Genomic DNA, 72,089 nt, shown 5'->3' on the forward strand with positions numbered 1-72,089 from the left:
TGGAAACTTAACAGTGAGCTTTCAGGAGCTAGTGCAGACTGGGTCCAGCATACCACCAGGTGCTGTGTCCTACCTGCATGCTATCTTCTCTTACATCTTGCTTGTGCTCTCAGGTCTTACTGATACTCATTCCTAGATGTACCTCTTCCATCTGGGCCCGTCCCACCTTTTGGCTTACAGTGGGTGACAGAAATATCTCCTGAAGGGTAGTTCTGGTGTCATGGTCACTTGCTATTCCATGGTGAGGTACTTGTCTCTGCTGAGACCTGGCAGTACTACAAGAGCTGAGTTTTGAAAGGTATACAACTTTCTGTTGCAGTTGGTATGGCTTTGATCCAGAACCCTATGGATCTACAATGTGATTCTCCTACTGAAGCTTGCCATAAAATCTACATGTCATATTTTCCCACTATAGGGTCTGCTGGGCTGTGTGGTCCAAGAGGCCAGCTGCTGCTGCTGGCTTTGGGCCTGGACAGGCTGTAGAGTCCTCTCCTGCTGTGGACCCCACAGAAAAATGGCATCCTTCTGTGTCAGATTTGAGTTAGTGCATTATTGCTAGGACTATAGCTTCCAGAACCTGAAGAGGCCTATGTGGCAGGTATAGTGCTGCCTTTCTTATAATGGGAGTTACAAGATGCAGTAATTCCTCCTTTACTTTGGAGGGGATGTTCCAGCATACCCAAGATCACTGGACTCTAAAAAATTACTTATGTGGTAAGCTTCTGAATCTTCTAAGGTTCATGCCCTCCACTAAAAAAAAAAAACAGAAACAAAAAACAAAAAACCAAGGGCATTTTTCACAGAACTGGAACAACAACAACAACAAAAAGAATGCATGTGAATTACCAAGGCCTCCAATATTCTAGCAACTTATTTTTTTAATTTAAAAAGTTTTAATTAGGAATAGATCCTGGACATAATAAGTTCACATATAAACACATATACACATATTAATTGAAACATATCATGTTTTTTTTTTAATATCCTAGCAACTTCTTGTGCATTTTGTCCAACAATCATGATGTCATCAATTTACTGGACCAGTGCGATTTTCTGTGGGATGTCCAGCTGGCTCATGTCTCTTCAGACTATGTTGTGACAGAGGACAGAGAGTTAACACAGCTTAAGGACAAAGCTATATATGGATAACCTCACACATTCCAAAGGAGTGAGTTATTTCTGATTCTCTTTTTGATACGGATAGAAAGAGTTGATTTGCCACCCATCCATCTCTTAGGTCTTTAAGCGAGACAACCATTTTTACCTTTTTCTCTCAGTTTTTTAAAAAATGTGGGTGGTAAAATACGTACAGTTGGTCCTCTATATCCGCATGTACAAATTCAACCAAAGGCGGATCAAAAATATTAAAAAAATTCCAGAAAGTTCCAAAAAGCAAAACTTGAATTTGCCATACTCTGGCAAATATTTGCATATCATTTACATTGTATTTACAACTATTTACATAACATTTACATTGTATTAGGTATTATAAGTAATGTAGAGATGACTTAAAATATACAGGAGAATGTGTATAGGTTATATGCAAATATTACACCATTTTATATAAGGCATTTGAGCATCTGTGGATTCTGGTACCTGTGGGGGTTGCGGAACCATTCCCCCTTGAATACCAAGGGATGACTACATAACATAAAATGTATCATTTTAGCCATTTTAGAATATACATTCAGTGGCATTAAGTACATTCACATAGTTGTGCAACCACCACCACTATTAATCTCCAGATATCTCAGCATCTCATTTCCCTCAGCGTATTGTTTTCAAGGTTCATCTATATTATAGATGGTCTGATTTTCATGCCTTATTAAAAATAATATTCCATTGTTTGTATATACCACATTTTGTTTATCCATTCATCCATCAATTAATATTTGGGTTATTTCCACCTTTTGGCCATTGAGAAATAATGCTCTTATGAACATGGATGTACAAATGTCTATTTAAGTCCTTGCTTTCAATTCTTTTGGATATATGCCCGGAAGAGGAATTGCTGAGTCACATGGTAATTCTGTTTAATCTTTTGATGTTTAATCATCATACTGTTTTCCATAGTGGCTGCACCATTTTACATTCCCAACTACCATGCACAAAGGGTTCCAATTTCTCCACATCCTCACCAACACTTGTTATATGCTGCTTGTTTATTTTTATAATAGGCATCTTAATGAGTGTAAGTGATTTCTTATTGTGATTTTGATTTGTACTTCCCTAATGATTAGTGACGTTGAGCATCTTTTTATGTGCTTATTGGGCATCTGCATATCTTTTTTGGAGAAGTGCCTATTAAAGTCCTTTACCCATTTTTTAAAGTAGGTTGTTTGTATTTTGTTGTTTCCCTGAGGTGATTTTGTAACTGTTTTCTATTCATTGCATTTGTTCTTTTTTTTATTGAAGTATAGTTGGTTTGTAATGTTGTGTTAGCTTCAGGTGTATAGCATAGTGGTTCAGTTATATGGAGATATATATATATATATACACATTCCTTTTCATAGAGTTGTTCTTTATTTTCTCTCACCCTCTTTTTCTGCCTTCTCAGGTTTCAGTTGAACATTTTATATGATTTCATCTTATCTCCTTGTCTCCTCACTCAGCATATTAATTACATTTCCCCAAAACTTTAATGGTTGCCTTAGAGTTTTCAATATACATTTCAACTTAGCTAAGTCCATCTTCAAATAACATTATACTGCTTCATGTATACTACAGGTAACTTACCAGAGTACCCCCAGTATTTCCCTCCCATCCCTTAAGACACTGCTGTCATTCATTTCACTTATCCATTTGCTAGAACCACCCAATACGTTATCAACATTACTTTAAATGAACTGTTATCTGTTGGATCAACTAAGAATAAGAAAAATAAATGATTTTATTTTACCTTCATTTATTCCTTCTCCAATTCTTTATGTAGATCTGAGTTTCTGATCTGTATTGTATCACTTCCCTTTCCTTGAAGAACTTCTGTTAATATTCTTCGCAAGGCATTCTTCATCTCCGTTACAGTGTTTTTGACTTCTAGCAATTCCTTTTCATTCTTTTTTAGTGTTTCTATCTCTTTACTTATACTACCCATCTGCTCTTGTGTGTCATTTACTTTTTCCATTAGAGCCCTTAGCCTTCTAATCAGTTATTTTAAATTTCCTGTCTGATAATTCCAAAATGTGTGTCATATCTGAGTCTGGTTCTAATGCTTGCTTTGTCTCTTCACACTACGTTTTCTCTTGTCTTTTAGCATGCCTTGTAATTTCTTCTTGAAAGCTGGTGTGATGTATTGGGTAATAGGAACTGAAGTAAACAGTAGGTCTTTAGTGTGTGGTTTTATGTTTATCTGGCAGAAGTTGGGCCACGTTTAATGTTTGCTGTAGCTGTAGGTGCTGAAGGCTTCAAATTCCTCTGGTGTCCTTTACTCTCCCCTGTTGACTAGGGTTTCCCTAGGAATTTTCCTCAGTTAAGAGTCCTTATCTGGCAGCTCTTTCAGTGCTAATCCACTGTTATACCAGAGTCCTGCTGGTGGGGAGGGGGAGTGTTCTCCACTCTTATGATGGAATCTCAGTCTTTTAATGGGCTTGTATTTCTGAGCTGTGACCGCCACAAGTCTTTCTTAGCTTTTTTTTTTACCCTTTTTCGGTGAGGCAGGATGACTAGAAGGGGTTGGAGTGGGAGAATTGCCCTCCTCCAAGGTGGGACAAGGCTCCAGTAAAGTCTTCTCCCATTCTAGCAGAGCCATGAGAGTATCTTACTTGGCTCTTTATTGTGAAAACTTGATGGGATTCCTAGAGGTAAAATCCACTGAAATGTGGGAGCCCCCCTAATACTGGGGACCACAGGAATTTCTCACTCTCCAGATAGCCCCTCTCAGCCTTTAGTAATTTGCCAAAATGATCATTTAGGTGACTGCACCAAACAGTTATGACTCCAGTGGCTTCTGCTCTATGTAAACAGATCTTTGCTGTGACTCTACAAACTTGCCTATCTCTCCAGACTTCAAGGTGTCAGTTTACTCGCCAACCTCAGTTTTCTAATGGTTCCAAGAAAAGCCATTGGCTTTCAGTTTCTTCAGCTTTTTCTTCTAAGAACATAAATGGTAACTCCTACAGCTCTTTACATGCTGGAGGTGTAAGTGGAAATTTCTCCCCAGGTTGTTTCTTATTTAGTATCTTGGCTGGGGTGGGAGGTGCAGTTTCATAAGCTTCTACTTGGCATTCCCCACTATGACAGCTCTTACTCCTTACAGGCCAAAAATTCAATATGGGGGTTGTGCAAACTACCAAGGATGTCTATTCTAAGTGTACATTTGTGGACTGGAGACATGACAAGTGAGTGTGTTTGAGAACCCAGGAAAACTACTATGAGCTGGACCTGGGTGAGACCTCCATTCCAGGCTCCCATCTGCTCCCATTCTAACAGAGTCCATAATGACACTTTGAGTCTCTCAGTATCAATGTCAGCTCAGATTCTGTACCCAATTGTCCTTGAAATATTTGCATATTCTCTATTCTCCAGCATACGGCTACATAAGCAAATGGTATAGATCCCTTGAGGAAAGGACTCGGGGAATTATTACAATTATTATGGTGTCATAGAGTCCTTTCTCCTAGGGACACATTTCTTCAGTAATTAATGTATTTCAGGCTGAGAAACCGATTGAGGAATCAAAACTAAAATAGAGTCACTTATGTTGGGGACACAGTGGAGTTGACCAATGCAAGTGCCTTAAGGAAAAATGAAACTTAACCTTACCTAACATATGCTGCAGGAATTTACAACTCTTCTCAGAAATCAGCAGACGATGCCAGGTAATCCCCCAATGCCAAGTCTATTTGGATTTCCTTGTTCCTCTGACTCAGCTACCCTGATCAAAATAAGGAAGACCACCTGGTAACCAAACAGCTTAAAAAGACAAACAACTTCTGCATTTACCCAACAAAAACCTTTTAGTCTGTGAGCAACTTGGAACTCATTGCTCTGGTAGACTTGAATGTCCTGGTTTGCACATTGAAACCCTTGCAATAAACTTATATTTCTGCTTTGTTTTACTCAGCATGCAGAATTTGGTATTTGACGTGGTTTAGGTTCAGAAACTGGGCAAGTTTTCTTTGGGGTAACTGATCTCAACCTCTTGATTGTCCATCCTTGATTTACTTCAGTTGTTCAGATTGAGGACTTCCTTTGATGGCTGCCCATCTATTTTGCCCTAGATGACTTGACCTGCTTGCCATCTCTATAATTCTATGGGTCAGGTGCCCTGGACTGCACTTCTACCTTGTAGTGTCCACTTGGTTTTGGATGTTTAGATACCACCATAAGACCTCTATGTTACAGGGTCCTATTATCTCTACTGCTTTCAGGAGCCCAGTTCTGAAATGTCATCTTGTACCTTCAGGCCCAGACTACAAAGAGAGCCACCATTGAACTCATGAATGATGTTGATGCATGTCACCAGAAAACTCCTTTTTGATTTGATAAGTGGTATATCCTCTGAACTTTTCTGGGGAATATATTCATTGGCTGAGTTTTCCAGCTTTATACAAATATTTTTGCTCTAGCATGTTCACTTATTTGTGCCCTTTAATCCCCCCTTACAGTGTCAACCACAGCAGTTTCAACATTTCTAACTAAGTTGGTCTACTGTGAGCCGTTGCTTTTTCCATGCCTCTTGATGACATCTTGAGTGTGTTCTGCATCACTTGGGATTCCTGCATGAGTGTTTAAATCCTGTGTCCTGGGAGTGTATTCTCAAATTGATAAATTCTCCTTCATCCAACTATGTTCCCACTCTCTCTTCCCTTCTTTATCCAGAACCTTCAGAATTCAATCTCATGCATACTTCCCTGGCTCCTGCTGGTTGGCCAGGTCCTACAGCTTCTTGGGAGTTGCTTCCAATATTATTAGCCTTAGACTGTCCCTGGAATATCATATATTGCTACTTAATCATTGCCTAGTGGCCAGCAGGGAAGGCAGAGGTATATCCTGAGGGAGGTGCATATCATCCTGCTCAGAAGGCCTCTCATCTCACATGAAGGAGCACTCGCTTTTAATAGGAAGTAGTGGGGCATTTTGGCAGGCACAGCCGGTTGTAGAGAATTTAGGGGTTCAAGACTTTTTATGTATATCAACCTAAATGTCCTCATCCCATGTGTCAGAGTCCTACTCTTTCCCAACCAGGGACCTAACCTTGAAATATCATGCCTGCCCAAGTTTCCACTCGGCCTTCTGCTACTGTTTAGTTAAATCCTGGGATTGGTCCTCAGTTTTCGGTCTTCCCACTGCAGGAGATGAAACCTCATCATATGCTCCCAGAAGATCTTCTGGCTTTCACATTGAGCTTTGAATTGCAGATTAATCAGTCTTTCACTATCTCCCCCTAAAGTATCAAGTCCACTTAGCAATAGCCAATCAAATTCCCATGTTCTTTTTAACTTTTTCTGTTTTGTTTGGTTTTTTGGTGGGGGGAGGTAATTAGATTTATTTATTTATTTAAACAGAGGTACTGGGGATTGAATCCTGGACCTCGTGCATGCTAAGCCCACACTCTACCACTGAGCTATACCCTTCCCCCTCCAATGTTCTTATAAATGCTATTTCCCTTATACTTTGGCAACTGTACCTGATCTTTTCCAGTGCACTACGGTTGAAAACTAACAACTGCCCTGCTTTCTTGTGGCGGCTATGTTCCACCTGTCACCACTAATTCATTGCCAGCCAATGAAATTGGTGGCAAACTCCAAAATTCAATCATAGTATCTGCTTTCTTGGACCATTTCTGGCACGAAATCTTTTAGGTTGGGTTCTATGAGAAGCAGACTCTGAAGCAAAGATTAGTGTTCTGGAAGCTTATTAGGGAGTACACTTAGGATCAACACAAGTGGAAGGGAAGGCACAGAAGTAGGATCAGACAGAGGGAAAAACTGGGCCATGATTCTGTCATAGATAAAAGAACTTGTCTCTGGTTCCTGGGAGGTAACTTCTAAACCACTGGAATTTCCCATGGGATAGGAATGCATTTGCTATTTATGGTGGGTTCTTGGACCACACCTGAGTTTATGCTAATGAGACGATTCAGGATGAGGGCTAGTCATGCCAGAAAGATCAACCATGTGATTAAAGAGTTGAGGCTTTGAGCCATGTGATTATTAGCCCAAATTTTTTACCTCTGAAGGGGGCTAGAGATTGAGGTCAATCATAGGGCCAATGATTCAATTATGGCTGTGTAAGGGAACCCCAGTACAAACTCAGGACACAGAAGCTCAGTGGAGCTTCCTGGTTTGTGAACAACACACTGATGTGCCAGGAGGGTGGCATGTCCTAATTCCATAGAGAGAGGGCACAGCAGCTCTGTGCTCAGGACCCTCTAAGACTTTACCCTATGTATCTCTTCATTTGGCTGTTCTGATTTATACCCTTTATAGTAAAATTGTAATCATAAGTGCAGCACTTTCTTGAGTTCTGTGAATCTTTATTCTAGCAAATTATTGAACCTGACAGGGTTGTGGGAAACCCCAAATTCACAGCCAGTTGGTCAGAAGTGCAGGTGGCCCAGAGATCCCTGAACTTGTGGATGGCATCTGGAATAAGGGTAGTCTTCTTGGGGACTATGCCCTTAAACTGTGGGGTCTGAGCTAACTCTGGGTGGTTAGTGGCCAAAATGCATTGCAACACAAGAGATGTCATCATAACAAGAGCCTCAGCTGATCACACAGAACGCTCTGATGTTCTGAAGCTCACCGTTACCCCAAGCCTGGGAGAGGGGTCAGAACTTTATACCTCCACAGTGTCTTCAGGCTGCCTTTGGGCAGCTCAGTTTAATCAAGGAAGTTCCTGGAGGGAGCAGACAGCTGAGGGTTGTCTGCAGGTAGCACTCCTAGAAACTGAGAGATGTCTTTCATTCTTGAAGCAGGATTTTCATCCCAGTCATAGGGCCCACTACACTTTGTAACTATTTCTATTAAATGGTAGACAGAGGACAGGGTGATTAAAAGCAGTCCTGAAGATTCTTTTGAATTTGTAAGCACTTTGCAGCTAAAGAGAATTCAAAGAGGGAGATTGGCCGGTTGATCCTGGCAAATCCTCATTAGTGATCACATCGTTTTCCTAATTAAATTTTTTCGATGTCTTCCTATTGCTCTTGGGAAGGATAGTCTTAACATCATTAGCAGGACAATTCAGTCTCTGCGTGAAACAGCCCCTTCTTGCATCTGCAGGATCATGTCTTCCTCATCTCACTGCACCCATGTTCTGTCTGTCTATGGATTGCATATGACTTTTTAAAGTTTCAGGGCCTTTGCACAGGCTGCTTCCTCTGTTTGGAATGCCTTCCTCCCTCTTTGTGTGACCAATTTGTACTGATTTTTTAGGTCTTTGTTTAAATGTCCTTTTCTCAGAGAGGTCTTTCTTAACCCTCACTCCAGACAAGGGCCACCTGTTATATGTTCTCCCAGTGCCTGTCCTCTTTAGATGGCCTAAAAAACACTTACCAGATATAGTTATCTGTGTTAGCTGTTAAATGCCTGCCTCTCTCCCTCTGATCAGGTCATGAAGCCAGGAACTATGGCTATCTTGTTCTTCCCTTTACTCCAGCACTTAATGCAATGCCTCACATGGGAGTTTAATAAATATTTGTTGAGTGAATAAGTACATGAAATAATTAAGGGATAGATAACAGTGACACAGTGTAGTGGTTAAGCATGTGGCTCTGGAGGCAGACTGGGTTCAAATCCTTTAAATCCTGATCCATCCATTGAGAGCTCTGTAAACATGTCCTCCCCTTGGACAATGTAGAGACTTCAGTTTATCGATTAATGTTGAGCTTATCTCACTGGGGGAACTTATCCTCAATAACCAAACCCTAGAAGAATAATGTAGAATATGAATACCTATTTATCAGTAGCAACACCACACTGCCCTTAAGCACACAGACTGTTCTGGGATGAACTCAGAACTATCATCTTGGCCATAATACTTCACCCCTTGGTGAACAGTCTCCTCACCTGTAAACAAGTCTAACTTATAGAACCCAGGTTAAAGTTGCTGTAAGGATTCAATAGGTTAGTGTGTGTGTGTGTGTGTGTGTGTGTGTGTGTGTGTGTGTGTGTGTGTGTGTATTCAGTAAGGGCTTAAATGTGTTAGCTAATATCATTATTATTTATTAATTTAGGTTGGGAGACATCTCTGGCTTGACACCCGGAGCTGGTTAGCTGCATAAGACATTCCTTCTAGGTGAGTAAATTCATGCCATAGACCAAATAATAGACTGGAGAGTTGTCAGGTAGACAATGAGTGAAGGAAATATCCTCTGGCAACATTTCCAGGAAGCTGTAAGGGAGCTGGTGGATAGCTCTTTTCTCTTCTAGGACCATTCTGCCTAAAAATCTCGGGTGGATCATCCGGACCCAGAACTCTACCCTTCCTCACAGGGAGTGGAAACATCCTGGCAGATTCTGGCCCTTTGCTACCCTGTTGCAGATTCCAGAACGGCTACTACTGTTAGGTAAATACAGCCTCTCTTCAGTCATTCAGGTCACAATGCAACTGATTAGACTACAGCTGTCTTTAAATATACCCTAGGCCCAAGGAAGAAGTCTTACCACCTTGATTTCAGTTCCTCCTTTATCAAGTTTCCTTGCACATTTATGAGAGGCTGATGCCTCTTAGGGTGGAACACTTCTGCAGTAGAATTCTAACCTTTTCCCTCACTATTTCCCCTAAATCTTAGAGCGCTTTTTAGTAGCTCTCAAACTGGGAACCTGGAGACCTGGAATTGTGAGAGTGAAATCTGGATTTTAATTCTGACTTTGACACTAACTGGCTGTGTGGACTTGGGTGTAACTTAGGGTTCAGGTTTACTCATTTGTAAAATCAAGCATAAAGAGAATATCAGCCGGCAATTCTTTCAGGTTTACAATTCAGAGATTATGCATCATGATCTCTGACAGAAGTCAATATACTGTTACGTACTTTTAGAGTAGAATATTGTACCAAGTATTTTATAAGTGAAGCTATTCACTTTTCTCTGTGCTGACTTTGGAACATGGATTGGTACAAAAATAAAAATCCTCTTTATAAGCTGCAATTTTAAAGTTGTATTTAACCTTAGGGATTGCAGTTTTGAGGCTCTGATAAGAACCCGAATGTGGTCTTCCAGAGCATCCATACAACCACTGCACAGACTAGAGAGATCACCCAGCTTGGGTTCATCCACAGATCTTTTTCTTGACTGTTTCTTTCGGGAATGAATGCAACTGAGAAAGCAGACAGGTTCTGGGCGGAGAGACTTACAGAAGTCATAGAATCATTCTACCCCTACAATTTGCTACGGCTTTAGGGACAGCCCTAATGACTGTGACATAACCTCTCATAGTCTTAGTGTCCACATCCATAAAGTAACACTTACCTTGCAGGGTAACTGTAACAGTGAGAAGAGAGGTAGGGTTAACACTGTGGAAGCACATAATGGGCACACAGGAAAAAAAATTCGCTCTTACTGCGAATTTTCTCTATTCTAGTAAAAACATCAATAGGTTGAGTGCATATTGTCAGGACGCGGTAAAAAAAGGCAAAATGTATTATGGTAAATCTTGACATTTTCTCACCTCAGCTTTCCCACTGCAACTGAGAATGGCTTCCAGTTTTAGATCTGGAGTTACAGTTGGTTCTGATCCTGGCTCTGCCCCTTATCAGCTGTATAATCTTGATTAGTTTTTCAATTTCTTTGTGTCTCAGATTCTCCTAATGCCAGGGTAATGTAGATAGACAGGATTTCCTAACTAGGACTGGACTTTTTCCTTTCTCACTTTCCTAAACCAGAAGGGCGGGAAGGCCATAAAACCCCTCCCAGCCTAACACTCGCTAAGAAGGCGGAAGGTGCCAGCAAGAGGGAGGAGGCCGGTAGGAAGGAAGAAGGGCGGGCCAACGAGGCAGCGGGCGGGGCTGGAGTTCCCGCCTCCGGTGCGTGCGCGCTCACTACGCACGCACGCACGCACACACGTACAGCATACCGCGGAAGCGCGCGCGCAGGCCCAGCCCTCGTCGCCGCCGCCATTTTAGCTTCTGGTTCCGGCCGCACGGTGTAGGCTGTTGTAGCGGGAGGGGTGGGGGGGGTCCTCCGGAGTTAAGTAGCTGCCCTCGACTGCGCCGATAGAGCCGCCAGGTTCTCTTTCTTCCTTCCTTCGTAGCCGCCCGCTCGAAGAGTCCGAAGATGTCTAAGCGACACCGGTTGGACCTGGGGGAGGATTACCCCTCCGGCAAGAAGCGTGCGGGGACCGATGGGTAAGCCAGGCCGGGGGCGCGAGTCAGCGGCTCGGGCTTTGTTGGAGTCCCGGCGGGAAGCGGGCTAGGGTGGGCCAGGCCGAGCGGGCCCCGGGGCCTGACCTTTTGTTTCTCTCTGGGCTCGGGTCACTAGCGGCGTGGTGCAGGAAAGCGGCGCTACCTCCGGCATTCGGCCCTGCAAGGGCGCGGGGAGCTGAGTGGCGCGGCCGCCGCCCGGCCCAGTCGGGAGAGCGGAGAGGCCTGTCGTGGCCACGAGGGCGTCTCCTCTGCGGGCGGAGTCGAGCAGGAGTCGTTTCGAGGGGAGCGGACGGGAGGGAACGCGGACCTCGTGGCCTGGGCTCCCGGCTAAGGCCTGGAGCCTGGGGAGAGGGTGGGGGAGGGCGCGGCGGGAGTATTCGCGTCCAAGGGCACCAGGTACTTCTCAGGCCGAGGTGTAGGGGAGAGGGCCTTGCGGGGGCGGCTGGGTGCCCAGCCAGGGGAGAGGCGGAGGCCGGAAAGTGAGAGAAGCGCGTGGATCCTTGTGTAGGCTGGGATGGGGGTGGCGGGAGTTGAGTGAGGCATGCAGACGAGCAGTTCTCGGGGAAAGGGTGAGTAGAGGGCCTTCCGGGAGAAAGGATAAACGTGGAATATACATGATAGGCTGGAGGGCTGGAGGTTTTGAGCGGTTCAGTTTATAGTTTGGCGGGAGAGCGCGTACCTCGGTCCATTCAAACACTTCAAAGTAGGTACTAGGCAAACTTCCGCTCTCTGCCCACGCTCCCGCCATCTCCTTTATTTCCTGCTTTGGCTGAAAGTAGTTATAGAGCATCCCTGGGATAGAAATTAGAAGGCATTCTTTTTTTCCCAGTAAGTTCTTGTTTTGTACCCCCTCCCGCTTTCCTTCATAAGTAGCTTTGAAAACAAGAAGACCCTTTTCAAAAGTTTCTGCTATTTATGGCAAAATATCACCCTTGTGGAGATGGTTTGGGAGTTGAAATACACAGACTCGTGGTGTTTCAGATTACTTTCTACTTAGCGTTTTCTTATAGGTACAAAGGAATTTAACAGGTCATTTTAGCAGTTGCATCAGAATCATTCCTTGTCCACTGTGTGCTTTCATTCTTGAAGTACAGAGACTTATTTGGATAATTTAGGCAAAAACATGAAAGTCGATTTTTATTATTAAATGTTAGACGTCAGTTTTCTCTTTTTAGGTCCGTTCAACCGCCCCCCCCCCCCCCGGCAAAACTTGAACGCATTTGAGCTACAAGGCATGAGGTCTTTACACTGGAGGTGACTTTAAAGAGAGTGTAATCAGCTCCGCTCAAGGGATGAGAAATGGAGACCCAGAGTTGTTAAGGTGGCTTTGTGCAACCTGACACAATTTATATCTGGATCTAATTTTCATTTTTAGCCTGTTGTTTTTCCAATGCAGCACCCAGACTAATACTGTTAAGAGTCTTTACAGCCTATTTTAGTGATATTTATGAGTTAGTAAAGTGGGGAACACTTGGTTCTTCGTTCCTGTAAAGCAAAAATAAATTGCTTGTCATCTGGCTAAGATGCAGCTGATGTCTCTCAGAGTTCAGATTGGAAAAAAAATTTATACTGGGAGGGAATGAATTCACTTACTCATATTTGTGTGAATGTGCACCATTTAAATGCTTTTCTTGGGATTAGTGGTCCCATTATATGTTTATGGGGTTGCTCCCCTTCCCTTGTAAATCCTACATCCTTAGTAAAAATGTGGGCTTTTTTAGGTTTTTGATAGTATCTTTATGATTCTGTGGGATATTATATATGTCATCTACCTGTAGACAGAGAGCTTGTCTTTGGAATAAAGCCAAAGTTCTGAGGTATTCTGGAGGGACATTTGTAAACTCATTTTTATGTCACCTGAATGTCATTTCTCGTAGAACTTTATTTAGCAGTGGGTTTACAGTATTTATTAGTGCCTTTTAAAAAATATTTAATGATTTAAAAAGTCATTTTTGTTGACTCCTCTGCAGTCTTGAAGGTTTTTTTTTTTTTTAAAGTCCTGTTAGCAGGTGGTTTTATGTGAGAGGGTAGACTTGACAGTCTTGTGAACTCCACTAGCAAACATGGCTGTCCCATTTTCCCTACAACTGAGAATGGAAGATAATCCAGTGAGAGATTTTATTCACATTCAAGCTCCCAAACTATATATGGCTTTATTACTCCTGCTGTATTTTAATTTTGGAGTCAGGTAGAAAAGTTGAAAATTTGTTACATACTGACCTTACTCCTTTTTTCATCATCCCACAACATTTTTTGTGTAAAATTGTTAACCAAAAGACAACCTACTCGGGAAGTACGGAAAAAGCTTTTTGAAGATAGGGACATTTTTCACTTTGTTAGTTTCTGTTAATTGCTTCGTGTTAAGAGCTTTTCCTGTTAAAAATGTGAAAGAAATATAGTGATAAGATGATAACATGTAGAGTGTTCCCAAAACTGTTTTAGATGATTTGTATATAAACACATTTTCACTACAATCCTGTGATTTAGATGAAGTTAAGTAATTTGCCACAGGGAACACAAATATCCATTGATAAAGATGCAAAGAAAGGGGCAAAAAATTCCCCCAAATCCTCATCCCCATCTTTTTTAGAGATATCTGCATATTTATTAACGAATATGAATTTTAACATTATCAACGTGATCTTTTAATATGTATTACTTTGTGCTTTGACTTTTATTCACTTGGAAATATGTCAAACTATGGAATAGATAAACATTCTTTTCATTGACTGCATAGTATTCCGCTTGTAAAGGGGCATCATAACTTACTCAACCAATTCCCTGTTCACTGATGCTTTGGTAATTTCTTAGCCTTATTTTGTGAGTGAAAAGTGTGATGAACATCCTTCTGTGTACATATCTGCAAGCTTAGATCCTTAGGAGAAGTCCTTGGGTGTGAGATTGCCAGATAAAAAGCACTGCTTATTTAAAATACTATGATTTTGGTGACCAGTTTACATCTTCATTAGCATTTCTTCAGTTTCTGTTACTCCCAGGTAGAATTCTAACATGGCATTTTGAATTAAAAAAAAAGTTATAACCAGTATTTATTGGGTATTTATTATGTTCCAGGCACTACTTTGAGCACATTACGTACATTAACTCATTTAATTCTTGCAATGCCTGACAAGGCTTGTGAATAGCCACATTTTATAGATAAGGAAAGAAATAACTATGGTCATATAGTTAGCTTAAGTGCTGAGCCAGGATTAAACTGAGATTGAATACTGAACCATATACTCAACAACTGTGTCCTGTTGTGTCTCTCCCTGCCAGTATTGTGGCTAAGTGATTATAAAGCACTACTTAGATAATTAGTTTTTTAAGCATTATACCTCAATTAGTAAATCTTTAAGCATCCAGTTCCTTTATAATAAAAGTGTCTGTTTAAAAAAATTTAAGTAAATCTTTTAAGCAACTAACTCCTTTATAACAGAAGTTCCTGTTTGTATACACAATATTCTGCATATATTTATGAAGCAAATGGTTTGAGCTCCTCTTAACTGACCCTTAATTTTTACCATCCTTCTCCCATGGAAGGTAGATAGTTTGAATCACAGGCAACATTTCAAGGTAATTTGCCTTCTGTATTCTTCTGATTGCTTTCATATTTTAATCTAAGAGACTTCTTTATTAATACTTCTCACTTTGCACATTTGTAAATTGAAGCCTGTATCTTTGCAATTGTTTTGCAACTGTGATCTAGGTGCTCCTTTTACTCTTATATCACAGTTAAACCCCAGTTCATGGTCAGCACTTAATCTTTGCGTCTGCAGAATGTATTTTATGCTTCCTCTGCTGTAGTTATTTTTTTAATATTTTTTATATTTTAAAAAATTTGTTGTTTTTGGTTTTTGGTTTTTGATGGAGGGAGGTAATTAGGTTTGTTTATTTTTAATGGAGGTGCTAGGGATTGAACCCAGGACCTCCTGCATGCTAAGCACACACTCTACCACTAAGCTATACCCTCCCCCCCCCGTAGTTATTTTTGGTAATGAAGTTTCTGTTGAAATAGGCCCTTGAAAAACATCTTTGTTAGTTTAGGTATTATTGTAACAAAGCAGGTGATATATGATTTACTTTGTCCATCACTCTCCATGCCCCATATTTTATATTACTGTTGAAAGGTTTGGTCCGTGTGGTAAGAGCCTGGTACTGTGATGGAAGTATAAAAGTTCATAAATCACCCCACGCCACAGTAGATTAGAAACAAGAATCCTTTTTATTTAGACCAGATGTTCTTTAAGGATTCTTATTTAATTAATAAGCATCTGAGACCAGAGGCAGAATGAGAGAAGCAAAGAAACGATGGTTGATGTCATATTTCAGAGTAGGCTAGGAAGCTCAAGTTCTGAATTGTGAAATTTCATTTTGTATGTTGGGTTATCCTTTGGGTTCCTTTTCTCTTTGCTTTCTCTCTCTTTGTGCCAGTTGAAATGAGAAGTTTCAATCATAGCTTGTACTATAATTCTGTAGAAGATGGACATTGGGATGGGAGAAGGAAGAATCACTTATTACATATACATATGTGGAAAATATGTATGTGTGTGAATATTTAAGTGTACACATATAATAAGGCTTTTCTCTCTTTAGGTAAATCCCTGTGGAATAGAATATATTTTAGAAGGGACAAGATCAAATATAATTGGTCAGTTTACCATTTCTGTAATTGGGGAACCATCCTAAATCATGCTGGGTTCAGCATTTTAGCTGTATTCTACTAAGGGGGTGGTTACTGTTGCCCAGCTGATGTTTTATTACAGAGAATGAATGCTCTTCCCTAATTGGGGCATGGGAAATGTGTATGTCTTTTGTGTGTTATAAATAAGGAACAATGATATGTTTAGCAACTTGTGTCATAGTTCCATGTTGCCTCATTATTTCAAATCTGAGTCCAAATACCATGTGGCAAAGTTGTCAGCTACAGGACTTGATCTGAAGTAAACTGGATTAGTAGAGTGAATAAGCATAGGTTATTTTAAAATTATTAACTGTATTAGGGATTGTCTGTAGTAACTAGAAGTAGATCTTAGAATTGGCCACTTAATTGATCTAAGATTAATATGGTGACCAACTGCATAATTTAAGTATTTTAAACAACTTAATAGTGTTCAATGAAGCTTGTTTTTAATGAACTACATTTCACTTTATGGATGACCAAAGTATACGTAGGTTTTTACAAAGTACTACCAGTGTTTAACTGTTGCTGTTAAGGATACATGCAAGGGTAAACAATGAAAACAAGAATTTAAAAAACTAAAATTTCAGTTTTTCTTACAGAGCAATATCTGTTAATTGAACAAAATTGAGAAAGTGTCAAACATTCCAATCCTTTAACTCATATTTGTATTACTGTAATGTGAGGTGGAATTGTGGCCAGAAGCAATAAGTTCTTGCTTAATTTTGAACATACTTTAAGTGCAAAAATACTTTTCTTGTAACTTACAGAGATTCTGGGAAAGATTGTGATGCCATCCTCTTTTTGCTTAATTTGTCCTTAACCTTTTCCCCCCACACCGTCTTCAGTCTTTAACTTACAGGTAGGAAGGGATTTTACACGCAGAAGACAGAGTTCTTGTGTTATCTCAGCTGATGGGTAAAGGTGGAAAGAGACTGTCCCTTAACAGAATTTGAAGCATTACCAAAGAAGGGAAAGATGTGTATGGATGAGGCATAGAGAATCCTTAATTACAAGTTCTTTTTTATTGTTTCTGCTGCTTAGGTAATTCATAGAGTTTTATATCAATTTGGTTGGTAGTTGGACATTTACTTTCTTTGTGACTATAATGCTGCCATAAACATTTTGCATAAAATTCAGAATCTGAATTGTAATTTTTTTTTTCAGGAAGGATCGAGATCGTGACCGTGATCGTGAAGATCGGTCTAAAGATCGAGACCGAGAACGTGATAGAGGAGATAGAGAGCGGGAGAGGGAGAAAGAAAAAGAGAAGGAATTGCGAGCTTCCACGAATGCTATGCTTATCAGTGCTGGATTGCCACCTTTAAAAGCTTCCCATTCAGCTCACTCAACCCACTCAGCACATTCAACACACTCAACACATTCAGCTCATTCAACACACACCGGACATGCAGGACACACATCACTTCCACAGTGCATTAATCCATTTACCAACTTACCCCATACTCCTCGATACTATGATATCCTAAAGAAACGGCTTCAGCTCCCTGTTTGGGAATACAAGGATAGGTTTACAGATATTCTGGTTAGACATCAGTCCTTTGTACTTGTTGGTGAGACTGGGTCTGGTAAAACAACACAGGTGAGTTATTGAATACCATGGTACATGTTTTGCTAATGTTTAAGTTTACTAAGTCGCTTATTTGATCCTAGTGGTCATTCCCATTGTCTGTCTATCTGTCAGAACATTTTGAAGCTTAGCTGCTTTTGTGTTCAGTACTTTTTAGTGACTTAAATAGGGTGGGAATCCTGTAGGGAGATACTTTCCTGAGTCCCTTTGGGAAAAGAGCAGTACTGTTTTTTTTCCAGTTTTGTTATGTTAATTATGGTAAATTATGGCAGAGTGATGCTCTCCCACTTTGACTCAGAGGTGGTACGTATTTGGGAGTACAAGGTTTGTTTTCCAGTGCTTGGGTGGAACCATTGGAGTAGTTTTTGTTTTCATCATTCTCATTTGTTTTATTTTTGTTTTTGTAATTGTTTTGAACCATGCGAACATTATCTATTCTTTTCAAAAAATAGAAGAGCTAAAGTCTCTACTCATGACCTTCATCCAATAGTGTGCCCCCACACATACACAGCTAAACACTTATTAGCGTCTAATTAGTAATTATATTTAGGATATTTTTTCAAACATGGATGAGCTGTTATTTACTGGGCCCATGTTATAGACATCCAGGCTGCTTCTGTTGGTTGTTCTGCATGGCAAGGATATCCTGAGGGTAAAATCCTAGAAGTAGAAATTGCTGGGTCAGAGGATTGTTTGTAATTGTGATACATACAGCCAAATAGCTTTCTGTAGGGAATACATCAGTTTACCCTTCCTGAGCATGTATGGGAACATATGTGGGAAACCACCAAAGTGTACTGCTGAACTTGAACTTTTGTAAGTCTAATAGGTGAAAAATGCTATTTCAGTGTTTTTTTTAATTTATTTTTTAAAATACATTTTATTTATTTATTATTACACTATTTAATTACTTTGGCAGGGGTGGGGGAGGTAATTAGGTTTATTTGTTTTTAGAGGAGGTACTGGGGATTGAACCTAGGACCTCATGCTTGCTAAGCATGTGCTCTACCACTTGAGCTATACCCTCCCCCCTTTCAGTGTTTTTTAATTTGCAGTTTCTTGCTATGAGTGAGGTAACCATATTTTCAGATACTTAAGCCTGACCCACTAGAAAATTTCTAGGAAATGACAAAAGTAGCAGTCCCTGGCCATTGTAGAAAATTTGGAAAATTCAGGGAAGTATTGAATTTAATGATTACTCATCTTACCATGCAGAAATACTTTTTCTGGTTTTTTTCCTATCAGCCTGTTTTTTCCATGTTCGTGTACCTATGATACATGTTTAGATTTGAGCATACTGCATATACAGGTTATCCTTTTTTTAAAGCTGCGTATACCACAAATCTATCAGTTTGAGTATTTCATGGAGACATTTTGAAGACTACAATAGGAACCCAAATTGGAGGCTTTTATTAAAGACTGAGCCTTTAGTGAGTATGATTTTTCTTTTAAGTGAAGGAAAATGTAATGTTGATGTTAGCAACTGAAACTGTTGGTTTATTTTTATCACCTTATGGGAATTTAAAGAATTAAATAACATGAAAAACTGTAATTCTAAACTTACTAATACCATAGTATTTTTAATAATTATTTCAATGGTTTATCTAGTTTGCATAGTATTAATAGCACCCATTTAATCAGCAGTTGAGTAGGGCCAGGCACTCTGTACTTTGTGTTACCTCTTTTAAGTTTTTCAACATCCATGCAAGGAAGTTGTTAATCACCATTTTACAGATGAGCAGAATCAAGCTTAGATTTATGAAAGTCTTAAGAAAAGTTTAGTGGGTTCCCCTGGGTTATGTAAGTAGTCATAGGAGCGTTCATTATTTAAAACATTGTCCCTTTGTCTCATAGCCAAAGTATATTTCATACTGCTTTTCTGTTGTCTTATATGGTTAACCTTATTTCAGAGATGAGTTTATTTAGTAGTAGTTAGTGTAGAAGAAAAGGTCAAGTGAACTCGCAGCAAGAGGTTTGTGATTATTTGGATTAGTATTTGGGTGTTTTTTGTTTTGTTTTTTTTAATTTGAAGTAGACTACTTGGATACTTAAGATTGCAGAGCATTTGGGGGATTCAAAGGAAAATTGAAGAGTTTAAATAGTGAATTTCACACATGCTTTTTTGGCATATTAGTAACTTTGACTCAAAACCTTTAGGAGTAGCAGCCATTTTTTGGTTATCTTTTTGTGCATATCAGGAAATGAAATGCTCCAAACAAAATTTAAAGAAATTTAACTTTGGACTGGGACTCACAGTAAAGACATTTCACACTGCAACTTGGTATGCACTTACTGTATCCTTATATTACAAACTAAAGCTAGTCCAGCCAAAGGTACAGCATGAGCAAGGGCACATGTTTAGAGAGAAGGGAAAGCTTTTTATGCCCTAGCCAGAGTATAGGGTGTGTTTGAGGAGGGAAGTGGGGCAGGTGAGACTGAAATAGTAGAATGGACTTTATCTTGCTGTAAGTGGGGGAGGCATCAGAGCTTTTTAGTTGAAGGGGAATGACAAGGAATTTTACAGAAATGTCCTGTCTGGTGAGAATGTTGATGACAGACTTTGTAGGAGGTTATAGCAAAATTTTGAGTGTGTAGGGTGGTAGAATAGAGAATAAAGGACAGATTGGAGTTAGGATGTTACTGTTATTTGGAGGAAGGTGAGAAATGGTTTTGAATTTACTGACTTTAGAATACCAATAAATTATTCATTCTTCAAGTGGAAATGACCACAAGGTCAGGGTGGGACTAGAGTTAGGATTGACATTTGATGTGTTGTATATAATCTTAGAAGAATCAATAAAATCACTCAGTATAATGTGTAAAACTGAGGGCTAGGTATCAGTTTTTAGGAAGATGGCCACAAATGGATGAAGGGAAGAAGATGAAAGTATACGTTAAAACTGATCCTTGGCTTGAACAAGCCAGTAGCCTGCATATTTCAAGACCCAGTTCCCTTCTTAATGCTATTCTTAGAAATATGAATAGATATATTGATGGAGTCATTCTCCAGATCTTGTCTGGGAATGCTTTAAAAGTCCCTGAAACGCTTTCAAATGTTCTGGGGTTTTTTTCATATACTTCAAACAAAACAAATATTGGAGTGCATTCAAAATAGGAGCAGTTGAGAGAATCCAGCTGTCTTCTGTTAAGCCAGATATTAGAGATAAACAAAAACGTAAAACAGCGTATTCTTGCTGAATTTTTTGAAGATGTAGTTCTATGTTCATAGAAACTGTTGTTTATAATGTAGAATGGATTTTTATTGTTAAGGAGTTAATAAATATTTCAACAATTTTTCAGATTTAATTTACTGATATAGTAAATATGCTAGTTGTTTGGCCTACTAGGTTATTTTAAGAGTATAAAAAGGTTGAGATGAAAAGTTGGAAAACTACTGAATTAGCCAGAACTGTTTATATCTTTTTTTTTTTAAAGTGGCAGTAAGCTATCCATTTCACTGAAGTGAATTAAAAAATCGTTGAACATTCTTGCCTTAAGAATTCTGAGTTAATTTTAAATAGCTTTAATTGACCAGTGAACTTTTTTTGTTGTTGGGTCTTATAAGGTACATTTGTGCCTTTATAAGAGGCTTGCCGAATGAAGATACATATAAAATTTTGCTGGAAAGCCACTTAAACTTTGGTCTGTTGGTTTACAGACCCAGGGAGACTTCTCTTTTAGTGTTTCTGTTCATTTTAAATCCTTTAAAGATATGCGTAGTTACATTCCTAGAGAAGCAGCATAATCATTCCTTCCCCCTTTTGGATATTTGTCAGTGACAGTTAATCTCAAAATTGCAGAAATAATCTAACTAAAATGTAATAGTACAACAACCAATTCTTCAGATATCACTGTACAAATCCTGTATCACCCCCCTCCCACATTTCCTGTAGCATTAAAATCTAATAGGCTTGTGGAGGCTTTGTTGGAGATCCATCATGTCCTTGTAGCAGTAGATTCCCATTTAATGTAGTGAGCACTTAGATTTTTCCCATGGTTCTTTTCCAGGTAAGTGAGTAGAGAAGAATCATGAAATTAGAGGATTTTTTAGCTTCTGTTGATAATGGAGCAGCCAGGAAGCGTGCTGTCATCATGGCAACAACCAGCTTCTTAGGCTTGCTGTTTTTTTTTTAACCCTCCATTGCCCTTCTTCAGGCAAGTGCTGTTGCTGCTTCCCTTAGGTCCTATTGAATTTGAGATTGACAATTACTAAAATTAACTTTTAGTTTGTACTTAAGGTGTTGCCATTGTGCATACTTCTGAGGGGAGAACGATAGGAGTTAGATTCTGCTGGCTTACAAAAAATTAAGGTACAGCTTCATAACTACAAGCAGATACGATTTTTACTTCTATGTGCATTACTTTATGACTTAAATTTTATAGGAATGTAAGTGTCAATTTCTTAGAATGTTTTTGGAAACTAACATTTGTTTTAGAGTAGAATTTTCCTAAGTTGAGTTTGTTTCCCTTGGTGCTTAGAGAAATGCTTGGTGATGGAACACTGACACTGTGGAGCATACTCAGCAAAGCCTTAGTGGACCTAACCTACTCAGGAGCACAGTTATGTCACATCAACGTTCTACATGACCCTCCTTGGCTTGAAGAGTTCATACTATTATGAGTTTGAGTCATAAATAATAATTTGTGGTGTGCCTAATTGAATTTTTATTTTAAATTAATAGAATGAGATAAAGCACTTCATGTTAAATATGTACCTCATATGCAGGCAGAGTAGAATTAATTTAAATGTGAAATTATTTGATAGATTCCACAGTGGTGTGTGGAGTACATGCGATCATTACCAGGACCCAAAAGAGGAGTTGCCTGTACCCAACCCAGGAGAGTGGCTGCAATGAGTGTGGCTCAGAGAGTTGCTGATGAAATGGATGTGATGTTGGGCCAGGAAGTTGGTTACTCCATTCGATTTGAAGACTGCAGTAGTGCAAAAACCATTCTTAAGTAAGTACTATCTTTAAAAATGGACACTTTTTTCCCCTCTGCTTTTAGTTTTCTGCATTTCGATAGGGGACTTTCCTAGTGGAGTCTCAAGTCATCCAAATTTAGAATAGTTCATAGTAGACTTTCGATTTACTAGATGACTTTTTAATATGGATTCTTTTTCTTGGTAGTAGTATATATAGCTTACTCAGTAGACACTGAAGTTCAAAGGTCAGATTTTAGTTACTTGGTGTTATATCTTAGGTGAAATATTTCATTTAAATATGATAGAGAAATAAAGTGATATATCTTAGTAAAGGATAGTTACTTGCAGAAAGAATGATTTTAGGGAAGGGATGATTTATTTGGGGGAGAGGGTTTTTAATGATAATTATAAGCTATCACCATGCCTGTTATGAGCTAAAAGGAGGACTCTTACTTTGTGATACAGTCTTGGGAGCCTCAGAATCCTCATTCCTCTTCGTTGTGCTGTGGTGCACATGACTGACAACCGTACTGAACTTCTTCCTAACATTTTCTTTAACTTCTCTAGTTTTTTTAATCTTCATCTTAATCCTTTCATAATCCTTTCATAATCCATAATCCATAAATAATAATATTTGTTGCCTGATGGTAATTCTTTTGAAAATCTCCCCCTTTTATTGCTTCTGTTTATTCTGTATGTGTATGACATTTAAATCATTTTTAAAAAATGATTCCTGTGTCATGATACAGTCTTCTCCCTGAGGTTGTTTTTAAAAGACAATTGGGAATAAAATTATCTTCTAAAAGACATGAGTCTTTTAATGGCATACATACAGAGTTATGGGGGAAACTATATTTTACAGAAAATTTCAAATTTATGTAAAAGTAGAATGGTACTATAGTGAACTCATTTATTTGTCTTGCATCTTCAGATGTGACCAGTCTTATTTTATCCATATCTCAACCTTTTCCCTATTCTGTATAGTTTAAGGCGAATCCTAGACATTGTATACCTTGTAAATATTTCAGTATATCTCTCAAAAATAAGGTTCCTTGAAATAAAAATGTGATATCACAACTTAAATTTTTTCTGTAATCAAAACATTGTTACCCTTCAGGTCTCATGTCAATTTCTTCCAGTTTCTTTCTTACATTTTTTTTTATTAAAACTTCAGATTGTTTCATTTTTAATAGCAATTGAACTTAAGTATTTACTTCAGCCAGGTTGTCTTTATGACTTGGAGGCACGTTTTGGGCTTAAATCTTAATCTTCATTGAATAAAATTTTTTAATTTAGTGGTAATCATGTTATTGATCAGTTATAATTAAGTGTAATTGATAAAAGCATTACATAAAAATCTTATGATTTTATATTGCTTTAAGATGCGGGTAATGTCAAGGAATTGAATAATAATAGGCAGACTTTACTCACCTTTGGGAGCAGTAATATTCTGACATTTGATTCACCAGTTTTTTGTTTTGTTTTGTTTTGTTTTTTTAAGTAAGCTGTAGTTGAACAGGGAGAACATAATTTGAAAATTGGGAGATGAGAAAGTTCCATGCAGTGTTGGGGCAGAATGTGTGTATGTTTGTAGTTGGAAGTGGTAGGCTTTCAAAAGATGTATGCTTGTAAAAGATACCGGTTCGGTTAATAGGAAGTGACAAGTAACGTATTTCTGATAGCCCAAATGAAAGTATCTTTTTGGCATTGTGATGTTTTCTTATGGAATGGTTTCTGGAGACTATAATTAAACTTAAAAAAAACCCTAATTCTTGGCAAGGTAAATTTATTGAGATTTCTTCTAGAATCTTTGAAGATTTAGAAGCTAACCTAGTATTGTCTTTAAGTGATTTAAATCCTGTTAGTACAGTTAGTTGTAGTTTTGCCCAATTGGAATGCTTTATTAAATGCGCTATTTTATGAATCCCTAGGTATATTTTGTATAGTCATCTATCAACTCATTTCTTGAGAACCCAGATGTTAAAAGCAGCTAAAGCTTTAACTTAATAATGGTCAGTTACATAGTTAATTGAGTAGAGAGAGTGAACATGTCAGACAACTATCAGTACCCTCCATTAACTCTTTGCATATATAAAGTGCCTAGGTATGTACTGTGTAGCCAGAAGAATCCTTTAGTTTTCACCATAGAAGGGTGATAAAGAGGACTAACTTACGAAGATTCTCTCTGAGGAGTGGAGAATTTAAGCCATGTCCTTCCTGATTCATTGTTTATACCAAACAAATACTTGTTTACTAATTAAATGTTTGTTTGAGAGTGCTTTAGCCTGATGATTGTATCTTTAAGTCATCTTTATACAGATTAATGGTCCAAAGATAGTTTCTTCAGTGTTTAAGACACATACATCTGGGTTCTCGGTCTAATATTGTGCTGTTTTTGAGGAATGGGTCTGGTATAAATGAGTGCATACTATGTTAGACTGGCCTTAAATAGCTATTAAGTGCCAGGAGACAGGTTACTTTTCAAAACCACCATTGCTAAATGGTTTTTATATTTCATTGTTGTGTGTTTGCCTGCTCCCATCTTTTTTTTCTTAAGTATTCCTTTTGAAATATATTTATGTTCCTTTGGCCATCTTTGAATGAAAATGATTGGGGGAAAAGCTCATGAGGTAGCTAAAAGAACAGTGGAACTGTCAGTGAAAAAAATTTGTGATTAGTCAGTGAAAAATACCTTAATTCATTTTAATGTCAGGAGGAAGAAGTTGACATACTTTTGCTGAGGATTTTAAGGGGCACTTTATAGCTGGAATTGTAATACATTTTAAGAAAGCCATTCATTTTTGGGGGAGAGAACTGATAACTTAAAGGAATAAAACTGATAGTCTTGAACCTTTGGAAAACATAATATTTAAGTTATTAACTTGGTAGCTGATATCAGTGTTATTTTAGGTGATATATTTCCTTTTTTGTTCTTTCCTTCAAACTGTAGAATTACTGAGATTTTGATACTGAGGAATCCAGTAATTTACACAAGTAACACTTAGTCATTTGTTCAGTCAGAATTGAGTACCTTCTTTGTGTCGGGCAGTGCTAGATATAGTAGTGAAAGTAAATCTGGTCCCTGTCCCTATAAAGCAAATACAAAAGTATATATAAGGTTTCAAACTATGATTAGGCTCTGAAAGAGAATTTTGGAGTGTATATGAAAGTATGATTTGAGAATTTACACTAGAAAAGAGAAGGCAGAATTTAAGTCAAGGACTGAATTGAAAGTAATGGTTTGCCAGGAAAAGGGATTGAGGTACAGGGAAGCAGAGCTTTCTAGGCAGATGGAACATCATTTTTAAAAACTTTTTCTTAGGGAGGGAAAAAGTCATGCCTTTTACTTGAAGGCTCTGTAGTCTGTGGTATTTAAGGTATCCAACTGATTTGTGTAAGTCAGCATATCCATGCTAGGTCATTTTTGAGATGTCAAAGTTTAGTTTCTTTTTTTCTTGCCTAATTGGAACATAAACCCTTTGGGAAGAGAGTTTGTGTCTGTATCTGTGTACTTGCCTTGTGCCTGAATCCTTTTCTTAAAAAAATGTGGGGACATAGAAGGGACAGCAGGGGAGTAAAAATTTGTTACTACAGTGCAGACTGGGTGAATCTTCAACATAATTACGAAAAGGGCAGAATTTTCATGGAAAGACATTTTCCCTCATTTGTTTATAAACTTGTCTGTGGAGAGGACATAGTGAGAGATTGATTTTGTCTGCATAATTTGCCTTTTATTCTGAATCTTTTGCTTTTGGGTATCAGACTCATTTTAATTTTGCAATCTATCACAAGGCTAAGGACTCAACCTGGGATAATGTTTATGAAGCAGAAAGTGTTGTAGCTCTTTCTTGGAGAACACATGGCTTTTAGTTCTATAAGACTGTGCCATCCTGAGATGTTTATCTTTAATTTAACTTGAGGACAAGCTGCTAGAAAATCAAGAAAAGTTAAAAGATAGGACATAGTTGAAATCTAATTGAGTGACAGGGAGAAATGAACAGTCTTGGATTTTAAGGTGTGATAAGCCCTTTGTAAAACTTCAGGGAGAGAAGTTTTGTACAAAAGTAGGCAAAGAAGTGCTATTCCACACAACATAGATCAGAAACTTGTGGAATTTCTTGATCTCCAAAAGGCAGTCTAGGCAAAAAGATGAAAGAGAATCCAAAAATATTTAACAAATTTAAGAGTCCATTTCAGACACTGCTACAAATAAGGAGCTGGTTGATAAAGAACCTCTAAGGTTGACAACTGGGGAGGATTTACCAGGCATTGCAGATTCTTTGGGACCGCTGGAAACAGTGGTCACCACCTTCATAAGGACTACTTAGAGATTCCAGAGTGTGTTTCCAACAAGGCAAGTCTGTTTTAAAAAGATGACTTGAGAAGAGAATCAAAAGGAAATATACTGTGGAGCACAGACTCTAGTAGGGATCAAAGTACCTGAGTTGTGTCCTAGCTCTGTCTCTTATTGCTGTGATCTTGACTGTGTTAATTAGCTTCCCTAAGCTTACTGCTTTTTCAGAAGATGGAGCTGATAATAACAACTACATCTTCGGGTTGTTCTGAGATTAGATGTGTAATTTGTGTGTAGCCGTTGGAGTAATTCCTGTTACCCAGCAAGTGCAAAATCAACATTTCTACTCTTGGCTGCCGCTGATAATGGTGATAGATTTCCAGTTTGAGAAATTACTGGCTCTTATTAACCAGTTTACCTGGTTAATTAAAAATGAACTTCATAAAACCAATTTAATAAAGTTCCTTTTAATACAACAATTGAGTTACAATTTGGGGGTTTTAGCTTGAATTAAACCTTGATGTTACTTGTCAGTATGGAATGAATGAATGAATACAAATATTCTTTTAGGGCTTGGAGAGAAGATGTGGAAACTGGTATGGTTATTAAAAATCATTAATTATAATCATTAATCAAACATCAATTATAAACTAATTTACTGAATATCTGCTATATGGTAGGCTTTGTTCTAATTCAAATGTAGTACTGAACTTAGAGAAAGGTAGTTACTGGATCTTTAGGAAGGGGTGGGAATGAAGAATAAATGTGGTTATTTACCACTTAAGCAGTTCCTGTCATTGAGACTGAAAAATCACTGTTACCTTAGAATTCAAATTCTGCTGGCTTTTATTAATTCAATTCATAGAAAGATAACTTGATTTCCTAAAGACCTGTATATAGTGTTACATTTGACCTTTGTGTTTATACTTAAGCACTTGCAAGGGATTAGTTAGAGAAGGCTCTCTTTGTTTATAGTGCCAACATCTTTAAAAATACTAAGTAGAACCTACACATTCATCCTAGCTTTCTGTAAATTCTGTTGAGGATGGGAGAGCATTTTCTTCAAAAGTTATGAAAATTTGAGGAATAGTGTATTTTGAAAAAATGATTTAGTTTCCTTATTTTTCTATAGTTAATTTCTTAGTCATTTATTTTGCTTGATTAGATCTCTGAGACACATACTGAATGTATTTTGGCTATTTGCCAAAATAAATCTATGCTTTGGCTGCTAGTTTTTAGCATTTCAGTTAATAATTATGAGACTATATACTTGATAGATGGGTTTTGATGTTTTCTGTTTGCCTTCTTTGTCTTTTTTTTTTGGTATGAGAATTGTATTAAAGCATTGTAGATTCCACATTCAAAACACTATATGGTACCTTTCTGTGTGACTCCATCTACTAGTGGTTGGTTCTTACTGTAAGCAATACCATGCTATGTCTAGTGCTGTTGTGATTATAGTAGGATTAGTGTTGCTCATACTGTGCTTTTGCTGAGAATATGTCAAATTGAATTTGAGCCTATATAAATTTTTATCACTTTATTGGTGAAAGGAGCATTATGTATTATAAAGGAACTGTGCTAGTGTCATTGGCTCTTTTCTGATTTGGTTGGGGAGGTAAGCTGTGAAGCAATTAAGAAGGTAGTTTGAGTGTCACATGAATTGTGTAGATATTTCACAGGAGAAGGGGGTATTTGATCTGAGCTGAGAAGGATGAAGAGGCTTAGATAGGCAGATTAACTAGGTAGATAAGCTAGATTTTAAGTAAAGTAGAAAGTTCCCTTGCTGCTTTAGTTTATAATGTCAGGAGTTTTTTCCTGGCACTCTAGGCCTAAAGAAATAACTCAGAATTCTGTTTATTTAGTAGTTCACTGCTGACTTCTTATGTTTTAATTTTTCTTTCTTTTCTTTCCTTTCCTTTCTTTCTTTTTCTTTTCTTTTTTTCTTTTTTCTTTCCTTCCTTTCTTTCTTTCCTTTTTTCTTTCTTTTCTTTCTTTCTTTCCTTCCTTCGTGATAAGTGCAAGCTATTTTTAGCTTTTCTTCTGTTCCTTACTATTGTCATTTAAAAAGTATTCTATTGATAGGGGCTTTAAACAAAAGTAGTTTATGTGGTAGGAAAAATGGAAGTGCGTAAATACTTTTGATCATAGTCTCTGAGAAGTCTTGATCCATTATAACTTTAAAGAAATTAACCACACATAAACCTGTTGTGTAAGCATTTTAATGTGGGTAGCTTTTATTTAATAGAGACACATATGCCACTTGACTGGATTGTAGTGGGTTGATCTAAAAATTTAGTGGTAAATAGAAAATTTATACAAACCTTAAACATTCATTTATCAATCTGTTAATGTAGGACCAACACCATTTCCTTGAATATGGGCCCTTTGTTTAGAGTTCCATTACTCAATAAAATGTCCAGTTCTTAAGGTGGGATTTAAACTTCAAACACTCACAAAATACACAGGTGTTAATTTTCTGGAATTTATGAGAGTTCAGTCTTTTGGAATTCTGGAATTCCAGACCCCTTTCACTTTTATAGTTATCATACTTAATATTTGTATGTGTGTGTGTGTGTGTGTGGTTCATCTTTTCAAGCTTTTCTGAAGCGTACAACTTAGGACACGTATATACACCTCTTTTCTGTTCTAAAAGGGTATCATTTCATGTCAATATGATCATGTTTACCCAACTGGTAGGGATAGCAGTATGGCTGTACTACGTATGTTTTGTAGTGTAAGGTTGGTTATCCCAAGGAGTCATTCGTTAGTGAACATGTAGCGTAGAGTTCTTCTGTATTGAATACTTAACCAGTTGCTAGACAGTTGGCGTACAAGTGTTTTATATACATTACTTTAAACAGTAGCCACTTTATTCTCCTGTTTTTAAATGGAGCTTTAGAGAAGTTGAACTTCTAGATTCCGGTGAAGGTCTGACACAAATAAGAAAGCAAGGATTTGACCAAGGTTTGTCTTACAACAAAGGATGTGTTCTCAAACCACTGTATGTGTTTTTCCTCTCCATCCTCATTCCTCATCTCTCCGTGTAATTGTCTTTGTGTAAGTATTTATAAAGCAGTAAATCTAATTAGAATTAACAATGCCTGTCATTTAGAATAGATAACTCTTTGAAGCAGATACCAAGAATTTCTTTGAGTTATGCTGAGACAAGTTTTGGATCCTTTAGAAACATAGTTGTGATTTATGTGCTTATTTAGTCATGCCAGAATAAAGCCTATACTTTGAAAGGTAACCAAATCCTAGCAGATTTGGAATAGCACTACATAGCTAGGATTTTCAGAACAGATTAACCTGTGTTTATAGCAGGACTGGTTCAAATGTATGGCCGCTGACTTCACATATATTGTATCTTGGGGATTGTCTTAGATCAGTAAATATAAAGTTGCCTCATTCTTTTTAATGGCTATGTAGTTTAATTCTTTTGATGGACACTCAAATTTTTATTTTTTGTTATTAAAATCAGTTGCTGCCCTTAGTACTGTCTTACAATTTTGTACACACATTTTTTTCACACATACGCAGGTGTGTATATCTGAAATGAGTTTCCTAAAAATGAAACTGGTTGAGTCAAAGGATGTTTTTGAATTTTATTAGTTGTTGCCAGATTGCCCTCCACGGAGATTCTATCTCCTCAGATCAGTAAGGGATGAGCAAATGAGCGTCTGTTTCCATACCTTTGCCAACACTTTGTTGTGGAACTTTTTTGTCTTTGTCAGTATTGTAAGTGAAAAATGAATTCTCATTATGGCCTTAATTTACATTTCTTTTGTATGAAACTGAACATCTTTACATGTATTTGTGAGCCTTTTGTATTTTTTTGGAATCTGAGACTTGTGCTTTTCTCATCTTTCTAAAAGTGTTGCTACCTGATTGACAGTCGTTTGTAGCAAGGTGCTATTTTAAAATGCATGCCAGTCACAGAGAAAGTAAATTTGAAAAATATACAGTATTACAGGATTGATGAAATTTGATAACTTTATATTCTTTACTCATCTTTCTGTGGTTGGTTGGCCTTTTTCTTACTGGTTTGTATGAGTTTTTAACAACTGGAATTCTGGATATGAGTTGCAGTTTTTGGCCTAGTTTACCACTTGTTTCTTTGCCTTATTTATGACACTTCTTGCCATATAGAAGCTTGAACTTTATACAGATAACTGATTAACTGCTTACTTTTTATTTTCAACATTGGATGTTACATCACACCCTGGCCAAGGTTGTTTTAAATAATCCATATATTCTATATTTTGTTTTAAACATCTTTGATCAACCTGGAATTGGGGCGGGGCGTTTAAGGTTTGAGGTCGGGATTGAGGAAGTTTGTGTTACACACACACACACACACACACACACACACACACAGACACACACACACACCCCTGTGGCAAGTAAGACGAAGTTACTGAGGATTGCTTACCCACATAGACAAGTTTGTTATCAGTTATAACTTGAGAATTACTCAGTGACATTCATTATAGTTATGAATAATATGTAGTTTATTATTAAAGAGTTTTAAATTTCTGGTATTCATTTTGTAAAGCATTTGTCACCTTTCTGTGAATCTTTCCCTTTATGACTTTTCTTTGAACCAGGCTACTTGAAGTGTTTCCAAAATGATAAATACATTTGAACACAAAACTATAAACAAATAATACATTAGCAATACAGAATGTTTTACCATGCTTTGTTTTTATCAGAATTAGTGACATTGGCTGGGATCAGGGTTGGCGGTTGGCTTGTAGTTGTACTGTGCCATCTGTGTGAGCCCATTGCAAAAAATACTTAAGTTGATGCTGCTTATTTAGCACACAGGGTTTTTTGGCTTGTTTTATTTTATTAAGCAGTCCTGGTTGGAAATAGGAACTGGTTCTGACTCGCTCCAAGGATGTTTTTGCTGCTCTAGCTATCTATTTTGCTTAATCTGCCACTTGTTTAACTTGATTAATTTAGACTAGTGGTTTCCCCAAGTTAGGAAACATCAAAATTGTATGAAAGCTTGTTACAACATAAATTGCTATTCTTCACCTTCAAAGTTTTTGATTAAGTAGGTCTGGGGTGAGGCCCAAGTTATGTATTTTAACCAGTTCCCAAGTGATGCTGGTGACTTTTGCTGACAATTTTTTAAGCGAGTCATTGTCCCACAGCAGTTAGAAAAACGCTGGATAATAAGGCATTCAGTAAAATGTAGTTTGATTATCCCAAGCAATTTTAGTTTACTAGTTCATTACTGAAACTTCAAAATTATGTGATTACAATTTACTATTGTAACACTATTTTTGTGACTCATCCTTAGTCTGGGTAAATATTTGATTGCTACAATGAAAGGTAGTAAAATTTGACCTAGGTAAAAAAAAAAAGTGGTTATGATTTTTATAGGACCACCAGTACCTGGTTCTCCTTTTCTGTACTCTGTATTAGGTTACTTTTTTTTTTTAAGTAGCAAAGGGTTTCATACATCTAGCAGTATATAGCAAATCATGAGGTAGCTTTTCGCTTTTGCTTATTTATCTGGGACTTTGAGGAGAGTGTGCTAGTGTAGTAGGGCCTAGGATTGGGAATCTTTACACTGACTAAGCTGTTTAACTAGTTTTGAGATCTGGCAAAGTTAACTGCTATTACTCAGTTTTTTCCCTGGGAAAAGCAGCAAATTTGATGGTGTCTTTTAGAGACCTTCCAACTTTAAAAATTTTTCCTGAAGCTCTGTTTATACAAACAGCATGCTTCGTATATTAGCTGGTGATGCAGGAGATGCTTAACTGTAGCATCTCTTAGAATTGGATCATTGGATCTAATTAATATTGAGGAACTAACAGAAGTCTGTCTCTAGAATCTCAGAATCAGGGTTTGGGTTCAGTTGATCGTTTTAACTTAGTAAGTTGTTAATAAAAGAAGACAGTGGTGCCATTAGTCTAATTTATAGTACTTATAAACTGCCATTTGTAACCATTCCCCTCTTCCTGAAAAATATGAAAGAATGAGTATTTGGGTCAGCTCTGCTTTTGAATGCCTCCATATGTTACGGTGATCCTGAAGCTTGAAAATGAGAAAAGATCAAAATAGAGTTTTTTAAAAAGGATTTTTCAAGTGAAAGTTTTGATACTTCAATGAATTTTTAATCACACTTTTAATATGTGAAATTAAATGCGTTTTACAATCTGTGAGGGTCTTATAAACAGAAGTTAGGTGGTTGTCATTGCCTGTGAATGCTTGAACTTAATCTAGCTGTATATGTTGCTTCAAATAAGTGATATGTATTGTTGGAATTCTTTGTGTTGAGTTTATTTGCTAACAAAAATACTAGGATTCCATGTTGAAATGAGCAGGCTAGGAAACTGAGCAGCAGAATGTAAGTTTGATGGTATTTAAGCAGATACTTGTTCACAAAGAGTGCCCAATTCAGTTTTTTTGCTTTGCAAAGCAACAGGCAAGAGCTTTGTTAAATCTAAGGAAATTATCCACAAGTAGATGAAACTGTTCTAGTGTTTGGTTACTGAGATAATGTGCAGAAGGACTCCCTAACTCGTGTCAGTAATAGCATATGAAGGCAGGAGAAATCACCAAGTGTTCTTAAATAGATCAAAGAGATTTCAAAGCATCTAGAGGCTATAACGTAGCTGGTTCATGCATTGCGGCGCACTGTGATTAAGACATTGAGTCATAGTTTAATTGGCTTTGTTTTTTCTTTCATGGTCTTAATATAAAAAATAATTTTGCAGGTAATGGTATGTCAATTCCAGGAATGTGGTAGTTTCCTTTTTGAAATAGGACCAAAGAAGATAGAAGCACAAATATATAAAGACGGATTTGTTTGCCAAATCTTAATTTACAATTAAGTTCAGGTGAAAGAGAAGGCTTCACTTGGCGTGTACACTGTCATTTTGCTGAACTTAGTGCTCCAACAGATGGCATTAGCTAAAAATATCAAGTTGGTCCATGAAAGATTAGATTAGACTAATTCGTAAAAAACAGAGCCAAGATAGTGAAGTCATAAATGATGACTTCAGATTTTTATGCTGCTCTTAATTCTGTAAATAAAACCATGGATTTGTATTTAACTGAATGACCTGTGACTTCAGCGTTTGCAGGCCGACTTTGTTTTGTCCAGGTGCCAAACATAGGATAATTGTTTCTCGTTAGTGACAGTAGCAGCCAGAATGGAATGGACTGGAGATGGCTGACCCATAACAACCATTTGGCAAACCACCCTTCATCTCAGTGCCTGGATTCTATATTAGCTGTCTTCTCTTGAGCTATTCCTAAGCCTGGTTTTCCTCTCTTTGGTTCATTGATACAGCTAATGCTATTTGCCTTTTCTCTTCCATATGTATTAATCAGCATTTCTATTGTGCTAATACTGCTCCTTATTCCACAAATACATTTCTTTTTGTGATTCTTTACCATCATTTTATTGAATTGGATGGGGCTGGGGAAAGCGATTGTGAACCCGTTCCCTTTCGAACCAGAAGTCTGTGTTAGTTTAAGTGGGGAGTTATTAAGGCTTTAAAGAAATACAACATTTTAGTGATGTAATATGATAAAAGCAACTTAAAATGGTTTCTTAGTTTTGTTTTGCAGGTTGAATGTTTGTTTTAAATTTTGTTTTGTTAAGATATATTTAAGTGACTAGTTCTGCTTCGCATTTGTGTGAAATCATGTGTTCATTATATTCCATAACCGTCTGATTTACTTTGTTTTCTCAATGCATTTCAGTATTGCAGTCTCACTTGACAGGATTTGATAATGTATACGTTTGATACACTCAAAAAAGTTTTTCTGGAAGCTTAATTTTGCCATTGATTATAGAACAATAGCACATTTGTTTTGAACAGGGGCTTAATTTTGATTTACCGGATGTCTTTGTGTTTCACATATCATAAAGTTTAGTTTTAAAATGTCCTAAATGAACCTTAACCAGCATGTTCTTTGTCAATATAGGTATATGACTGATGGGATGTTACTTCGTGAAGCTATGAATGATCCTCTCTTGGAACGTTATGGTGTAATAATTCTTGATGAGGCTCATGAAAGGACACTGGCTACGGATATTCTCATGGGTGTTCTGAAGGAGGTTGTTAGGCAGAGATCAGATTTAAAGGTGAATTAATTTCTTTTGTTTGTTTTTTTTAATCCCTATATACATAGGTATATATAAAAAAACAGGGAATGCATACTGATCCTTCTAATCAACTATAAAAAAAATAATCAACTGTAAAAAAAAGCAGCCAATGAGAGCACCTGCAGTGGTTTTTTCTTTCTAATTTACTTTGCTGCGTCTTTTAGACTTTACTTCCACTTTTTAGTAATGTATTTTTAAACCAAATCTTTTCCATTTTTAACCCACCCAGTTTTTTGTTTTCTTTTAAATGTCCTAATGGTACAGTGTTTCTGTAAGCCTTTTGCTCACCCTCCCTTATTAAGTACAGAGGACTTCTTTAAGGATCAGATCTTTTTCCTTGTCTCAACACAAGCACACTCATTATATCTCATAATGCTGCCTAGTGGAGTAACTGCCCAGAACCAGCTGCTCCTCAGAGATGCCTTTGCTTAACCCAGGGGCTTTTTTTTTTTTTTTTTTTCCCTGTTATGCCACTATTACCCTGGCCAGTGTTACTGTGTTGATAAGGGCTTTAAAACTGACTGCATATGCTGACATTTTTGTCTCAAAGTTTGTGAAGTTTCCCTTTTACATTGTGTGTGTGTGTATACACACACCATTCATTGGAACTTAGACTCAGTATTGCATGTTAGTGTATGTTACAGAGGGTTTGTACACTGGGCAGAAAGATTCTGAGTCAAAAAAATCGATATTGAGGATTCTGCTTATGAAAATTAAATTTATGCTTTTATATTTGAGTAACTTTGAGTACCATCATTATTGATTAAATTTTATGATCTATTGAAATTTTGGAGAAATTCAGAGTAGAAGTTAAGGACTCTGGTGGAATGTTTAATGAGGGGACCTTCTATTTAAGTATATGTTAATGGATTATGTAACAATTTCCATAAAGGGAGGGGACTGTATAGTCATGTAACCCTGAACCTGAACAACCTTGTATAGCTATGGCTTTTCACAACAGTGTAGAAAACTTCTGTTTTAGAAAATTTACTAAAGAAGTTATGCTTAGTAAAGATGATTTTCAAGAAGGGAGAAGTTTATATCTGTGCCACTATTTTTTTTTTTAATTAAAATTTTTTTTTGCTTTTTTCTCCTTTGTGCAAGGTTGTCACATTCTGCTTTAATAACAATAATCATACTACATATTAGTGTTGTCTTTTACCAATTCCTTTTACATATATTTTATAAACTTTGGATTTTAAGGTGTTGCTTCATGAAGATACATTTTTTTTCTTTTTTGGATGTCACGTTTATCCTTACATTTTAAAAATGTAAATAACTTACTGTAGCTCAGCCTTTCTGTAATTGATTTTTAATTCACAATTTATTTAGGCATAACTGATTTATAGAGAGCAGTAAACTTTACTTGTCTGTTTTTTAAGACCACGTAAGAACCCTTGAAGGCAGTGTCAAATAATTTACTGTTTTCTTTTCAGGTTATAGTTATGAGCGCCACTCTAGATGCAGGAAAATTCCAGATTTACTTTGATAACTGTCCTCTTTTAACTATTCCTGGGCGTACCCATCCTGTTGAGATCTTTTATACTCCCGAACCAGAGAGAGATTATCTTGAAGCAGCAATTCGAACAGTGATCCAAATTCATATGTGTGAGGAGGAGGAGGGAGATCTTCTACTTTTCTTAACTGGTCAAGAGGTATTGTCATTATTTGCTTCATTATTTATATTATTTCTGTTAGGAAACAATTTTATACTTAAGAACTGGGTGTATATTAACCATGTATGTCTTATCCCAGTGTTTATAAAGTTTTTCTTCAAACTGTACTTACATATGAAATACATAATTCCTTTTACCTATGTATTCTAGGAATACCTTCTTATACCATTAGTCTTTGTGTTCTAGTTAATTAAGAATGTTAAATGCTTTTAGAATTTCAAGACTTAGCAATTGTCTTAACTTTGGAGAGACCTAGGTGGTAAGTGGTGTGTGTTAATTTGCAGTTTTGCTGAAGCACGAATTTGAATCACAGATGCTATGAATCGGATTATAGTCTTTAATTCAGTTCGTAAGTGAACTCAGGTAACTGGGGTGCCCATCCACCAACAAAACAATGTGTGTTTTGTTTTTGTCTTCTTCCACGTGTTCACTGAGGATTGGAAGGAATCACTGAAATTCCTTAGAATTTACCTCATTTTTAAGATTAGAATTTTATTCTCAGGTGCAGCATTTTCTAAACTCATTTCCAGCAGGATGTTTACAGATGTGCTGTGAAATTCTTGAATGCTAAAGAAAATAAGCTCAGGAAAAGCTATATGAATAAAATAGTTTTAGAAAGCCTCTTTTGTAGAGGTTTTCTTAAAGTTTGTCATTTGCTCTAATAGGCTTTGTGAATTTTATAGAATGTGCTTCTCAAACTAATACACATGCTGATTACTTAGGAAACTTGCAGATTCTGATTCAGTAGGTCAGGTAGGGTTTGAGATTCTATTCCTAGCAAGGTTCTAGAGCAGAGCTGTTCCATTAGAACTTTCTTCCAAGCTAGGAATAACGTGTAACTGTGATGTTCAGTATAGTAGCCACAGCAACATATGGGCTTTTGAATATTTGAAATGTGGCTAGTGCGAGGATGTTTTAAATTTCAATTTTACAAAATTTCAATAAATTCAAATAGCTACATGTGCTCCACTCTCTTCCTGTTTTAGTTTTTGTGAGGTTTACTAGTTAAGAATTGTTTTTACATTTTAAAAGGGTTTGTATGTGAAAAAAAGAACATGCGACAGAGGTGGTACATAGATCACAGCCTAAAAAGTTTGGACTCTTTGATCCCTGCTCTAGAACATTTTTTTTCTCAGGTGTGATCAGGGGATTGCCTGTGTAGGGTAGGGGAATTTGTTAAAGCAAGGTCTTGGCCATGTTCCAGACTTGATGAAACAGGTGAAATTTGAGGACAAATTATAGGAATCTGCATCTTCAACAAGCTCTTCAGGCCATTTTTATGTTGCCTTAGGTTAAAGGTCACTGTTCCAGGTGAGTGTTGTAGCCAGTATAATACCTGCGGCACCTTAATGACACCACCTAAACAGTATTGTGGGAAATTGCCCAAGTTCTCTCATATGTCAAAATCAGAGGTCTGCTTTGTGACTGCCTACCTCCAGTAGAATGTGAACTATTTTATTTGTATTCAGTTTCTACAGAGATAACTTGATACATGTTTGAGTTCCTGCACCACTTCTGTTTTGTCCATATGATTTTTGATTTGTGTCCCATTGTCCATAGTTTCTTTTCTGTAGAGCAGGGTTTTTCAGTCATAGCACTATTTATGTTGTAGGCTGAGTAATTCTTTGATATGGGTACCGAGTGCATTGTAGGATATTTTTTAGTGTCTCTAGCCTTTACTCATTAGATGCAGTTACACTCCCTCAGTTGCGACAACCTAAAATGTCTGCAGACATTGCTAAATGTCCCCTGGTGGTGCAGAATCGTTTGCAATAGAGAATCATACTTGTTCTTTTGGGAAATAAGGTGTGTTGCAAATTCAGTTTTACAGATAAACCTCTGTTGGTATTAGTCTTCCTTTGTGTGCATTTTGAATGGGAGAATTTTTATATATTTTATAAGTAAGAGTATCAAATGCTTTTTGATAGCATATACACAGTGTTTATCCTGTAATGCATATCGGGGCTGTTAAGGTAGTCATTTTGTTCTTTTGTGTCTGCTCTCTGTAGTTTCTCACTTCCTCCAAAGTGCATAGTGTTTTTTGTTTTTTTAAACAGCTATTCAAAATAGTCATTATGTTCAGATGACCACATTATAATCCCATTTGACATATCTGATGGCCTTACGGTGAGGACCTGAAATACTTCTCTATGAGTTAACTTCCTGTAGTTGATATTTTGGCAACTATCCCAAAGCTGGGGAAAGGAAGGGAATAAGCACCATGGTTTTCGAATGTGAACTAGGTTTACATACGTCCTGTTACATTTTAAAGTTTCCTTTAGAAGACCAGCTTAAGAAATTTGAAGACCTTTGGGGAGAAGGTAGCAAAGTGCCTAATGTTAGGGGAGGGTATGGCTCAGTGGTACAGCACATGCTTAGCATGCATAAGGTTCAATCTCCAGTACTTCCATTTTAAAAAAAAAGAGAAAGGAGAAAAGTGCCTAAGGTATTTTGTTTCATTGATTATGTTGCGTAAAGCTGTTAAAGATATGTAAAGTATTACTATTCCTCAGGTCTGTGAACCTGTTTTTTTTTTTTGTTTTTTGTTTTTTGTTTTTTTCACTTGGTCAGTTAAATTATAGATTCTGGGAATTCAATACTTCTGTCTTAATAAATTTGAATAGCATCCATAAAATTAAGTTATCTCATGAAATTTTAAAATGTTTAAGACCATATTACCATTTTGACCACTTAGACAATAGTGCTTCTTATAGTCCCCTGAGTTAATTTGGGAGGAGACCAGTTTTAAGTTGGTGAAAGGTTGGAAAAGATTTGAATTCTAGAATGTTTTATAATTTTTTTATTAATCCATAAAATCTGGATCTATGAATAAATATAAATGTTACCCAGTAAAACTTTTTGGAGGAGGTAACCTACTGAATTAGATAAGAATGATTGTAATTGAAATATCAATTGTTTGTAAGTAGATACTTGAAGATGTTGACATTCTTTTATCTTTAATTTTGCTAGGCAAAATGCTTTTTTCTATGTGCAGGAGTCTAGATTTTAAATTAGTAGGGTCCAAATTAATTTACCAACATACATTGATACTTTTGCAGCTGAATGTCTTTCCACAATTGAGAGATTCCTAAACTTTTTTCTCAGTTCTCAGTTCATGACTAAGGAGAAGTTACATTGTGCTAATGAATGTCAGTGAGCTTTGTGATCTTTCGAACTGACAGTGTTGACTTTCTGGAAATTTGGTTAAATTTAGGGAAAATTTCGTTGCAGAGTTTAAAAACAGAATTTAGAACCTTGTTTATGTAAAAACGTAAGTGGTGTGGGACTTTTTCCCCTCCCTCTTTTAGAGCTGTCTTTATATCCCATGCAGTAGCAATTTTGCTTGAGCTCTATCCATGCTTAGCAGATTGGATAGTTTATAGTTACAAGTAAAGTTGGTATTATCTTGTTAAAATTCTGGAGTTTGCAAATGCTTGATTTGGGGCACTTAATTTTGTAATACATTATCTGGGGTTTGGTGACTTCTGACCATTTACTTTCCAGTCAGATATATCATTGAATTAACAAAATTGAAAATCTTCTGAATATTGGCATCAATTTTCCTGTAGTTTTTTTAAAAGAAATCTAGCTTTCGATTTATATTGTTTTTTTTTTTTTAAATTTGGAAGAGATCTAATTTGTATTTGTATACCAGCAGGGGGCATTCTAATCTAGATACAGCATTTGAAAGTTTTTTTTTTCTAAAAATATTTGTTTTCATTTGTTATATTTTATCTTTCAATGAATAGCAAACTTCATTTGTTGGAAACATTAGATCTCAAAAGAAACTATTACATCGAATCCTTAATAGTAATTTTCTGTGTCACAATTTCCACTTAATCTATTATTGAAGAAAACTGGTGTGTTTGAAATAGATGAAAAAAATTTTTTTTTTTTGTTTTTAAGTATCTAGAATCTTTATATTCTTTTAACATAGAAACAGAGTTGCACTTTGGTTAAAAATCATTTTAGAGAAAATTATTCTAGCTTCATATAATAAATTTACCTGATAAATTTTTAAAAAAAATTACTCTGTCTTTTGAATAAAAGATAATTTGTTGATAAAAGTAACTTCTGATTGAATCATTCTTTGGACAAACTGCCAAATAATTTAATTGAGTTTAACTGAATTAAAGCTTCTGAAAAATTTAAAATATTGCTTCCTTCCTGTTTTTAAGTCCCCTTGCCATCCCCTAGAGCTTCCACCTGTCTCTGTCTCTCACACTCTCTTAATACTCATTTTGTATCCTCTCCTTAAACCTAGATTTGAATGCAGATGCATTGGTTTTCTGTAGTAGGGAAATTTTTGAAGAGGCTCTAAGATATTTGGGTTAACCTAGTTCTTAAATATCTATGTTGATGCTGTAGAGGTGTATGTTCTCATTAGGCACAATGAAGCAAATCTTCCATATAATTGCATTAGTGATACGTGACATTAAAACCTAATTGGCTTATTTAAAATATCTAGCACATCAATTTCTTTTAGATTGTGAAAATTGAAAAGGTTATGAGTGCAGTTAAATATTCCTGGGTGAGAAATTTCAATTTTAATACAATTTGTTGAGAATTAATTAGGACGTCCGACTCTTAAGAAAAAGGATGTGGAATGCCAATAAGGCGATTACGTTTTTGACTACAGAAATCAAAGTTTCTTAGATTATTTTGAAAATTCCAATGAAAATTTGCTAGATTAATTTTGATTACTAAAATGAAAATAAGCTACTAGTAGTAGGATTATGATAAATACTTAAAATGTTTTAGTGTCTATTCGTTTTGTTTTCAGACTCAAACTTTTATTTTGTAGGAAATTGATGAAGCCTGTAAGAGGATAAAACGTGAGGTTGATGATTTGGGCCCTGAAGTTGGTGACATTAAAATCATTCCATTGTACTCTACACTTCCACCTCAGCAGCAGCAACGCATTTTTGAGCCTCCACCTCCAAAAAAACAGAACGGAGCAATTGGAAGAAAGGTAGCATTGAAATGTCTATAAACATTGTATTAATACTGAAGATTTGTCTGTGAGATACCAAACTATATTGAATTATAAAGGGTTATGGGTGGTTGTGATCTGAATTGTATGTACAGAGTTAATCTGTATTTCCAAAGTAAATAGAAAGAAATATATTTGGATAGAGTTTTGCATATCTTTTGACCTTAGAGTAAGAGCAGGTACTGATTCCCTCCCCTCAAGGAAGTTCCCCTTAACAAATGGAAGGTTGGTTAGGGTGAGGAAATGGCCAGATGTCTTTCTCCCTATTAAATCACTTGGCAATCACTTTTTCTTCAGTGCCTTGTCTTCTGCCTAGAATTTTTGTCTAGACCTAAACAAATGTTAAGTCTGTAGGTATGAAATGTTGGATGTACAGATCCCAAGTGACAGCAGCGTGGCTTTCTTGAGGGCAAGAACTTTGGATCTTTTTGGTGTGGATATCTGCCTGGCACAGGAAGGGAGCAAGGATATTCCAGCCTCGTTTCTGGGAGCTTTGGTGAGGAGGTAGAAAGGAGATCTGAGTTCTAGTTTGATACATGCAGCTGTGCTTTTATTTTTTAAGAGATGGGGATTCTGATAGATTCTTTGAAAATAAGATCGCATTGTTTGAAAAGGTTTGACAACCACTAGAGAAGTAGAGTCACCTTGGTTTCTAAAAAGCCCAGCCATTTATTATGTTATATAATAGCTGCATATGAATTTTGGTAAGATTCTTAACCTCTGATTTTAAAGGTTTCATATTTTTAAAGTGGTTATAATTACCTTCACCAGCTTGGGAGGTGATTGTCAAGGATTAATCTTGATGTGTACAGGGTACCAGCATACCGAACAAACTAGACCCTCATGATAGCTGCTATACATTTCTTGAGTTTAATCATGTAGGGAAAAAAGTCTTAAGAAATATAATTTACTTGTCAGTCAAGTTTTGAATTTATTGCTTATTTCTGTATTCAAGGCCTAACAGATTTACAACTTATACTGCTGTATTTTTTTATCTTTTTGCTAATATTTTTGATGATTGGAAAATTCTGAATTACAAAGATACTTAAATGTATCATGGCTGATTATCTCTTTACATGGCTGTGTAAAAGTTAAATGAACCAAATACATTTTTCAAATTGAAAGAACTTATTGAAAGAACTTACTGAAAAGATATGCAGCATCTGCCTAGTGGAATATAAATTAATAGGAAACTGATAGGGAAAAAAATCAGATTTTGAGTTTTTCATGAATCAGCAGGAGTAGTAGATACTACTTTTTAAAAGTACTCTGATCATAGCTTCAATATGTTGAACTTGGCAATTATTATTGTCATAGCGCTATCTCTAGAACATGTTAAAATATTTTTTGTTACTTTATGTGCACTCAGCTTTGGGGGAAACTTGAAGTTTTAAGTGACGACTTTGCTAGGATATTGGAAATTTAGGTTCATCTTGGTGCCGATCCAGTATGTGGTACATTTTGTAGAATCTACAAATTAAGCCCATGGAATAGAATTAGTTTGTTTTTATAAACTATTGCTTTTCATGTTCTTGTAAATCCTAAAGATATTGAGGAGAATTTTCTTTCTGAGAAGAGTGCTTCAGCAGTGGGATGTGTGTGTGTGATGTTGAGGGAATCTATTGGAGTTCTTTCAGCTAAAGCTGTAAGATCTCTTGCTGGGAAATCATGTCATCTCCTGGCATGAGTCAGCTTCGTCTTGGAGGTTGAGAAGAGCGCTGTCATAGCCTCCCTGGATGATCCCGGGGGAGGGAGGACTTCCTTGGCAATTGGTGCATCGTTCTTTATGAGGAAAGACATGTTGAAGCCCAGCATGTTTAAGGGAAAGTGAATATATAGCCTTTGTGTAGAAGGTTAGTTTATAGATTCACTCATCCAGTGGTGTATTTTGAAGCTGGACAGGGAAGGTAGTGCCAGCTGAAAACCTGAGATTGCTGAAACGCACTCTGGCTAAGCACTGACTGCAGGCGAGATGAGCAGGGCCTTGGAAGTCCAGTTAGAGCAGAAGAAAAATTGGGGATGTGAGGAATGCAGAAGGGTAAAAATTTAGATGCCCAGAGGTTATATAAGGGAATGTGGGTGGGTACTAGAACAGGAAGAACTGGTATTCAATTGCTATTTCCCTATTCTTTTTTAAAATGCTAAAACTTTGATACATCCTGTTTATGTTATAAAATAAACAACTAGAGGCTAAGGCTTGATTCTTCTGTCATGAATTCATTAATTAAACATTTCTGTGCCAGTTACTAGAATGAGACTTCATTCAAAAGTATTGTCACTGATTGATATTCACAGTTAATTTAAAATTACATAGGAACATTTAGAGATTTACTGTCTGCTTCCAATTATGTAAAACAAAATACAATTTGATTCTTGTTTTTGTTAAATTACTTTGTTCTAATATAGGGATAATAGCTAGCATAGAGTAGAATGTAATAAGGATTAAAAGGTTTGGAACAAAGAGTAATACTCTTTTTAAAATTTCACCAAAATAAATTGTAATTTTGAATTACTTTATATTTGGGCACCTTTTGTAAGATAGTACCTTATTATCTTACTCCTCATTGTATTTATGCAAAATAGAGTTCATAATATGATTGTAGTAAAACTGAAAAAACAGCCTTTTAGAATTAAAGTTTTTAAATGTAGGCTATATTAAAGGTAAACTTATATGGGCGTTGAGGACTTAACTAGCATTCCTTTTACAAATAATTACTAAGTTCTTTTTATGTGGTCTTCTAACAGCACTGATGGTAAGCTTTTAAGTTTTTAATGATCAGGAGAGGTTGGGAATACAATGAATAAATTTATTTGAGGGTGGATACTTGTTTTGATCATGTTTGATATTTATTCAGATATTTGACTTTAAGCTAAAGCTACAGTAGTTTTATACATGCGTTAAAGTTTACTCATCAATAAATCACTTGTATGCATTTTTTTTTACTAAGACTTATAATTGCTGCTTTATAAATTTGGTGTTAAAATCCAGCAACTTCTTATTTTTACTTAGTTTTCATTAATTTTGTCCATACAGATAGCTGTTTTTTCTGTATCTTATCTTAGAGTTTACTAATTAACATGGCTCAGAGCATACATTGCTCAATAAAAAAGAGAAATGGCCCTTGTGGAGATGGTTTCTTAGTTTTAAAGAGAGACTTAACGATCCACTATCTAAAGATAACTTAGTGTGGTGCTGCTGGGATATTTACAAACAAACAAGCTAATATCCTCACTGAATTGGAGACTCCCACAGAGTTCCCTAGGGACGAAAAATCCAAATTTGTTTAACCTAAATGCATTATTGTGTCCAAATAGAATCCAAGTAGAACTCAAGAACATTGAAATGGAATTATTGAAATAAATCAATGTGGATTCCATTAGAAGGCAGATTATTGAAGGGGAAGAGGGTAAATCTAGATGAGAGTTTATTCTTATCACATTTAAAGTAAAAAAGAATTGATTGTCAAACTTTTTATCATAGGGTTTCTTCTGTATTTGGGATTATTTACCTGAAATAATAACTCAGATTTGAACACTTTTTAAGGCTCTTTGAATACTTCTTGCCAAGTTACAGTCTAGAAAGCTTATAACATATTCCTGTTAGTAATATGTAAGTTCCTTGACAAATTCACGATCACTTTGTGTTGTGACCACTTCCTAATTAGATCCTGTGCCACTTGCACATCTAGAACGTACTTAGGGCTTCCCTCACCCCACCGCTGAGGTTCCAAGGCAACTAAATAGCTTTTATCATCTCCCTTGCCTGTTCTTTTGTGATGTGTGTGTGTGTGTGTTTTATTGGCCTTAGTGTGATTCCTCCAGCTCTAGTGGTAGAGTCAGTAGGAATACTTCCCTCAAAGCTGTGCTGTTTGTTATGTGAGTTTTTACTTTTTTGTTCCAAAACCTGCCTCTCATGGGGTAGGTAGGTCCTACTAAAATATTTTTTTTTATTACCTTAAAGCTTATTAACTCATTTTTTGGAAAAAGCCTAGAAACCGTATTTCTTTAGGTCTTTTTTTAACACTCATACTTTAGAGCTTTACTTTTGGATGTCAGTACTCTACCATCAGTAACGACATAGGGTTTGCCGAGTTGGTATACTTAACCTGATTCTTCAGTACTTGTGGAATAACATTCACACCTCCATACATGCATTGTATAATTTGTCACACACACGCCCAGAGAAAACACATGTACACCAAGTGAAATTATTTTTTGGACAAAAATTGTTTTTAAATAAACAGTTGATCACATCAGTGCATTTTTTGTTACATTGACTGTATTCTGTTGTAGGAGAAATACTTGTAATTTTTTTAGAAAAAAAAGTATGTTTTAAACATCTATCCAGAACTACAATGATTTTCACCCTAGAATTCCAGAAAACCACAAGACCTCTTTTATAATCACAAACATGTAGTTTGTGATTCTGTATAGTTTATAAGGGCTTTCCACATTCATTATCTAATTTTACTTCTAAAATTCTGTCTCATCTAGACAAATATGCAAGAGATATAAAAGGAAATTGAAGCATGAGGCTGTTAAAACCTCTCCACTCTTAGCTACTCAGGTTCGATTCCTGGCTTTGCCACCTACCCCTAAATTCATTGCTCCTTCCATTGTAACACTGCCTTTCTAGAAGAATATTAAACTCAGGTTTATTTTAAAATCATGTAACATGTCATTCTCAAGCCCCTATCTAATTTCCTAAAACATACTTCAAATATAACAAAACATTCATACAAAAAAACAAGCTACTGTGTCAGTATGTAAATGATTGAAACATTATTCCCTGTCAATAAAACATTCAAATGATTCTTAACAGTTTCTTTGTATTCAGTTATACCTGCTTTGAGATTGTACACTTTCCAAAATATCTATATATTTAAAACATAATGTGACTGGGTAATAATATAAAGATTTTTTGTTGAAAAAGGAAGGTGCTATGATGAGCTAAGTGAAACTGAGTTCTTAAATATTAATTTGTCTTTATATATATAGCTTTGAGCATTAAAGATCAAACCTTATTTCTAGTTTATTTACTGGATTGTAATTGATTGTTTAGTGGAAGCCAATGGCTAATCTTACTATCATTTGCATTGTACTTGACTTGTAGTATAATTTATATACTTTTTATTTAATAGGTAGTTGTGTCAACTAACATTGCAGAGACATCTTTGACAATAGATGGTGTGGTGTTTGTGATTGATCCTGGATTTGCGAAACAAAAGGTACATATTTTAGTACTTTAGTACTTTATAAATTAGTGTTAGCTTTACTGTATTTATTTATTACTCATTTAATGGCTAAAATTTACTTTTTACAATTTTTTCCCAGTTGATTTGTATTTTATGTTAGCCTCTGGTTTAACAAGTGCTGAATACCAAGCACTGTTACCAAATGAAGTGACCACTGAGTAAATAAATAAAACTATGTTTTATTATTTAAAGATCTTTGCATTTGATTGCATTTTGTAGGTATAATTGGGAGAATTTGCTGTACACAGTTTTTATGTTTTTGGTAATAAAACCATCCTTTAAACTGGCAGCATATAACTGACTTCTGTACTAAAGTTCAGAATATTTTTCTTGATGTCTGCACTGAACGTTAGGTATTGAAATTGACAGGTTCTTTTCAGGGAAAGCCTTTAGCACTATCCACTATATAAAAGCAAGGTAAAACTGAACTTATTTTAAATTAGGAGGAGTGAAGATTATGTAAGCCATTTGTTGTTAGATGAGAGACACTTCACGTTAGCTTGAGTCTCTTAGAATGATGGACTCAGAATACCTGAAAGAAAGTTAAGGAGTAAGGATGATGAATTCTGTTTCTGTCCCAGCATGATTTATGGAGGTTTTCAACACTAACTTTGTTTATTTTGGAATTAGCTATGAGCTTTGAATACTTCTTTCACAGTTTTGTGTTTAATTGAAGGAAGAATTATACTTAATGTTATTTCCATTCTAATAGGTGTACAATCCTCGGATAAGAGTTGAGTCCCTTTTAGTGACAGCCATTAGTAAAGCTTCAGCTCAACAAAGGGCTGGTCGAGCTGGACGTACCAGACCTGGGAAATGTTTCAGACTTTATACAGAGAAAGCTTACAAAACAGAAATGCAGGTAAGGAGTTTTACTGTATCCTTTCTGTGTGTTTGGAAGGTTAGGTTGAATTTGTTACCAGAAGAAAATTACTTCATTTACTATATCTTGCCTTTTGGCACTGTAAGCTCTTTAGTTTTTCCCTGAGATTTATGGTGCAGTCTACCAGTACAGCTCTTTGTTACAGTTCAAAGTCTAGGTGGGCACCAGCAGTAACACTTCAGACTCTATAAAGATTGTTCACAGAAAGTGTCTGATTTCTTCTTAGTCTTTTTAGTTCACAAATATTTTTCTCCTCTCTGATTCAGTGATTTAGAAGAAATGCTAAAGTAAATAGCTCAGAGGCAGAGAACAGCTATGTTTTCTTCTCTGGAGCAAGAAGTTTACAGAATGTTTAACAGATTAAACATTTTTCTATTTTTCTAGGATAATACCTATCCTGAGATTTTACGTTCTAATTTAGGATCAGTTGTGTTACAATTGAAGAAACTTGGTATTGATGATTTGGTGCATTTCGATTTTATGGATCCACCAGGTATGAATTCTCAAAGCATATTTTATCAAACCTTTTAACCAAAATTGACTCTTTTTCCTGCATCCTATCCAGTATATATATTAAATACATTTTACTTTTTTCTTACAGTGCATCAAGATAAGTTTTGGGTATTAGCATTAAAACTAAAAGTGACAATTAAAAGAAATTTTTTTTCTTCAGAAGAACTAAATTATTCTGGGAGTTACCAACTGGGCATGGGAGTGTGAAAATTTTCATTTTTTTTTTTTAAAGGAAAAATTGTCCATAAACACTTTGTTGAGTTAACAGTTATTTAATGCACTTAGGAAGATGACAGTTTTAACTACCATACAGGAAAGTTTTGCAATTTTATGTGATTCATAGTTTGCTAGATCTCAGTAATTGAATTGATGACGGTTTGAGTTTCAAATTTGGTCCCCTGTAGAATGAAAAATGAGATTGCTTATAATAGTTTGTACTTTGTCACATTTTTGCTTATTAAGGCAGCTTGTCTAATAGATTGCGTTTTCCCCCTAGCTCCCGAAACTCTGATGAGAGCCCTAGAACTTTTGAATTATCTGGCTGCTTTAAATGATGATGGAGATCTGACTGAATTGGGATCCATGATGGCTGAGTTTCCTCTAGATCCACAGCTCGCTAAAATGGTTATTGCAAGTTGTGACTACAACTGTTCTAATGAGGTCCTATCTATTACTGCTATGTTGTCAGGTAATAGAGGGAAAGGAACTAAAAAAAGCCCAGCTCTTCAAAGTTTGGGTGGACTTCACTTTCGGTTTTGCTTTTTAATATATAATATGCTAGTGGATTTTATAGATGGTTTTAAGGAATTCCTTTTGTTTCCTAAATATCTTGTAAAATAATTCCATAATGACATAGTATTACAACAACGTAAGTCATTGTGCACAAAATATAGTAAAAACATTGGCTCTCTTGAGTACAAGTAAAATTTTCAATAAGAAAAGAATAAATCTGAAGACAGTTAGAACTGAATTCTTTGGTAGGTCCATCAGTTTTGCAGTTTGTTGCTGAAAGTACAAGAGCTTTGTTCTAGTACCTGGCAATGTAAATGAGCCTGAAGAAAACCAAACATGATTTAAAAAGTGAGCTTTTCCTACATGTATAAATATGTATTCCAGTGGCAAACAAACATGAATTTCAAACTTAGTATCAAATAAATAGAAGTAGTAATGTATAATTTTAGGCTTAAAATCTAATTTGATGCTAATTCTTTTACAGTGGCAGGAAAACACTTGATAAAAGAAATATACCTAACAGACAAAAATTGCTTATTTTGGAAATTGGAACATTATGCTGAGCAAATAGTACTGGTTTCAGTAGCGATAAAACTTAATTCACAAATGAATAGTAACTTGGGACCTAGATTTTCAAAAAAAGAAGTTGTTAACATAAATGTACACTGATTCTTACAGCTAAAACTAGAAGGCAGAGTAAGTTTTTACTATCAAAGTATTCTACAATACTAGTTTCAATACTGGAGAAAACTGACTTCCAGTCATGAGTGGTTTATTAGTCTTATTTATAATTAAATGCCTCAGATAATTCAAAAATTTTACATGGAATTGAAATTTTTTGAATTTCTAAATATAAAAATTTTGGCTTAGTTTAGATCTATTTTAATGGTGTGAATTTTTAATTTAAGAACTAGCTAAAATGTGTTTTTGCAGAGTTATGATTGATCAGACTCAGAGCAGATGGGCAGGGCAGTATTGAATCATTTTAATGAAATTGTAGTTTCTTGCGGAGGTGGTGGTAGGTTGTTGTCTGCCTTTTCTTATATGTTGTTTTTGTTAGATTCTCCCAGTTGTAGTTAACTCAACACTTCAGTTTTTAGAGAAAGTGTGGGACAAGAGTTAACAGATTGTGTATTTGTTATCTACCCAGTGTTTATTTTTCTAGTTTCTCTTACTAGGGTTACTATATAATTACCATTGTTTGGGTTTAGAATACTAGCCCTTTAGAAAATTGGTCATTATGATGCAGTTGAGATCTTCCAACTACATATCTTATTTGTAATAGTTCTGCAGCACGTAGGATTTACTGGTCGTCTTCCTTATTATTAGCACATCGAGAGAATGAGCATGTATGTGCAGTAGTTATTAAGCATGGTATTTGGGGGAAAATGTTAAAGAGTGAGGAAGAAGTCTTGGAACTAAAACAGTTTGCTGAGCGTTTAATGCTTTGTTTTCCATTTAAAGAGTTTCTGAAGTTTTCGGGTCCTGATATAAATAGTACAAATCAGGGGCCTTACGGAGTGCTGCTTTTTCCCAGTATTTAACTCTGGTAGCTAGTTCATACTAACTTTCACAGTTACGAGAGGTTTATGTACTTTCATGAATTACCTTGCTTCAGTTACATTAAGGAAGACTTTTACTGTGATCATGTGTTATTATTTGGCTTCTTTGGAATCATTTTAAAGGGAAATTGTATGGCAAAGAGTGATTTGATACTGTATTTGATCTCGTTGTCAATTATTCCCACATTCTCTATTTGAACTGATAATTTATACATTTTTTATTGATAAGGTACTAAGAGCTTAAAAAATGTGTTGACAAAGTCCCAAGCTGTTAAGTATTTTTCTTTTCATACTGCTCTTATGACTATGGAATTGCTAAAGTGAATTAAGGAAAGTTGTATTTCAAAAAAAATGTAGTGCACGCTTTGTAACAACTTAAAAGTTTTATGTGAATTACTATTGAGGCTCTAAACAAATACTGTAGTTACATATTTTGATGACCCTTGAAATAATGACTGTTTCAGATTAATTGCCTATTTTTAAAATATTGGATTCTGCTTTTATATAGAGGTCTTGATTCAAATAACAGTTTTAAAAAAAACTTGGGACTTTATTTGCTAATCTTATGCTGGAAAACTAGGCTGAATATTCCCAGCCTTTTTGAATTTTCTTAATTCAAAGGCGGTTTAACCTTCCACCACTACTGCTATCATCAAAACCCAAGATTTCATATTTTTTATGTTTACATGTGCTTCTGCTCACCAGTGCTAATAGTGATACCCACCAGTTGGTAATCGCCACAGCACTAGGGGAAAGTTACAATAGAAATGTGGCAATAGACTGGTTAGAAAGTTGTTTTTAGGCCTACAGTGGGCAAGTATAGCTTCATAACTTTCATAGCCATTCAGTGGATTCAATGGATGGCCTTTTGAAAAATTGTATTTAGCTAAAAGGTTATTGACAGCATAATTCTAGTTATTGGTAGAGCTATTGGCACTGGTTTTTTAAATAAGTTGAGCTTTCTAGTATCTTGATGGCCTTCAGAATAGCTGTTTTGATGCCTACTTTTAGATCTAGTTAAAATAATCAGGTACTCTGTAGCTTTGAAACCCTCTTGTCTTACAGATGTGGTTAGGTGTTGATGTACCAAATCAAGGTAGTAAACAGTCCAAGATGCAGTTGGAGGCCATCCTGCCCTGCCCTATGCTCTGTGAACTGACCTAGCTAGGCCTTGTTCCTCTATCTGTGAATGCGTGACTCATCGATATGGGCGTTTGTGTTGGGCCCATACCAACCTTGTTTAGTCCCACAGTGTTTTGTTCGCCCCACGGAGGCCAAGAAAGCCGCAGATGAGGCCAAGATGAGATTTGCCCACATAGATGGAGATCATCTGACACTGCTGAATGTCTACCATGCTTTTAAACAAAGTAAGTGTAAATTAGATTGAAAGCACTCTTTTGTCTAAATGTCACTTGCAGCATATAAGATGTTTCTTCATCTCACTTTCATTTACTATCCATGACAACTGTACATTAGAAACCCAGAGGTGCTTTAGAAAAAACTCCTGACTAGCATTTAAAACAGAAGTTGCACATCTTTTCCAGAGTTGTTTACTTTTATAATCAAGGGGAAAGCACTGGAAAGCTGGGAAATACAGAGTCATAAAAATGAAATACTTGTATGAAATTTACCATGAATATTATAGAGATTTTGATACTTTTTTACTGTTTATTTTTATATATTTTGCATTTTGTATGAATAGTTTTATATCACTTACAGAATTATTACTATCTAATATTTTTACTAATAAATAGCTCTTACATAAAAATTAACTAACAAAATAGACAAATAAGCTACAAATGTGAATGATGATTCTCAGGCTGTAAGTGGTCCATAAACATGAGGTGGGAAATTAACTCTGCTTGTAGTTCAAGAAATGCATTATTATTGAGGGAGGTACCATTTTCTTACCTATAAAATTGGCAGAGGTTAAAGAAAAATAGTGTTTGGTTGTATAGGAGAGGGTTTAGTGAAATAATCGTAGACCAAAGGTGGAATATATAATTATGAAAAGCAGTAGATTTTGTTACCAAGAACATTAACAAATCCATACCCTTGGATCCAGGGATAATCTGTGAAATTTTCTTCTAGTGTTCTGTAGACAGAGATATGAATCAAGATTTTTATACCACAATTATTTGTGATAGTAAAGAAAAATGGAAACTACCTAAATGTCCACCAGTAGAAAGATGGTTTAATGATTTATGCTATAGCCACATGATGAAATATTGTTCTAGGTTTAAATCATATTTTCAGAGACTATTTAGTGACATGAAGAAACATTTTCCAGTTACTTGGAAAATGTGAAGGAGAGAAATGTGGAAATAATCACAATAGGTTCTGAAAATAGTGATTTCTGCATATCAGTAGGTTAACCTGTTGGGTGATATATAATCAAAGACTGATAGCCCTGCATCACCCTTTACTAGGAATGTGGTGTTCTCAGTCATTCTTTTAAATTTGTGGTTTCTAATGAGAATTTAGTTTACTAATTTATAATGTTGACATTCAAATTTTTCACCTGTTTTCATTTGTATCTCATTTTTATTATCATAAAAATCCTATTTACACTCTTAAAATAGTCTGTTGACTTTGGCACAGTTCTGTCGGGAATTTATTCAACTCAGGGCCCAAAGTGCTAGAGGACCAGTATGAGGAACAAAGACCTTAACAGCCAAACTGCACAAATCTGTGTCTTACACACGAACCCTGGTGTGAGTTCATCAGTTGATGAATATCAGATAAGGAAAAGGTACAGTCCTCCTCTCCCTAAGTCTCGCAAATTTGGGGCAGATAAGGGAGGTAAATGAAAAAGATGGAGAAACCAGGAGATGAAGGCTAGTATATAGTTTACTTCGGAACATTTATCCTTCTTATGTCCCAAGTATTGGTAATGCATAGCATTAAAGACTTTATTCCTGATGGGATAGGACAGTTGGAGAAATGCGCTATATTCCTGTTGTGCTGCAGACTGTATCATGTACTAGCTGATACTGTGTGACCACCAGAGACATCCCCTATTACAGATTGTGATAACTGCCTTGAGAAGGAATAGATTCACATCCATCTTGGTTCTCGGAATCCTTTGATGTTATTAAGACATCGTTTTAAGTGGAAACACAGATAAAGACTTGTTTATGAAATGTAAGAATGAGTGTTCCAGACATCCTTGTAAATTATATCACTAGTTTAAACCACTAAGAGGCACATGGTTCACAATAAAACTTTTAAACACTAAGTTTCAGATGGTCTAGCTCAGAAATAATTTAAGTACACAGTACTTACTTGAAGTTCACTTTTATAACTTTTAAATTGAATTTGATATTCTTAGTATGTGTGCTACTAAAGTGAGCAAGGTATTTGATAATATTAATCTAAGCTTTTTTTTTAATGAGAAAGACATGGCATTTTACCAAATTTTTCATCCCACCCCTGTCTTTTAGATATCTATTGAAAACAACCAGGTTCGTGGGTAAAATAACTCAGTACAATTAAAATAGTTTATCCAGTCATTGTTTTGTCATCCAATAGCCAAAAACCTTAGTACTGTTTCTAACTTTGAACTTTACTATAGATTTTTAGGGAAGTCTATAACATTGTGATTAATTTATAAAATGATACGGGCTGATCCCCTTTTTGGATTATTTAGCTTATTCTTTATACTGATTTTCCTTTGTAATTACATAATATACTTATTTGGATGATTCATGCCCCCTCTTTTTTTCCCTCCCTCCATCTTTGTAGATCATGAATCGGTTCAATGGTGTTATGACAACTTCATTAACTACAGGTCCCTGATGTCAGCAGACAATGTACGCCAACAGCTATCGAGAATTATGGACAGATTTAATTTGCCTCGTCGAAGTACTGACTTTACAAGCAGGGACTATTATATTAATATAAGAAAAGCTTTGGTTACTGGGTATTTTATGCAGGTATGTGAATAATACAGAAATACATAATTAAATGTTTCCATAATAATGTTTGGTTTCTATAGCACGTTTTGGAATCCACTTAAACACAAAATTCAGTTAAAGAATGCCTATAAATATTGATCTTAAATTTTATGTCCAGATTCTTGAATGAACTAATACACTAAGAAGTTTTATGTTTCTAAATTAATTCACTAAATGGTATAGTTAGTGATCCAGTTACATAGAAATCAATTTTAGAACTGCTTTTTTGATTAATGGGGGTCTTTTTTTATACTAAATGGATATATTGGCCACTTTCAGGTAGATTTTACCACCTATTTCTTCAATGTTAATTTTAACTCTTAATTTTTATAAATGTAGTAGAAAGTTTCTTTGAATCTAGATCTTAATTGGATTCACCAGAGTACTGAAAGAAGCAGTTGTCTGGGTGGATCCAGAAGTAGTTTACTTTCCTCTTTGTGTAGAAATTAGTCACTCCAGAATTCTAGTGAACAGCTGTTTTGTGCACAGTCTAATAGCGTCATCATTGGTATTTGTAACTAAGACACTTGGGTGCTAGGAAAGCTAAGCGTCTTTTAAGTAATAAAGATGAAAAATAATTTTGAAGTGTTTCATTTAGTTTTAAGTGTTTTATATTGGAGGCTAAAGTAAAAGTTTTCAGGTAAATCTAGTAAATATTTATCTTAAAAATGCAAAAATTTTCTGGTGATGAAATGGAAACAGATTAGTCCATTACCTGGGATGGGATTGATTTTCATTATCTCATATCTCCCACTTGTTTTTTCTCTCCTTTGGTTATGTCTGCTAAGTAAGATATGGCCTGCCTTCAGACCAGATGAGCTCAGTAAATAGAATGGACCTAAATGCACTGAGTCAAAATGAAAGTAGATTGGTACATTGTCTGTATTTGAAGTCAAAATAATGGTCAGAATGATTATTGTGTTATCTTATTATAAGATCTTGTGCTTATTAGAGTTAGGGTTTTCATACTTTACTCACCTTTCTTCAGACGCTTAACTGTATTTATTAATAAGTACTAGTGTAGACTAGCTTTTTTTTGGACATATTCTTGAATTTGCTTGTAGTAATTCAAAAAAGATTGACAAAGCTATATTCAGGCATGGATTTTTATTTCTCTCAAGATTAAAATGTATTAGAAATAGGGCATGCAGTATATATAGTACCTGGCACCTAGTAAATACTAAGTAAATATTTATTGAATGAAATTGAGTTTATTTTCTATTATGTTTTAATGATTATTGATTATTGCTATTATTCACACATATTCTTTATGTTACTAAAGTTCTAGAATTAGAAAGGGCATATTGTCATGTGCTTTGGTATTTGTTAGTTAAATATTAGATGAATCCCACCAATTGATATGTTTGATTATAAATAGAAGAAATGCAGGCAAGGAACTCACACACTCGTCCTCCCCCCCAGTTCTTAAGGATTTTTCTTTTTTTTGTTAGGTTACTTTTTGCTTTTCACTGCTTTTTGCTCTTTATTTTTCTATCTTATACATGAATCTTGTAGTAATTGTTCATCAACTACATAGCTGTCACCTGGTATTAAAGAACCTACTCTATAGATAGTCGAAGGCAGGAAGGACCAGATTGTATATATAGGGCTCTGTGGGCCCATTATTTCCCTGTTGAAACTGTTGAATGCTGCCTGCCATTGTAATGCAAAAGTAGCAACACTGAAATTTTAATTTCGTGTTATTTCCACTCCAGTGTCACCAAATGTTTCTGTTTTGATTTTCTTTTTCTCCCATTCATTTAAAGATGTATAAACTATTTTTAGCTGATAGGCCTTACAAATGTAGGCAGTGAGTTGGATTTGGCCTGCTGTAGTTTGCAGATTCTTGCTTTTATCAGGCAGTGATAAATAAGCCATCAAATAAAAAGCAAAAGGTGAGGCTTGCTTGCTTCTAATTATATAGGTAGCTTTACGCTACTTTTGTAACTAGCATGTCAGAAGCATGGTGTTAATTTACTGGGTTTTGGTTTCAGGTGGCACACTTAGAACGAACAGGGCATTACTTAACTGTGAAAGATAACCAGGTGGTTCAGTTGCATCCCTCTACTGTCCTTGACCACAAGCCTGAATGGGTGCTTTATAATGAGTTTGTTCTTACAACGAAGAATTACATCCGGACGTGTACAGATATCAAGCCTGAATGGTAAGCTCAGTATCTTTCATTTTGTTAGCATTTTGCTTAGAATGGCATCTGAAAGGAGTCTCGTTCTTCCTTTCACTCAGGGGAACTTGGTGTTCTCATTGGCTAGGGAGTATACTCCAGTGTATAGGTGTGGGCGTTGACCTGACGGTGTGGTTATCTCTTAAAATCTCTGCTTTGCTAAGAGGATGGTGGGATTGTTGGTATGATCGTGGGCGGGATTTGGAGCCAGATACGAATTTAGAGTTGACTAACATCAGGAGTATCTTTGGAGCCAGTCTCTTGCTGTTGTGATCAAGTCTCCTGGTTCCAGAAGTCAGTCAGTCTTTATAATTTTATCTGTCCCATTATAATTAGCTCTGAACTGTTTATATGTTGGTGCTTTAGAAGCTAAGGAAGCGTAAAAACCACACCTCTTTTTTGTATCATAGCATATTAGATTCATAAGGTACCCACCCACCCCACCTACTCCCCCTTTGTCTTTTGTGTGTGTGTGTGCCAGAATCTATTCTATAACTTAATACAGGAAACATCAGCCAAGAATGGTGGGACTGAAAGCACTTACTTTTAGTTGCTGTCACTTGCTATATATTTTGAGGCTTCTTTGTTATACTGATTTATGACTTTTGACACATCAGTTGTGTAGGACATTACCATTTAACCTGAAATGATTTGTTGAGAAGAAGTTGTATGGCTGAATGTTAAAACAGATTCAGTCAGTTGTATTCTGTGGAGTAGAGTATATGGTTATCAAAACTTCGAAAATGAGATGATCCAGTCATTTGAATACTGGGTGTTTCTTACACATAACCTGTAGTGCTATATAGCCTTGGAGAGGTTGGTCAAAATAGTTTTCTAGAGTGAAGAAATTGTTGATCTTATGTTAATATCTTTATATTAAATGTAAAGAAAAGGTTTTTTTTAAGAATTTTTCTTGAGTTTTTTTTTTTTTTCTAAGTTTATGGAAAGTCCACTATCAGAAAATTTATGGCTTACTAGAAGCACACATTTCTAAAAGTGGTATATTTATAAGGATTAAGCATTTGTAATTTTCACATTGATTTGGGATTTGTAGGTTTGCCTTTGTCTCTCAGTATATTAATGGGTAGTACCTATCCTATTAGCAACTCCAGTACTTTAATTAAATGTTAATTTGGTAATTTCTCCCCCCCTTCTGGACAGGTTGGTGAAAATTGCCCCTCAATATTATGACATGAGCAATTTCCCACAGTTGAAGCAAAGAGACAGTTGGACCGCATCATTGCCAAACTGCAATCCAAGGAATATTCACAGTACTGAATTCAATGCTTAGAACTGAAGTTATTCAGAGGACAGCTTTAAAGATGAATGAACTCAAAAGTTCAAGTTGTGCTCTTCACATTGGTTCAATAATGGCCTTTATTTGAAAGCTTTTTAATTTTTCTTTACAGTAAATATTCCATTCTGATTTCATAAATTAAACATTTATGCCTCCCTTTTGTGTTGACACTGTAGCTCATACTGGAAAAGTCGATCAATGTTTTGCAGTTTATTGAAAGTAGTTCTATATATAACAATGTTATAAGCATTTCTTTAGAAATGGTTGAAAATGCTTCTAAAATGTGATTATCGACCATGGTATGCATGATCGTTGTAATTGTTGACATTCCTTTTAGAAGTTGTGAAATGTTACAACTTGTGCTTATGTAGACACAATCTTCTGTCTCAGTACAGAGGCACTGACTTCAATAAAGTCTATTTATACTAATTTCAGCCACATCACTCTGATATTTTTGTTCTAGTCTCTTTAAGTATGGCTTCTTTTCCCAAGTGCGGGGCTTTTATTTTTTCCCTTAAACTGTAAATATACTGTGATTACATATTCACCATCTTCCCACAAGGGCTACTCTTCAAAGTAGTCATTAAAGCAGTGTTTTTAAGAACATAGCACTTCGATGGGTTAATCAGGATGTGATGTAATGGGATAAAGTATGTTGTTTTTACTCAGAATTGGATCCCCAAAGATAATGGAAGGATGGTTTTCTCTTCAAGTTCATTTCAGAAGACTGATAATTTATTTTGTTACCACGTTTTTGGCAGATCTTTTTGCTTTACCTAGATGTTCTAAGCACTTTAGACACTGAAACAGATGCTTGTTTGTATTAAATAGACAGTAGAAAGTGATACTATATTGTAGATCTGGGGGTCGATTTTACTAAATTCTTGGTGTTGGATGTATTGTGCAATGTACAAAGTAATAAGTAGAGTGTGTTAAAATGTGAATTTGACTTTCCACTTCCTGTGATAGGCCGTGGACAAGTTAAAACCCATTTTTAATCACAAATGAGGTGTTTGGTGTGATCCATCAAAGGGTCTTCCTTTCACTTGAAGAGTAAATACTGTACCCATTAATGTCTGGACTCCCCTCTTCAACCCTTCCCTATGTTTAAAAATATTTAAATTTTATAGGCGTACGTAGTTGTAATTTAAATATACTTTGAGGCAAATATCTAGTTTGTGATTTAATTGGACAATTTAAAAGATTTTCAGGCTACTGGGATACTTTGTAGTGTAGGTAACTTATTAAATGATACCTAGTGGTTTGAAAGAGTTTAATATGCTTCTATTAAGTGCCTGATTTTGTTCCCATGGAATAAGTTACATGCTGAAACAATATTTTAGGTTTCATATTTATAAATTAGTTATAATTTCACCCTTTGTTAAGTATTGGCAACATTATACGCTAACATTTTTTAAGGTTAAGTCTAGGCACTTGGTCTGACTTTTCAATTAGTAATAAATTGCCTGTTAAAATTATACCACTGTATACACTTGGTAAACCAGTGGCATGTCTTTATAATCTGACCATCTATCCAATTTTAAATAGATCTCAGCGTAGTGTATATATTGTTCAATCTTGTGCTTTTTAAAATCTGGAGTTAGAACATTAGGTTTTCTTATAGAGAAACAAGTTACAGAATGGTATGTATAATGAAATTGGGTATTTATTTAGCAGTTTCAAGGAAGGGCTAGTGTTCTTTACAACTTACAAGTGATGAGTCTCCATTGGGCATGGCTGCATGGAAACAGGAAGCAAACTGAGTCTTTATTCCCTATTCTCATGAGTACCCCACTTCTCCAGTTTTTTGAGGTTGGCCACAACTGACTAAAGCTGGGGTGTTACTGGCAAAGATGTGGATTTTTAAACTTGTGTTCTCCAACCCCATTATTTTACAGATTTGGAAGTTGCTTACAGTTTCCTTTGGTCACATAGGTGATTACTACTGTCAAATGGTCACCAGTGATCTAGAGCAAGAAAGTAAATGTTAAAACTTCCTCAGTAATCTTTTCTGAAGATTTGCTGAAGAGATCTCCTTATCTCTCAGTTTAAAATAGAACTGTTTTTTGTTGTGAATACAGTCATTCTCAGTTCTGCGGAGGATTAGTTGTAGGACCCCTTGTGGATACCAGAATCTGTGGATGCTTTAGTCCCTTATGTAAAACGGCATAGTACCTCTGTATCCATAGGTTCCACATCCCTGTGGATGTGTGGTTACAGAACCTCTAGACAGATGGTGCAGACTATGTAGTATAAGGAAGGAAGGAAGACCATCAGCAAGTAGAACCTTTGCCTGTAAAGGCTGAGGGAATGAACACCACATGGTATAGGACAGTCCATAGCCAGAATCCCCAAAAAAGAAGGATTCTATGCTCAATGTTTTTATGTAGCATGTGACTTAGTCCTCAAACTTTAGGTCTGTAAGGTACTTGGAAATACTGGAATTCTCTTCTGAATAATTTTAATGGCCATATACTCTGCTCAGATGCTTTAGAGAAAACCATTACTTTTGAAGACATCTTAATAGTTCTGTTAGAAATGCTGTGCTAAATACTTTCTCTGTAACTTGAATTCTAGAGCGAAGGTAAAAGTAAGCCTGGCTGTTCTTCAGCATGGTACCATTGAGTTCCTTGAGTTAACTGTCATCTTCCTTTATTATTTAGGCTGAGTAGTCTGTCTTCCCTTCAGCCTTCCTCTTTGATACAGTTTCTAGATAGGAACATTTCCACTTAACCTCTGCTAGGTGTTCTCTGGATTGTAGTCAGTATTTTGGTCTAGACTGGTCAGAGTGCAGTGGAACTTGTATTTCCCAGGGGGCCTGGCATGCCATCGCTTCAGTTAATGCAATTTAAGATTACATTACCCTTTCATGCAACCATAGCATACTTTCGGCTTATATTAATCTTATTATAAATTTAAGGTATCTAATTATTATACGATAATTTTGAATGTGGCTTTGGGCCCAGAAAAGACCCTCACAGACCTTGGACAACATTAATCTTTGGAGACCTCACCCCACATATTTAAGGACATTTATAGCCCATTAAATAACATTTTAAAATTAAAGACATTTTACAATGTTGTGTTAATTTCTAAGTGTACATTGTAAACTGACTACAATAAAAATAAAAGAAAAAAGATTTTAAAAATTGCTTCTTAAATAATTGGGATAGGAATGTCTTAATTGTATATATTTTTTAATAGTTCCAGAATTCTTGTAGTGTGAAAGTAACCTACACATTGTTCTCAAATGCACTTTTTGTAATATTGAATGTAAAAATAAAGTTGACAGATTTGGTATATATTTAAACATTGATTTGAATGTTACAGTTTCTTTTTATATTAGTGGAAGTATAGGAGGGGATTATGGTCTGGTTCCAGGCATTTTTAGAGGTGTCCTATTACCGTAACTATGCATAAAATGGCCCAGTAGATAACCATCACACAAGTAGTCACCTTGCCATCACCAGGGTTTATTGAGAACTTACTGCTGTGGTGACTTTTAATTACTTTTACTGGCATACAGTAGTTAGATTCTTGGAATTTTCCTATATGGCTTAATGTGAATTCTGTAGCTTGGACTTGATAATTGTTCATTTCTAGGGTATTTGAACTTAATCAAAGCTGCTCTCTACCCCCCTCAATTATTGGTTATATGCTGATTTCAATCCAAATCTGGGAGTTACTTATATTTGGCAAGTTTCTTAATTCTTTTTATTAACATGTGGGCATATTTTATTGTTTGAAAAGACTTTTTTGTAGAGTCTTCATTTGTAATTAATAGTAAACTGTAGTAAAGGGAACCTGATTGAGAACTCATGGTAACCATGGGAAAACTATATTTATAACTTGTTAACACTTCTCCCAGATAGAAGTTTTACTTGACTTGCTAGTGGTAGGTATTCCTTCATAGAATTTCTGTATAAATTGCTTAGTAATACCGATCATTGTTCATTTTATGAAGTACCAACTTTGGAAGGCATTGTGTGAATTTGTAAAAATTGATAATTCAGAGACTGTCTTGAGTTATCTTTTGGTTGCTGCTTAAGAATTGTGTTCGGAGATCTATAATAAAAAGCAAGATACAGTGAATGTGATAAAGATGAAAGAGCTATAGTTATCAGAAAGGAAAGGGCGGTTAAGGATTAGCCAAGTATTGAGGAAAGTGAGATAAATAAGCAGCCAAGTAAGTTAAATGATAAGTGTGAGTCATTGGAAGTGGTTAAGGGCTGGGATAAGCTCCCATCCCTAGCTCTGTGTCTTGTGACAATGCCTGATGGTATTTCAAACCAAGCTGGAAATTTGAATTTATAAGTTAAAGCCAACTATTTTAGATTTTTTTCCCTTAATTCTTAAAGCTGGATTCTGTGTGACTGTTTGCGACGTTGGGGTTAAGTAATCAGAAAGTTTTGTTTAGGAGGCTTAGTTGGATGTCAGACAAATAATTTCAACAGGCTCTAATGATTTCTTAGATGATTAACAGGATTTCAGGCCAAGAGTCATGGTTCAGAGACAGTTTTTAAAGTTCTACTTTAATTGAGGTATAATTTACATAAAGTAAACTACCTTTTTTAGATATGCAGTTTAATGGAGTTTGACAGATTTATAGTTGTGTAATCACCACAGTCGTTACACGACATTTTCATCACCCCAGAAGGTTTTTCCCTGTCCCTTTGCACACTAATCTCCGTAGCCCACTCCAAGAGCTTGGCAAGCCCACGGACTTATGGTCGTTTTAATTTAGACTTTTCCAGAAGGTCATAAATGAAATCAAACTGGTTGTAGTTTTTTGTGTCTGGCTCCTATTGTTGGGCATGATACTCTTTAAGATTCATCTGTGTTGCATGTATCAGTGTATTAAGTGTGTTAACTTAATATACTGCCATGTTTGTTTATGTATGCACCTGTTTCAAACCACTTAGAGCCATTGTTTAGAAAGGGACAGAGACCGCATAAAGTTTTCTCAAAATATTCATAGGTCAGGCAAGGACAGGCCTGCCTGATAAGGGTGACACTCAGTAATCTGCATTGGGGTTGTGGCTGTTCCCTATAGGGAGGCTCCTGTTCTTCAGCATGCCCCACCAGGCATTAGGACATTGTTGAATGAAAGAGAGGGTTTTGAAGTAGGAAAAGCCTTCAAAGTCTACTTGTTATAAGAAGTTGCATGATTAGGATTAAGATTAACATGGGAGGAATATTTTTTTAAAGAAGGGGGACCTACCTTAACCTTTTTAAGCAAAACCTGGACCTATGGCTTAAGAGGGACTGAGGTGGAGGCCAGACTTGGTGGTGTTAGCCTTGGAAATGAGAAAACTTACTTAGGAAGACTAAAGTGAAGACAGAAGGGAGGGTTAAGGCACCCCAACTCAAATACCTCTTTTTTAAGGTGAATGGGGGAATCCAACTTGATCTGAGTGCACTGGATATCTTGTTCAGGCTTGAGGGAAGACAATAGTGTATGAAAGGAACTTGGCAAGTGGTCTGATTGTGAGTAGGCAAAGGATCGTCAGAGGGATGCCTTAGGTCACGGGCAGGTTTAGTTAGATCTTAGGTATTTGACCGTTCGCTGTGCTCAGGTTCCTCCTCTGTGATCTCTAGTTTGGGAACTGAAACCAGGGAGGAGGCTGCCCCAGGTTGAGGATGGTTATAGCAAGCATGGAGAAAAGTAGTTAAGATATGGCCATTAAAAAGAAATATATATGTATATATATAGGCAAAGCAAATGTTCTTTATACTTACGGATTAACTGAGCTCATGTATTTAGGTTTCGATGGCAGCTATAAACTCATCAAGTATCTGAATTTTCTTTACGCTTTGTTCTCGTGATTTTTGGTTAGTTGCCTTGGCGAACACATTCTATACTTGGTAATAGATGTGTTTTTGCTGAAAGGTGTCTTATTTTTTAGCTCTTAAATTTGTTCTCATATGAAAAATTGTTGGCAATTGACAAATTTTGACTTAGCCAAATCTAAGGCATGATCAGAGGCTTGCTATCAATTTTAGGGAGTAACGTTTAAAACCCTTAGTGAATGGAAATTTATTTTAATGTTTACAGAGGTGAGTGTTGTTTATTTTAGATCATATAAGGAAGTAGAATTGTTCAGATTAGATACTGGGGAATATTTCAGCTCTTTGGCACTCATGGTATTTAGTACCTAGTATTCGATTCAAAGGGAGAATTTGCCAGTGCTAACATTCTTTAAAAGGGAAACATTCCAATTTTTAAGGAATGGTAGATAAACTTGTGCAGTAAATTGAAGAAGAAATGATTAAAGTTTCATCTCTGAATTGTGACGCGTATGGCATATTACTTTAGCATGTTTGCTTTTTATTGTACAGCCTCAGTTCTGCTTAGTACAGAAACATACTGGAGACTATTTTGTAAAATATTTACTTAGAAATTCTTAAAAAGCTATCTATGGCTGTTTTGTGTAATCATTACTTTCCAGAGTTAACTGTATTGAAATTTTTTGTAATTTAAAAAATAGTTTTCATTTTATCTTGTTAATGTTTACTTTTTTACATTTAGGAGAGGCTGGACTGATGACTTAAAGCTTTGAACACCTGATTCATTCTTCCTTGCCTTTATAGAGACAGTTAATTACCTTAGAGAAACAGGAGTTTGTACAGAAAGTGCTGATTGCTTTAGAGGTGTCTCCTTAAAGTGGTGTGATGATCAGGATCTGCTCATGTCATTTTTGGTACAAGGTATTTTGTTTGTCAGGGATAAGAAAAGTCTTTGAAGCCCTAATTTCCCCCAGTTTGTTTATTACTATAGAGAAATGTAGTTTGGGGTATCTTTGAGTATCTAGGACTTCTAAATGAACAGCTCTCTTAGACAGTTACTGCACTGTCTTCACCAAGAAACAGGTAGACTGAAGGCAAGAAATAATTGGGCACGGTGGAGTGAAAAAGAAAGCAGTCAGTAGCAACTTTAAAGATAATGTGTAGGAACTCTTCAGAGTCCCTGATCAGGACTGAATCTCATGCCTCTGGGGTGGATTGCGCCTTCTCCCCCCACCCCCCAAGAACTGAGGTCCAAGGTCACGTGGCCCACTCATCAGCAGAACTGGCATTCCTCATTCTGCCTACCTAAGGGATCCCTGCAGTACTTGGTGCATTTTCCCTGAGCTTGAATATATAATATAAAGTGTGGTTGGAGTCCTTGATGCACTGCATGGTTCCAAGATTGTGATCTCGTAAGTTGAGAACATTATCTGCATTATATATTAGGTACCTGTGTGAGCAGGGTGGGTCTAGTTTTCCATTCTGGTTTAATGTTCACAAGAAAATGGGAAAGGAACATCACTGCATCATCCTCTTCCTGAAGTGGTACTACCAGGGGCTGATGGGATCTTTTTTACTGATGATTTGCTCAATTATGAATTTGCGGTGCAACCACTTCTTGACTTTTTAAAATGGATCATTGATACTACGCTGGTCTAAGGGAAACATCCAAAAGTCACTTGTTTAGGTTAGTTTTGGGGTTAGAAATATTTCCAAACCAAAGTGAATCCTATTTCTTCCTGCTTACACTAAACTGCTTTTCCCATGAGTTGGAGCCATCGTGGTGATTGTCTTTCCCATTTCTATCTTGGAGCCTGAGTATTTAAGGCAGGTTTTCTCTGGTAGGCTTTGAGCTCCTGAAGGGCAGGGACTGTGTCACATGTCACTGTGTCCCTAATACCTAACACTAGGCCTGGTACACAGTAACTTTTTAGCGGCTATTTAAAAAAAATATACCCACCGTGGCTTGCTTTTTTGCATCTACTTTTTTATTGCGTTGTTCCCTTCCTCACTGGTGGTGGGGGAACTTCTTAGACTGCCTACTCTTAACCACTGGGCTAGAAACCAGATTGTCCAAGGACTGTGGGGTAAGAATATGACGTAATGAGCTTTAGAAACAGACTGATCAAGGTTTTAGATCCCAGCTCTGCCCTTAATCAGCAGTGGGATTGTGGGATTTGTGATTTAGCTAACCATCTTCCTCATTTGTAAAGGGACAATTGGTTATAGTATTTTGCCAAAGGATTGGGTTCACTAAATGAAATAGTATATAACTAACACCTGGTCCAGTGAATGCCCATAGGTAGCAGCTTTTTCTATTTCATTGTTACAAATATGATCGGGTATTTCGTGGGGCCTGAGTAAAGCTCCATTCTTTACATGGATTTTGGAACAGTTACTGTGACCACCTTCCAGCAGTCTGTCTTGCTTAATTTCTGACTCTTAAGATTCTTAGTTAAAGTCATCTGGAAAGATAACCCTGTGTAAGTGTCAGTAGTATTGTGAATTTGACAAGAAGGTTTAAGTGACCTGAATGCCTTCTTTTTTTTCTGATTCTATGCTAGGGGATGGGTGCAGAAAAGTATCCAGAAAGAATGTATTGAAAGGAATCACCACAAGCTTTTCATGGATAATCTATATTATGTTTATGAATTGACAGAGTGTAGTGTCTGTGACAATGTTTACAGATCCTGTACTATAATCTGCTGAAGTCAGTGTCTGATTACAAATAAATGACTAAAATATTTGTCTACAAGAGAAACTTAGGGTGTCATACACTCACTCCCAAAGGATCCAGTTGAAGTTCCCGCAGCAGGGCCTCACTTGCTTTTACCTTTCTTTTTCAGTCTCATGACAGGGTTTAGGCTCAGCTAGGCAAGCAGGGGCAGCTACAGAAGACTTTCTGAACTATTTGGCAGAAACATCCACTGTTTTTCTTCTTTAGCATTTTTCCCCCAGTCTCATAAGGGAAGAGAGAAAAATAATGTTTAAATGATATAATTAAGAGAATTAGCTTATATTCATATTAAAATACTGATAATACTGATAGCTTTTGTATAGCTAGTCATTTTTCAAAATTTACTTTTATTGTGAAAAGGTATATTGTGTCTTTTGCCAAATTGTTCATATTCATTATTAAGTAATATATGAACAATGTATCTGAATAAAGACCTACTAGAAGTGCTTGAAATGTTTTCCATGGCCATTGGGTTTCCCACAGAATTTCTAGGTCTGCTAGATTTATTTTTTAAGCTAGTGTTTCCAGTTTAGTTTTGCTATTTATTAAAAAGTAGAAAACTTAGATAAGTGACAGTTCATCAATTCTCCTCCTTCCCCCTTTTTTATTTCCAAGTCATTATCTAGTTCCTGAGTGTGGCATTGCAATCTTTATTTATTTATTTATTTTACTGTTCTGAACTAAAAGCTTTTGAGGTAAGTCCTTAGTGTTGAGGAAATCCTGAATCCCAGTGCTAGGAGGGGGCAAGGGGTTAAAAGAACTACGATGACAGGCTATGAAATAGTGTTGTCGTAACTTATCAGTGGCTAGTAAATAGGATAGTTGCCTTCTGACACCATTTTGAGTGAAGGCCGCTTAATTGCATTTCCTCTGTTGAGATAAGCATTTAGGATCTGCAGTCAGCTGTGTGAATGCTGTGTGCTTAAAGTATTTCTATTATATGAGATTTGATTTCTTAAGTGATTTTTCTTTCTAAGTTCCGCCTTACATCAAAAGTTATTTGGACAGTGTCTTTCACTGTATGTGTATATGGAGAAACACCACTTACAAATGTATGTAAATCCAGTGACTGTAAGAAATGGGAAATTTTGCAAACGCATGATTGACAGTTGATTTACTCCCATGTGTTTCCCCCCCAGAAAAAAAGAATCCTGTGAAAACAATTAAATCTTTTGATTAAGAATTAGTAGTTTTTTAGTTGTGTTATTTTTCCTTGAAGAAGACGTCCCTGTTGAATGAAGGTTCTAGTTTCAGGGCATATGGGTACATTCATGCTTCCAGACTCATGGCTTTTTGCTGCATAAACCATAAACAAACCACTAAGCAGTTACCAGGATACTCACAGAGGAAGGCTGCAGCTATTTGAGCTAATTTTTGCATGCTTTGTCAATTCAAATTTTCTACTAGGTTGAAAATCCACTTTGGTTTGCAGTGGTGATGGGTTTTATCCTCTGATGATTCAACCTTTTCGATTTTTGAAAGAGAGGAGTTTTAACCTTAGCAGTTATGGAGCACTTTAAAATTCAAAACAAGAATTTGACTCTTTGACTCTTAAAATGATACTGTGTGTTTTGTTTTTGTGGACTAGGAGGGCCAAATGGATAGTTAGTTTCTATTGCAATTGCAGCAGCTGTCAAAGTCAGAGAAAATGCTGGAAGGGACCTCAAAAGTCATTGATTTAAAACGCTCATTTTCAAAGAAAACCAAGGCCCTGAGATAACCAAGTTGGCTTCAAGGTCATTCAGTTTGTTATTTTGTCTCCTCATTCAACTGAGGGCTCTTCTCCCTATGCAATTATATACACGATAGCTTTTATATTTACAATCCCATTTGATTCCTTGCTTTCCCCAAATAAAAACTTTTTTAAAAAACTATGCCAGTGACATTAAGAGAACTTGAGTAATAGTTACCAAAACATTTGTCTGTGTGTGTGTGTGTGTGTGTGTGTGTGTGTGTGATTTTAGTAATTTAATTGTGACGGAAGTATAAAAATTTTGCTAATTTCAGGCAATTTTTTCTAATAATTTGATTAGCATCTCATACGGCTGTGAAATCTTGGTTCCTTAAAACTACAGATGGAGTATATTTCTTTTTATTTAGTTTTCAGATAATGCCTATCATATTTTTTTACTTAAGGAAAAATCTGTTGAACTCTGAAAGAAAAACATACTTCAAACACATTTTGATAGGCCCTCCCTTTCTGAACACTCCTTTTATGTACTTAAGCACTTAACATAAACTAAATGTATCAATCCTTCACAACTGCCCAGCCAGGGAAAATGAGGTGCTGTGAGGGTATGTAACCGGCCCAAGTTTCCAGCCTGTTAACGTACATACGTGAGGGGGAGCTGGTTTCCACCGTTGCAGGTGGAGGTGGAGGGAGGGGAGAGCAGGCCCCAGTGCTCTGTTTGTTAACTTTCCTCTGCAGCACTGTTACTTCCCTTCCCCCAGCCACAGCCAGTGCAAAACTGAACTACCTTGTCATATCTGTGCCACTTTATAGACATGCTTTTTTGAAGGCCAAGGCTCTACGTAGAAATCACAGTTGTACTCCACCCCTTAGTCCCATTCCTCCTGTCCTTGTCTTGCCAAGTTTGGCAGATGTCAAAATGTGCCCACCCACATCATCCTTACTTGAATTTCCAGTCCCTTCCTCCCATCCTATCTTGGGAATTTACCCTATTTCCTGCTATGCTTGCTTGTGCATTTAAAAAGATCTTACTGTATTTATCTTCTGCATTCCCAGGTGTTTTGTTGTGGGAAGGTTTCAGGTTATCTGTCTCTAGAAATGCTTGATACAGAAGTTGGCCACTCCCCTTTAATTTTAAATCAAGAGAGAGGTTAAGGTCATACCACTGTGTTATCTAATGAATTATTCGTACAGATGCAGAAAAGATAAATATTGCTTAATTGAATCACAGGAGTGAAAGTTTAGTGGGCATTCCCTGACATTGACAGACTTGGGCCAGCTAATTTTCTATCCTTTAGCAATTCTCACTTGAATTCCATTGGCATAATTAAGTGGAGTTGGTAAACCATGTCTATTTTCTTTCCCCCTGAAGCCTGACACCCAGTGGTCACACTTTGAAGCCAACCTTACCAGGATTAACTAAGAAAAGCGGAGACTGTTCTTAGCCTCCTGCCTCACACTTTCATCTTCAGGGTGGAAGAGGTAGGTGAAATACTGAGCCAGGGGCCAGATCCAGAGAGCCACAGGGTTCCTGAGATGCATCTAAGCTCTCCATTCACAGGGGACTTGAGGAGATGGGGAATTTGAGGTGCTTCCTTTCTCAATATTCTTGTTACTGGACTGCTGATGAGCCTTTGTTCATTCCCTCACCTTCTAGAGGGGGTAAAGTGCAGTCTCGTCTTTCACCCAGGGGTCAGACTCTGAACTCAGCCCTTAGGCAAAAATCACTAGATAGTCCACGTTAAATCTCCCCAAGAAGGTGCTGGTTGGAGATGCATGCTGGGCTATTTCAAGGGGAAAAAATGGTCAGCTTTTCCTTCAATACTGAAAGATCACAGTTTTAAAGCTGAGAACTGATATAGCTGGCCTTCATTCAGAGGCGGTTTACAAAAAAATACCAATCAAAATGAAAACCCCACTCATAACAGAAGACGCACTTCACGAGGCAGGCGTGTCTTGGAATGACCAGACAGCGGGTTCAGCACTTCCGTTCCATACGCTCAAGGTGCTTCCACGCAGAGTAGTGGGCAGAGTTGACCAAACTGTTTGCACTGGGTTTTCTCTGTTTTTGCTGGTGTTTGCTGACACCTTATAATTGAATTATCACATTTAATTAATTAATTGCTATCTTGGATATTGTGTGAATTGGATAATTATTGTGACAAACACCTTGTAAACTGTAAGATCTTGGTGATCGTTATTAATGTGATTCCCCAAATATTTTTGGTTCTGGGCAGGTGGTATTTTTTTCCACTCCCCCTTGAAGTTAGGTGTAGCCGTGTGACTTGTTCACTTTAGGCCAGTCCAGAAGTGACATGGTCGCATCTGACCGGAAGCTGTAAGAGCACAGTCTGTGTGCGGTTCCCAGGCTCCCTCCCTCTACCACAGTCCAGAGTGAGGCCACACAGCAGGGTGCCCAGCTGACCCCAGATGGGAATAAGCAAGAAATAAACCTGTGTTTGTAGAAGCCACTGGGGTCTGGGGACTGTTTGTTATTACAATATAATTTAACCCATCCTGACTCATGTGCACATAACACATACAGGTCTTACGTGAGATTGTGCTGTTTGACGCATAAGCTTAATCCAGTCAACAAGGTTTATGGTGAAGGTACAGGTGCAAATTGTATTTAAAACAAACTTCTGAGTTCTTAACAGAAAAAGATAGCTCCAAGATCCTTCAAGGATGTTTGAGTCATGCACTGTATCCAATAATCTAACATGAGCTTTTATAGGAAAGGTGGAGAATTACTATTTTGTGAGCCTTTTTCTGTTCCTGCCACTGTGCAAGACCTATTGGCACAAATGAACACATTCAGTCTTAACGGCAACACTGGGAAGAAGCCTGGGTATTATTCGTATTGCTCAGTATAGAAAGTAAGGCTGAGAGATCCTACATGTCCCAGGTCACATGGCTAGCTAACAAGCAAGTGATAAAATTATTTTAGAGAGCACAGAATGCTACTTCAATGTACAGTGACAGTTTTCAGCTTAAATCTAGAAATTGGCCAGGAGTACCTACTTGCTGAAGTTCAGTTGCACAGCTTGAGGGGTAATTACTCTTATTTCGAGTTTAAAAGGGAAAATGTAAGTCTCCACTGCACCTTGACCTTTCTCACTGACCTTGACCTTACAGAAGTCACCCTGATGTAAACTTCAACGTAACAAAACCCTAAGGGCCACCCTTGCAATTTGGGACTCCTGTTTGGGAATGTTGGCTGGACTTGTTTTACCAGAGCTCTGTTTTATTGCTTGATTCATATTCCAGATTTATATTACTATATCTTTCCTTAAAAAAGAAAAAAAAAGAAAAACCCAGCAAGCTAAAATGATATCAGAGTGCTATATCTTTCAAATTCAGATTTTTAAAAAGTTGCAAAGCCAAAATACTCATCTGCATTTATATAAAGTAGTATGAATAACTAAGAGCAATATTTAACTGCTTAAGAATATCATCACTTACCATACATTATGAAGCTTTTTTATGTTAGTTTGTTATACAGCTGTATTAGTGCATTTTGGTGCATTTCTGTATCTGAACGTGGGCTGGGACTTTATCAGTTGGCCAGTTTTTAATGGGGGGGCTGCTTTAGAATATGGTTAAGACAGTGATTCTCAACCCAGCCCCCACCTTAGTTAGACCAATTAAATCAAAATCTCTACATTTTGGTCCAAACATCAGTTTGTTTGTTTGTTTCCAAAACTCCCCATTGGGTTCTATCACGAATCTAGGGGGTTTAGATACCTTGGGTTAAAATCACGGGCTCCTGCTGGTCAGGCAGGCAGTCTCGGAGTCAGATCCTAAGTCCACTGCGGAAATTACTTAACCTTTCAACTTTGCCATCTGTAAAGTGAGGATAGTTTAGTATTTAACTCATGACATTTGTAGTAAGTATAAAGTG

General features: G+C 36.4%; 1 protein-coding gene across 1 annotated transcript; it reads left to right on the forward strand.

The window, feature by feature from the left end:
• Nucleotides 1–11,098: 11,098 nt before the first annotated feature.
• DHX15 (DEAH-box helicase 15) lies at nt 11,099–58,403 on the forward strand. Its single transcript, XM_010991050.3, is given in 15 exon segments — nt 11,099–11,286; nt 17,150–17,585; nt 22,339–22,532; nt 34,745–34,904; nt 36,362–36,580; nt 41,406–41,573; nt 46,736–46,822; nt 47,562–47,711; nt 48,117–48,225; nt 48,742–48,933; nt 51,784–51,906; nt 54,284–54,474; nt 56,490–56,659; nt 57,839–57,885; nt 57,888–58,403. Coding segments are annotated over 15 exon segments (2,385 nt in total). The 5' UTR covers nt 11,099–11,215; the 3' UTR covers nt 57,956–58,403.
• The last annotated feature ends 13,686 nt before the right edge of the window (nt 58,404–72,089 follow it).

Source organism: Camelus dromedarius, chromosome 1, assembly GCF_036321535.1.
Source record: "Camelus dromedarius isolate mCamDro1 chromosome 1, mCamDro1.pat, whole genome shotgun sequence".
Taxonomy (NCBI): domain Eukaryota; kingdom Metazoa; phylum Chordata; class Mammalia; order Artiodactyla; family Camelidae; genus Camelus; species Camelus dromedarius.